The 60,948-nt window shown below is 39.2% G+C and overlaps 1 long non-coding RNA gene across 1 annotated transcript; it reads left to right on the top strand.

Annotated features, from left to right (window-relative positions):
* Positions 1–4,954: 4,954 nt before the first annotated feature.
* On the top strand, positions 4,955–34,518 carry LOC117293814. Its single transcript, XR_004519475.1, has 3 exons — positions 4,955–4,988; positions 29,372–29,578; positions 33,161–34,518. It is a non-coding gene; the product is annotated as an uncharacterized LOC117293814 (long non-coding RNA).
* Positions 34,519–60,948: the final 26,430 nt, after the last annotated feature.

Raw genomic sequence — 60,948 nt, 5'->3', positions numbered from 1 at the left:
TAATATCAGGCCTTTTACTTCAATGGGGTACGCGGCGATTGCCTCCATGTCCCCTGGTCTTTGCCTTGGTGCCCTAGCAATGACCCCGTAGAAATGGCAATTTCCTCACAGGGTGCCTTTTACTATGTGCCCTTGCCCTTTCAAAAACCAAGCATACATATTCAGGCATGTCAATCCAATAACCTGGTCTTTTTGGCGCATGTTTCCATTTATTGTTGTGCACAAACACGCGTTGTAAGCCAGGTAATTATAGTTGCCTGACCATGAAAGCTTAATTCATTGTTAGGTAATGCCTCTCTCGGCACGGCCTTTGCCATCGTTATAATTAGTCAATTAATATTAATTGCACTAATTAATTAGAAAAGATCAGCTTGACGTTTCATTAACACGCTAACAGTACACTGACACCCTTTTAAGGGCATCAGACTCTGTAGTGATTATTGAATACTGACACTGACTGCACAGCGAGTAACTTGACTCTTCCAAACGCCAGTGATTTATATTCATCATTCAACATTGCTAGCAGAAATTTGCATTACAAAATTGTAATTGTATTATCAAAGCACTGAGTAACTCTAGTGAATTTCTTTCCCCGGCATTCTGGTACAAAACTTAACATACAAGTACGTTGTGGCACTGTTATCAGGGTTGAGAAGTTTCAAATGAAAAATGCTGCCTTTTTCTACAAAATAAGCAAGTTATGATATTTGATCTAATATCTAGCTCTGAATATACTGTTCCCAAAAGCTCCTTGGAATCTTTAAACCTCCTTGGGTACCGATAGACCTTTATCATGGTGCAGCCGTCTTGAAATTCTCCAATGGGAGACTTTCTGGGACGATAGAGGGCAGCAGACTTACCGGGTAAATCCATTGTTCTCAGAATTATGCGCATGTTCAGAACTACGTAAACAATGGAAATTTACCCGGTATGTCTGCTGCCACCTAGCGTTGGAAAGTCTCCTATTGATATTCAATATAACCAAACTGAGGCTGGAAGAACACAACAGTCTGGTTGTTAGCATTCCTTATTGTTAGTTGATATACAATGATATAAGGAACAAGACCAAGATGAAGGCAGCATGATAAAGGTCTATAGGTGGATTTGCCATCAGATCATTTCCCTACCTCATCAGGACTGCAAATACAACATCTTCTTTCAAAACTGTCCTCAAAACCCACCTCTTTGCAGTTAAACAATGACCAGCGACCCTCTACCAAATTTTTCTGTTCCTTTCTTTTGAACTGTTTATTTTGTATCATGAGCGAGTGCCATGAGCGCCTTTTTGTGGCGGATACCGGCGCTATATAAGACTCCATTATTATTATTATTTTTATTGTACCTCCAAATATCTGGATCCCAGTTTCGGACTTTTCTGTCTCTCACCCCTGTGTAAGCTTAGATGCAGTTTTCATTTCATCAATGCAACCTTGAGGTTGTTATAGAGTCAGTTTACTCCGCCATAAAAAAGCACCCCCCCCTTCCCTTGACCTACATCTCTTCATATTCCCATCTTCATTTAATAAAAACATCAATTTATGAAGACCTACATCGCTACATTCAAGTGCTTGGCATTTATAATAATATTGGTAATACATTTATATTGGACTGCAAGCCCAAGGCTAATTGAGTTCAGCATTGGGCCAGTAAACTCAAGATTGGACAAGTCCAATGATCTATTGAATAACAACACCTCAATGTGTATTTATATATTTTATGAACTTAAACAAAAGTGAGAAATATCTTCCAATACTGTTGAATATTGAAGTATTCTTACCCAGAAGACAAATGTGATATTGATACTCATTTTCCTTCGCTAATAATTAATATTATATACCAAACTCAGAGATCCTTGTCGTTTGATTGGTGGAACACTTTTCACTTGTCACATCACTTGTCATACTTTTATTTGCCATGTGTTTACTGCAGCAACGCGTAAAGTTACAAAATTTCATTTTGCAAGCTACGAAATAAAAGGGATACAATAGAGAAAGTACTCATGCACTCACACATTCTTGTAGTTTTTTTTTGTATTTTGGAAAATTGTTGGACTAGTACTAAACTTACTACCACAAACCTTAATACATGTACTGCGCAATGCAATCCAGGGCTTAAAATAAAAGCGCTATGAAACTGGCCCTCGTTCGAACACTGATGCATTTGTGCCCTATGTGACCACTTAGACTGGCTCTGCCTGTGATGAGTGCTCCCTTTAATGATCATCCAGTCAGCCAGTGGTCGGCCAAATGGCGACTGAAAACAAGAAACGAAAGTAGAACATAGTACTGTTACCTGAGCTACATGTAGCAGCCACAGTCTACAGCCCGTCAATGCACCTTATCAGAGATACCATTGTGTTGATGAACACTCCAGTTTAAGCCCCCTGCCATACACAAGCCCCAGCGGTGAGTAACGGGCTCCGATACTTAAAAAAAAAATCCACCTTTCCACTATGGCATAACATTTCCCTTTCAGGAGCAATATGATTGTGCCATAATTTGATATGACGGTAGTGGTAATGTGACAATACAGCTGCAGTCACTGCCAGATCGGGTTCTCCACTTTCTTACAGCATTGGCCACAAAGAAAGTGCAGTCCTCTTTTTTTGCATCAATATGCAGTTGTTCAGGTTTAATGGGATTGGTTGTGCATGACTTGAGTTCATGTCTTGTGTGGGCGGTTAGTTTGGCTGTTAATTGTATATAATAATCACGCTGTCCACTTTAGACATGTCCCACTTGATTAAGAAGAACTAACTGTGTACAGTAGACGTATATTAACATAACCTAGACAGTTTATCTTGTGGGCTTGTTACAAGAATATTCAATCTGGTCGTTTTTATAACCTACCTCGGGTTTTTGCTCTATTTTTCTAACCTTTGTTTCCTATTTATTGTTGTCAATCAAAGCTACACAGAACTGGTATATTTAAAGTAATCTGTACCAATACATGTATAAGATAGTCAAATTTGCACTAAAGGGCTAGAACAATGAACATAGTTTATGTTTCGTCAGAGTTTTTGTGAACACCCATTTTTGGGCTCATTTGGATAATAAGTGGCAGTGATTTTTGTTGGTCTTCAATTATGCTACTTTCTGGACTTTGACAGGATATTAGATTGATGATTTCTCTAGAGAATTGGTACTTGCTGTGAATTATATAGTCAGTGAGCTTTCACATTGAATCCGATCACTTGGCTTGTCGTGGCCGAGCGGTCAAGCGAACTGGACTCAAGCTCTTGTGTTTCTAACCAGTTGACGATTTGAGTCTCGGTCTTGACATGTGTGTCCTTAAGCTGGACACTTAACCATTATTGCTTGGTCCTTCGAATGGAACCTAAAGCTGTAGGTCCCCTGTGTTGTGTATAGCCATAGCGCACTCGTGTGTAGTGTCCTGCTCATGTTTGGTTGTTAAGCAACTATGCAGCTCTATAAAATTGGGTCCTGCTTTTGTCTGTGATTTCTGTATACTGTCAATTTGCTCAAAACATATTTAGATTTGTTTTTCCTAGGAAAGGATTCATTCTTATTAACTAAGACTAATGAGTTTGATGGACATTTTTACAGGTTGGTTTCAGTACCCTAAAAGGGCACCCCCCCCCCCAATCTACAAGGTGGAACGTTCAGATTAAAAATTACCAGAATAAAATATTACACTTTGTAAGCTTTTAATATGGTAGTTTCAGATTATCTTATACAAACATAGTAAGTAGTGCCACAACAAGAGTGCTGAAAGGGGGCTTGTTTAATAAAAAATATATAAGGAAACTACAGTTTAATGGGTTTGGCTACTTCTTGTCGCCACTAAATACAAAATTCCACAGATTTACAATAAATTAGTTATATTACACGATTTGAAGATGATGATGATAGAAAGCTTCCCTTAAAATTATTACTTGCTGAGGTGCTGTAGTATTTGAGAAATTACTTTATAGCATGTACTGGAAGGCCAGAGGATTTAAAGAATGGAGTCGCACCCGGTTTTATTGTATGAAGATTTTAATAAATCAGCATTCAATTCTGCAATAAACCAAACAAAAATCCAAGTACATGAATGAGTGCACATACCATATCTTAGAATACTGCTAAACAGTCTTAACACGTGTAAACAGAAAGAATATTACAGTCCAAACATCTGAAACAAGTGAAAGTAATTAATGAAACATAATGATTTTTAAACGGAAACATTAACTTACTACTGTGACCGGATACAACTAGCAGATCAGTAACAGTTCAGCAACAATAGTTCAGTCCAGTTAAACAGCATACAGCTCAGTTAATCAAAACGGTAATCCCCTAAACAAAAGGAAAACATTTTAAATACAGGAACCTGCCATGTATACTAAATTTACCCTGAACAAATCACCTTTAAAATCAATAAGATCATGCCCAACTGATTTACAGTAAACAAATCCTGGCCTCGATGATACTTGCTCTAGAATATTCATAAATTCTTACATAAGCAGAACTTGTAACTTGGAACCTTATAAAACGGATTTATAAACATCCGAACTTTAACCTTTGAACTTTGACGTGCATCAAATGCATGTACATGTAACATATTACAACTTCTCAAGAGCAGAAAAATACTACGAAACTACTGAAAGTCTTAGCCAACAATACAATTCTATAACACTCACCCTAAACGCCGATCAGTAAATCTAAGCAGTATCAGTACAAATTTAAGCAGTTTAGATAACCTTTTATATCAGTAAAGCTATCGAGAAATACAGTTTCTGATGCGTTTATCGGAAAACGGTCGCCAAGTATCGCGCCCTCAAGCGACAGTTTGTAATAAACAAAACTCAACGAAACATGTACAATTGATTTACACAACTCCTGAATTCATTGGTCTTTGATTTCACTTTGGTGGCTTAAAAGCTTGGCGACTAATGAAGCTGAAAGTTCTACAGGTGAATTATATTACATACATCTTCATACACAGTGAGTAGGAATTCATCTCATGCCCCAAAACATGATAAACAAAAGGTATCAAAACCCTTTGAATTTGTAACAAGACAAACAAAAAGCTAGTCAAATTGGTGCACCCCTTTTGCTCTCCTTGACATTTGACCCTAGTTTTGTCACTCTCAAAACAACAGCACCTCAGCAAATGTTTTAAGGGAAGGTTTCTACCATCATTATCTTGAAACCCTGCAAATGAATGTCAATTCGTAAAAGTTTGTGTTTTGTGTCCCAAAATTTTAAACAGAAACCCTGGTTTAAATTGGCCAGAAGAAAAACAAAACGCTGGACAAATTAGTGCACCCTTCTGCTCTCTTCAACATTTTACCCTTGTTCAGTCACTGGTTGGTTGTACAGTGTATTTTTAAGTCAGAAAACTAAATGATAGGAATCGGATTACTCTCATGAAGAAGAATGATGCACAATCCCTTTAACAACCCCCCCCCCCCCCTCAATATTGAAAGTGTTATGCCTCACCTTTATCATGAGCAGTTGAATCAGCATTGGAAGGAAAAAAGACAGTCAGAGTTATGATTGAATGCAATATATAGATAGACATGAATGCTCTTATACCCGTGCCTTTCAAAACACTCTAGCGAGGCTCCGCTCTGGAGAAGGGCCGGTTTCGGGTGACAGGACTCCTGCAGGTGATGCAGGTTTAGATGTCAGGCAATGGAAACCGTATCATTTATTGGCAGTTAATTTTAGCCATATCTGTTGGGGTCAGGAGCGCGTGTGTGTGTAGGGGAGAGCGTGTGAGTGAAGCCCACCCCCTTCCTCAGTCTCTCTCTCCCCCTCCCTATCACCATGCTCTCACCCTACTCAGAAATCAATGATGTTGATGGTGTGTGGTATGATATATATAGAGCTGGAGGAGGGATGGTTTTCGCATTTGGAATGGATTCTGTCTCCCGGCACTGATTGATGTCTGCCTGGTAATTGAACGGGAAGATCTTTAAGATTCTCGGGGGATGAGAATGTGATGATGTGGATGGGAGATGAGAGGGGTTGCATTGTTTTAGTGATGGCACATGGCAGGAATGTCAAATATTAAGTTGCATCTCAGTGGGTTTGACGGGGTAATGGCGAGAATGCTGCACATTTGGTGTGCGCTGTTAAAAAAAAGCTCTTAGGATTTAGCTACATTCGGACGATCAACACCCGACTTGATAACAATTTTCACTGCTCAGCAAAGGAAAAGTGTTCCTTATGAGGGATAGTAAAGCACAATCCATGTGGGCAAAATTGTGTTCTGAGAAAGCAGACTAAAGGATTAAAAGAATTGTGGTTCCAAAAACCAACGGTCTTGTCTTTAAAGACCTTTGTTTCTCATTGTTGGACCCCTTTTGAAGGTAAATGGTTTGTCGCCCTCAAGTGGTGAAAATTGAATTGCCATGTTGTGTTCGGTAGTTCTAGTGATTGCATACTGTGTAAAAAAAACCTCTGTTTTACAAAAATGCCAACCCAACTAGTAAGTTCTTTTTCTTTGTGAAGCACAAGAGATGTGAATATTTGTTGTCAAATTGAAAATGTTTACTTTTTTTTGTAGTGCAGAGATCATTTTACAGTTACACAAGAAAATTGTCAACCTTCGGTTACTCACTTAAATGCCTTGCCATAATAGTAATAACAATAACATAAAATTAACAAGGCGCACAGTATCTGGAAACCATTCAACGGCGCCGGTTGCTAGCAAGTTCTGACAGATTGAACAGATAGGTCTTGAGGTTGCAATGTTTTACATTTAAAGGGGGGCCTTGTAGCTAAAGGGACGATACGCCTTTGCTTGATATCACAATAGAAGGGGGGCGGGGGCGGGAAAGGAAGCTCTTGCTACTCAAATAGCATGTGAGGTTGTTGCAGATGAATTTAACACACGAGATTTGAAAAAACAAAAACAAATTGTTTTTTTTAAGATATCGGATGACCACTTCAAGATGAGGGCTACACCTGACTGATTTGGGCTGTCAATCTGTCACCAGGGGCACGTTACCACCTATACTCCTTGGGCTGAAATATGGTTACCCCTTACACTGTCTGTAGTGATGTTGGGTATCAACCACCAGGAGCCTTCTATCTTCCCAACTTTTTTTTCTAAGCAATTACTGGTTAAAAGATATGCACACGGGCACAAGTGTCATGGCCGGAGTTCAAACCCGCACCCGATAAAACCAGGTCTATAGTTGTTGTGAGCTAACACGGTCTGCAATTGTTTTACTGCACACACAATTTAGGAATGTGTTAATTTCACAAAGTAAAAGGAAACCCGGCATACACTTTTGAGGGACATTTGTGTAAATCACTATTATCCCAATTCCCAACCATATTCATTTCGTAATTTTTTTAAAATTTTATTGCCCAAAGTGCCCATTCCAAAGCCAATATGTCCCTTTAATGCCAAGTATTATTATCATTTTAAAATGGAAACTGTTATTACTCAGGCAATCAAACGATTAACCTGTCAACAGAAAGGAATACACATAAACAGCACTAGGACTGACAGATCAAACTGCTAGGATGGGTTGCCGACGTGGTTTTATATTTTATTAAAAATTCTTTTAGTTCTGAATTTTCTGGTTCATTTAACAGGTGTCTGTTTCAAGTACATAATGTATCAATCCTTCAATTATTAACAAGCCTCGATCGTTAAAATGGGACGTTTAGACTGCTACTTATTGCCGATTGAGCTGGCTAGTCACTGGGGGCGAATTACAAAGTACAAATATTTGTCGAGTGAAGTTTCAAAGGATCCTCATTTGCTTAATTGATTTGGACAATTCACGAGATCTATGATGAGTATGGCTGACTCATTAGTCATGTGCACCCCTGGGCCCGATGTCATAAAGCACTAGTATTATTAGATTCATCTTAAAGATGAGTTGGCCAGTGTTACCAAAGTGATTTTTATTGTGACATCACACTTTGCCCGCCAATTGAGAGCGACTGGGAGTTAAGATTCATCTTAGCGGTTTGTAAACATTGAGCCCTAGGGGCATGTGCCCCCCCCTCATAGTTATGCCGCTAATGTTTTAGTGAGAGTTATTGGATTCACATCCAATAACTCTCGACCATTTAATTCACCAACAATCTAAAAATGTGATCACTTTGTATTAGTGGGGAGGAGGGTTCGGGTGTGGAACCATCACCCCTCAATAAAAAATGAAAAAATTCAATCAATCTTCCCCAGAATTTATTTTTACATGTTTGTACAGGCTAATTTCGGTAACATCAATCGCAATAAGCAACTATAACCAGGATGGACTGGATGTGCTTTTCCCCTTGACTTTGTCCAGATTTCAGATGGAGCTATTTCTCTGCAGGATTGGTTCTGGTATGAACTTGATAATGTTTGTTTGTTGTTTGTTTGAATGATCTTCCCATCAAGGGAACTCGGCAAACTCCCACAAAGGGATATATACACCAAGCTGGCAACAGCCAATCTTTCTCATACAAACATTTGTTTAACGCCTGTGATTATTCATTTACACAAATCAGGAAACTGTGATTCAGTAACTAGGCGACAATAGTTATTCTAGTCATTGTGAAATTAGCAGTTAGCTGGGGGATTTGACCCATAACCTTGTGATTGCAAGTCCTGCAGTCTAACCACTTGACCACATGGACTTATTGTGGGAAAAAAAAAAAAAACTAATTTACTACAGCGAAGTTTGAAACTGCGACCTCTAGATTATAATTCCAGCGCCCTACCAACTGAGCCATCCAGCATTGATGTTGACGTTCGTAGTATTTTGCATATATCTTTTGTTTGTGGTGGCAGTCAGAAGCCATACAACTTGTAACTGCCATGTAACCAGGGTTCAAATCCTGCTCTAGTAAAATTGTCTTTGTTCAAGCCCACAATTCATCAAATTGTACCCAGTCAGTTTCCTTCGCAGTTTATCAAGTATTGAACATAATAATCAGTCATTCCTCATGACGAAGCGATCAGTTTGCTCTTGAAATAGTTACCTTTTCTGTACTTTGTCTTTAAAGTATGTCTATCCTCGTTGGTCTATCCCATGAAGGTTTAAGCTAATGAGTTGCTATTTTTATCTTCCAACAAACAAGCGCAATTAAGATTAGAAAGTGGCATTAATCATACTCCTAGTTAATGAGATAATTGACGTAAGGTGCTATTTGTATCAGCCAAACAGAATAACAGTTTACAAAGAGGGAGGAGGGGGGGTCATGGATGGTGGAACAGAAGGTCAAATTACTCTTGATGCCGAGGCACGCTTGATGAATTCAATGTAGTCGTAATGGTCTACTGACTCGGTAATGAGTTCTTTTTGTCCCGTTAATGAATACAACATGAAATGGGTAATCAATATGGATTCCTGTTGGAATTCCCTGACCGTGTAATCCAACCCTTATTTGCAAGTCATTGATGTACTCTTCAATGTTGAGATGAGATAGAGATACGTCCAGTGGGGTTCAGGGTAGCGTATCCGACACCCCTCAGCCCCCTCCTTGTGTACAAGCTAGCATTACGTATACCCATACTCTTCTCCCTGTGTGGCAGGCCTGGAATTTCATCTTCGAACATATTGAAAGTGCAAGGTCTATATTTTGCAGAGGGCATGCCAAATGGAGAATCTTAAAGTCAAAGGCCAAGACTAAGGGCAACGGAGGCTATTGGCCTCCGTGGACTGCTTGTAATTCCAGGCCTGATGTAGAAAGAACTTTAAAGAACCTAACCTACCCCAATCACATAGAACAACAAGTTAGTTTGACGGAAACCTCACCCCTCTCCAATATACAAACTAGTGTTGGGTACACCCTTCAATTCAATTCAATTCAATTCAATAAACATTTATTTCAGTATTGTCCTCACATGATATAATACATCATTGGTTTTTCATAAATATTAACAGTGGCAGTTGTAAACAGTAGCCAAAGTTATTAACAAGTCAGAAGGGCAAAACTTAGGATTGGGTGAAGCCTTTGCTTTTGTACCATAACCTATTGACAGACTAACATTAAGACTCACAAGACTCACAACTCCCATGTAGACAGAACCTCAAACACACCTAACCTACCACAATCACATAGAACAACAAGTTAGTATGACGGAAACCTCACCCCTCTCCAATATACAAACTAGTGTTGGGTACACCCTTCTTCTGTCCCATGTAGACAGAACCTCAAACACACCTAACCTACCACAATCACATAGAACAACAAGTTAGCATGACAGAAACCTCGCCCCTCTTCAATATACAAACTAGTGTTGGGTACACCCTTCTTCTGTCCCATGTAGACAGAACCTCAAACACACCTAACCTACCCCAATCACATAGAAAAACAAGTTAGCATGACAGGAACCTCACCCCTCTCCAATGTACAAACCAGCGTTATGACACCATTCTTCTGTCCCATGTAGACAGAACCTCAAACACACCTAACCTACCCCAATCACATAGAACAACAAGTTAGCATGACAGAAACCTCACCCCTCTCCAATGTACAAACCAGCGTTATGACACCCTTCTTCTGTCCCATGTAGACAGAACCTCAAACACACCTAACCTACCCCAATCACATAGAACAACAAGTTAGTATGACGGAAACCTCACCCCTCTCCAATATACAAACTAGTGTTGGGTACACCCTTCTTCTGTCCCATGTAGACAGAACCTCATAGAGGCCTAACCTACCCCATCACATAGAACAACAAGTTAGTATGACGGAAACCTCACCCCTCTCCAATATACAAACTAGTGTTGGGTACACCCTTCTTCTGTCCCATGTAGACAGAACCTCAGACACACCAACCTGTATCACTTTATCCAGTTCATCAGCCCATGGGAACATTGCTCTTGTGCAATGGATATCAAAGGTTAAACTGCTCTTATAAGTCTTGGCATGACATTTTTCTAATTTTAGTCTGATTTCTGATTTTTCTGCCTTGGGAAAACTCAGAAAAACTGTTAAGTGCCCTGAAAGAGTGCATAAAAGCTTACTAGACGTGTATTTGTCATGCCTGTACATCAGCCCTTGTACTCCATAAAATCATCATGCGAGTCAAATTTGTAATCAGTGAAACCTATAGACAAATCCAGGCGCGCACCAGGCGCACGGGTGTTGAGCACCGCGCGCCACTGCTGAGGTGTACATGGGCCTAGTTTTGTGCACAAAGACATGAGGAAATCATGTTTCTTTTCACTCTTTATGGAAGTTTAATGTTTTCCTCAACGACTTACACAATTTCCTTGCTAGGACATCATGATTTACTAATGAAGATCACTGACCACAAATATTTGCAACTAAATAGAAACCAGATCATCTTAAAAACGGTGATTGTCTTAGGTGAGTTAGAGGAAAAAGACACGCAAACTGCATAAAAGTTGCTAAAATATGTCACATTTTGTCAGAATTTCAGTATTTTACTGTGTGCTTAATTTAAAAAATTTTTTATCAAGAATGTAGTACATCGTTATATCATGTAACCATGTCAGGGAAGTTGCATAGAAAAGTGAAAAGAAAAAACGATGTTATCATGTCTATGTGCACAAAATTAGGCACAAAGACACCGCAGCAGTGGCGTGCAGCACCCATGGCGGCGCCCCGCACTTGTGCGACAGGATTGGTCTATTGAAAAGAAGGGTCATAGATTGTTTTTGTTTTGTCAAACGGTTATTGGCAAAATTGTCAATAAAGGATACAATAAAAGTCACATGTAAAAGGCTTTGCTGTCTACTTGTGGAGTAAACTGTGGGGAAAACTGTTCAGGTATTTTAACAAGATCGTTGAATCCATCCATGTTCAACAAGGTGACAGTGAGTACCAACCACATCTCTGGCTGCAGCATTCGCGACAGTACCAGCCCTCAGAAATCTGAGAAATGTTACAATGCATGAATTGTTTGGTGTTTGTCCCACATCAACAGTGTGTAAAGATTCAAATTCTTTTCAGTATTTACGCCAATAGGGATGTTTAATTGGATTTGGTCTAAACCTGCATTGCTATCCTTTACGTGAGGGATGGATTTATATTACTTTTCATACACTTTGTAAATATGTTTATTTCGCCACAACTGTATCTCTTATTTCTTGTTTTCTCCTCTTTTTTTGTTTTGTTCCTCACACGGTGTCCAATGTGTCATTGTGTTCCCCCATCAGTTGTCTGTTCTTCAACTGAGGGGGAGAGTGTAAACTTAAGACATGAATCCTTTTTTTCGGGGGAGGTCTGATATTTAAGCCGGAGGTTTTATTGAATGTATGAGGGAACCCTTCAGAATTTGTGTTAGATATAGGTCTCGATGCCTGCAGGGTGGGATTAAGTTCCAATGCATGCATACGTGTCGCTCGCTTTAAACACATACGTGCGATCTCCGGTTTTATGCTGATAACTTACTTAGTGTGCCCGCGCATGATGTGGAAAATCACTCTGAGAGAGCATGAAGAGTGAATCCACCGAGATGTTGTGTTCAAAATCGGGAGGGTCATCCGTGGTTTGTTTGGACACCTCTTGTTTTAAAGTGAAAGTACTTGGCTGTTTTGTGGAAGACTGTAGAATTGATACACTGGCCTCTCATCATTGTGTTGAGGTTCGGGTCCTACAGTTAAGAGGCTCACGTTGCCTTGGATCGGTCGAGTTGGTCCTGAAAAGCGTTTGTAACTGTTTGTTATAAAATGCATATGGGTAGAAAGATGTTATAAAAGTAGAATACAATGATCCACACAAATATGCCTCGAACTTGAACGGATATCCTTTCACCTCATCGACTAACACGGTCGGCCATTTATGGGAGTCAAATTTTTTACTCCCATAACTGGCCGACCATGTTAGTTCGCAAAGTAAAAGGAAAACCACACAATTTCGAGGCAAATTTGTGTGGATCACTGTATTCTACTTTTAAAACATCTTTCCAACCATATGCATTTTATAACAAACGGTTTCAAATGCTTTCTATAGACCAACTCGTCCGATCCAAGGCAACGTGTTCCTTTAATGTCACTGTAGTCAAAGTGGTTTGACTGAAGGTCTTGCAATTACAAGGTTGTGGGTTCGAATTTGTCGTCTAGTTACTGAATCACAATTTCTTGATATTTGCAATTCATAAATCGTAGATGTTTTTGAATGTTTAAATGGGGGAGATTGGCTGCTGCCAACATGGTGTTTCCACCCCTTAAAGGAATTTGTTGAGTTCTTCCATTCTGCACCGATTCTACACAAGTATGTCGGCTGTGTCAGAGAGAATGGCTCCATCATTGGACAGGCCTGAAACTTCACTAAGGCAACGAAGGCGATTCTGCCTCCATGCCCCCTGGTCAATTCAAATGATCAAGGGGGCATGGAGGCAATCGCCTTCATTGCCTCTGTGAAGTTTCAGGCAATTACCTCCATGCCCCCTGGTCATTTGCCTTGGTGCCTTTGAAATGCTACAGTAGAAATTTACAATTTCCTCATATAGACCTGTATGATGCTGCCTCCATCTTGGTCATGTTTCCTCACATCAAATAACAGCAATGAAAGCTAATAATCATTTTGCAAATAGGAACCAGACTATTTTGTTCTTCCAGCCTCGGTTTGGTAATATTGATATCAATGGGAGAAATTCAAGATGGCTGGACCATGGTAAAGGTCTATAGGGTGCTTTTTTTCAAAGAGAGAATGCTTTGTGCCTTTGCCCTTTCAAAAACGAAGCATACTGGCCTGATTGGAAATACATTGAATAGAGGGAGTTGGGGTGCCGTACCTGTTCTGTGATGAAGTTGTCGTCATTGAGGAACACGTGCGCGAAAAATGCTTCCATTTATAAAACCAACTTCTGTGGCATCCACTTAGAACATTTTATTTTTAGCCGGATGAAACGTATGTCGTGTCCATTACCAAAAATCATTGGGGGTTTTTTCAATTTCACACATTCTCTTGTCAGGTTCTTTTTTTTATTTTCCAGGAAAAAAAATGTGTTATATAAATATGGATGGCTTTGAGTAAAATTGTATGATAACTAAAGACCCGTAGGTGAATGCTGTGACAGTTCAATTTCAAGTGATAGATGCTCTGAACGGAACATACCAAACTTTTTGAGGGGTATTTTTGGCTCTTTTTTCACCAAAACTGTGGCACTAAAAACGTTTATTTGATCCAAGCCAATACTTTGTTGTAAAGTTCCCTATACCAGGCTCAAATGCTCCCTTCCCTCTTTTAAGGGCCACTTTTATGAGGAAAATGTAACTTGTATCGGAACTTTGCAAAGGGCACAGCAACAGTACAGAGCAGGACAGCAGTAGACCGATCCATTAAGCTCCGCCCCATTGCGTATTGACCAATCACAACGCAATGAAAGTCCGACATGTGTGTCAGCGTGTCTTGGCATGCGTGGCAGAGTAGTGCAGAGTGGCATTGGAGAGCCCAACATGTTCTTGCTCGCGCGTGGCAGAGTTGTGCAGAATGGCTTTGGAGAGCCCCACGTGTTCTTGCTCGCGCGTGCGTTGTGGGCGGAGCCTACTGCAACGGTCTATTTCTGTGGGTGCTTGAGGTAATATTTCAAGGCCTGAGAGAGCACTGAGTAATCAGTGCTTATCACACATCAGTGTAGGAGTAAAATCAAATTAACAAAGTGTAATTCAGCATCCAAAGAATAACTATTGCTAGTACTTGGCCAACAGGAAAGCTACATAAAAAAATCTTACAGAAACTTGACTTAATTGTTGAACTTTTGGTGGTCAGAATAGTAACTGTGCGTTTTAGATTTTGTTGATGCTCTTCTCCTTCGGTCATGAAGATGTTGTTATTTTTGGAGAGTCAGGGCTGAGCGGTTGAGTGCACTGACTCACATTACATTGTTATCAGAGTAGGGGTTCAGGTCGTGGTCATGGCACTTGAGTTTTAGAGCAAGACCTTTGACCATAAATTACTTTGGCCATTGGATGGCATAGAGAGCCGTATGTCCAGTGTGTTGTTTTAATACACTTAAAGATGCTATGTCAGATTTTTGGCCCCAAACATTAAAAAATAGAATTTTTTTGAGTGAATGGTATTTCAAAGAATATCACCTGCTCTAACGAAAAACAGGTTAACTTTTACTTTTAATGCCCAGGAACCATGACAACAATTTAAAAAGTTTCTTATAAAACACATAAGAATTGGTCACGTGATATATTTTCGGGATCCCGACAAAAACTAATTTTGAGCACTTTATTTCACTGCTTCTAATAATTGGCAGACTTTTTCGAGCAATGGCTCAAATGAAAGCTTGTAACTTTCTCGACCCCCATCAAAGTACCTATTGAATTTTAAATCAAAATTTTTGGGTCAAATCGGCCAAAAATCTTACATATATTGTAGCATCTTTAAAGGCAGTGGACACTATTGGTTATTACTCAAAATAATTATTATCATAAAACCTTTCTTGGTAACGAGTAATGAGGAGAGGTTGATAGTATAAAACATGGTGAGAAACAGCTCCCTCTGAAGTGACATAGTTTTCGAGAAAGAAGTAATTTTCCACGAATTTGATGTTGAGACCTCAAGTTTAAAATTTAAGGTCTTGAAATCAAGCATCTGAAAGCACACAACTTTTTGTGACAAAGTTTTTTAAAATTTCATTCATATCTCGCAGCTTCGACGACCAGTTGAGCACAAATTTTCACAAGTTTGTTATCTTATGCATGTTTAGATACACCAAGTGAGAAGACTGCTCTTTGACAATTACCAATAGTGTCCATTGTCTTTAATAGTAACCAAGTACACTTATCACTGTCAAGAGGAAGGAGTATGCTCTGGAGTGGTTGGCTGAAGGTTGCACCACAGCACCTTGTAAACTCTTACAAGGTGCTATATAAAAGGGTCTCATACTTGTAGTTCAAAAGTAGCTGTACTCCTATACCTGCTGTAAAAATGTTGAGTGCTTTGAGACACCACTGCCTGTGATTTATAAGCATCCACAAAGAACTGCGTATTATATTATCATTATCAAAGTGACCAATAGAAACTAAAACCCAGCTTTAGTTGTATATTTGGTTTGAGGTGACACCATGTGTATATTTACTTTGCTATATAGAACTTCTTCTTTTGAGAGTTTGCCTCGGTATTATTTCCTACTGCAGCAGACTTCTCAGTTCTGAATAGAACTTGTCTTGCTTTTTAACTACTTCCTGGGCATACTTAGGGTAGGAAATCGGCTCGGACTACTACTTTCACTTAGTGGATTGAGGGATTTTCTTGTTCTTACAGTAACTTCACTGTCGCAGAGTGTGTTCTTTATTGGTATCAGCGTTTCAAGTAAGAAATTACCTTTTTCTCATAAACGAAGTTACTTCAGCGAGAGCTGTTTATCACAATGTTTTTTTTGTACTATCAACAGCTCTCTATTGCTTGTTACCAAGTAAGTTGTTATGCTAAAAATTATTTTGAGTAATTACCAATAATGTCCAGTGCCTTTAAGGCTTTGTATTATTTTAAAATGCCGCAAATCTAACTGACTCACCATATGCCTTTGCCACATGTAAATACAATCAACACAGCTAGCTCGCAGCTCATACCTAAAAATAATACCAAGCTCTTAAGATTTGTACTATCTAATTTTTTCCTGATCATTGTCAGGGGGGTGGCAACAGTTCAAAAAAAGAGAAAAACCAGAGGCTTAGCCGAAGTCTTCCAGAAAAAAAAGACACATGGAGAATAAAATGTCTACGAGAGACAACTCTCATTCTCTGGTGTTTCTTTGTACAATTTTGCCAATTTCCTGCACATCTGTGGACACTGATTGAAGTCTTTCATGTATTTTGCATACATGTGTTAGCCTTTCTGATTGGAATTTTTTCCATTCTTTGTATCTCATGTGCAGTATAACATTGTTAGTTATTTCGAATGGTACATTGGTACGACATTGGTAGCATCTGAGGTGTGGAGTTTTCAATCTATGCACCTGCTTTTGGTCATTAGACATTTTCGATAAAATATTGTTTTGGTGGTAGTCCTTGGACAAAAAATGTTCTGTCTGTTTGAAAAGGGTATCAATATAAACCACAAGGGAAACTGACTGGGTAAATTTTGAAATGATTTTTTGGGGGTTGAACAAACCATTGACTAGAGTGGGATTTGAACCAACGACCTCCGGATTAACGTGCCGGCGCTCTACCAACTGAGCTATCTAGCCCTATGTTTGAAAAAGGATTAGAAAGATAACAGTTTTATCTGAGTTCAGAAGAACTTCAGGCGAGGTGTGCAGGTACATGTAAGCACCATGTGTAGATGTCTGTTGAGCAGGGTTGGTTCTGTAAAGAATCGGTTGTCTAACTACTCAATTTTTCGATCAGTATGCTTTGATCATCTTCAGGAGTGTTTAGAATTTGTGAAAAAGGTTTGGAAAGGTCAAAGTTTAATCTGAGTTCAGATTTTTTGGGCGATTATGAAAGGCACCAGTGGTTGATAACTCAACGTTTCGATCTGTATGCTCTATCGTCTTCAGGAGAATTCAGAACTTGTTGTGTCTCCATGTTGAAGAAAATAAGATATAGCTGTTTCTTTCAGAAACCCTGGCTCTTTGTTCTCTAGTGCTGAGGATACTGCTCCAAGAAGCTCATTAAAAGTGGAAAACGCCATCTTTTCAAGACTTCCTAAAAGTGTATGCACTCTGTAGCACTCAATATAATGAAATATTAACATGTTTTTTTTTTTTTTATTTGGGGGGGGGGGGTATGCCTATTATATGAATGAGCTTTTTACATTTTTCACAAATCTTTGTTAAGATTTTTCTATTTACCCCTTTCGCTCACAACAATCTCTAGATCCAATCTCTCTTTAATCCAATCTCCTCACACATCGCTGCTCGTCCCTCATTCACCCCTACACCGTCGCTGCATCATTTTTATCATTCCTAATCCTCCATTTTCCAAACCATATATTATTTACCCAATCTCGTACCATCTCTTTTATTTATCCAGTATCTTATCTGTTGTCTCATCTCCCTTCATTCTCACGCATTCAGTTGTATCCCTCTTTAGCATATTTTATTATCTATTTATCTCCCCAATGTTCCTTATCTGGAAATTTAACTTGTTTCCACGATTTATGTTTGTGTCAATCCCAACACAGCATCAATCCTTCAGGCGAGCGGACGCAGTGCTGCATGTTTTGTCCCAATAACATCCAGTTTCTATTGACGTGTCGTGAAGGCAATGAATCCATGAGTCCCATGGACATGCCTCATTCTCTTTTTTTTTCCCGTAGACTAGACTCTAAATCCCAGGGCCCCGCATTCCACATCCGGATTCTTGTTCACTCTTGAGCGTTTGTTAAGACGTTGTTGTCTTGTAAAAACCCATTCTTGTTCCGTCTCGACCTCCTCACCCCTGGCTACTCGCTAATTTGATTGCGACTCCCCAAAGATTTCAATCTGGTGGTTTTACCCCCCAGTAAATTAAGACGAGAGTCTATGCATGCCAGATTGCTCTTCATGATCCAGAGGAATCTAATGCGTTTTGAAGTATAAGTTTCTCGTTTTTCTGAATCCAGTCTTAAAGATGTCTCCTTCTTGTGGTCTCAAGTTATCAGTAGTGAAATGTGACCATCGAGTCTCGGCTGGCAGCTCATCAAACTGAAACGTATACATCACAGAGACACGGCTTCCGGGATCGGTATTTAGCGCACCGACAAACGAACGCTGTATAGGTTTACACATAACCTAGATATGGAGTACCATTATCAACTACCCCTTCTTTTGATTTTCTGTAATCATTGCGGCGTGAACAAAACAAGGCCTGCATATTGTCACTGGTAATGACAAATAGCTCACTGTGACTTCACCCAGTCATGTGTGCAAAACATGAGCCTTGAGTTCTGATTGCAACATTTCTGATGTCAATTATTCCCATCCTTATCATGGAACAGTTTCCTGAAGTGGATGATTTAAATAGTTGATGAATTCTGGAAATGGACGGGGTCGGAAAAACAGATATTTTGCAAGATCAGAACTTGCAAGGCATCTATAGTATTAACAACAAAGAATAGGGAAAAACATTTACAATTTTGAAATCTTACTGTGAAACTTAATGCGGGAGGAGGTGGGTATGAAAATGTAGCGTGGCAAAGTGGATGTGTAATTCGTTTTTTACTTTCCCTGCCTTTCACCTCTAGCCTGAGATGTCAACTCCATGTTTACATGTGGGTCAGCCCTTGCACTCCATTAAATATTCCTATTTGTGTTTCCAAATGAACAAATTACATGCCTACATGGATTGTGTGCTCAGTTCCTCCCTGATCTTTATCGGTTTTCCCCATGGTTATTTCCCCTCCAGCCACATTAAAAACAAGACCATTTCTTCACATTTCCTAAATCACCATCCTAGAATGGCCAAAATAAATAAATTACAAACCCATAAATGCAAAATGAGAAACTCAGACCCACATCAAACAACCACCGTGCAAATATCTCACATCTTCAAATGTGGAACTGTCATGAGAAACATTTAACAGTTATTGGGCGTGCAGTTTCAGCTGCCGAGCTTGTGTCCGTATGTTTGGTTTCTCAGCTGTTTCATTCACAATTGAGAAAAAGAGTATAAAGTCTTGGCTGTGCGTGGATCTTGCATCGGTGCTGTTGACAAACTGCAGTTGCATTCCAAAGCTATGTCATGTTTTGATACTTATATTTCTCCACCGCATCATAAAAAAGTATCTTAAACAAAAATGCAGAATAAACATGAATTTTATTGGGTCGGCCACAACATCTTCACATTGGACTTAATACTGTAAAATCATTGTACACTCCCAGCTTGGCCTGAAAGAGTCCCTGATGGATCTTGCAATATCTAGGTCTGGCAAAGATCCGGCACGTGATAAGCACAATGGAATATAATCTTCCTTTATTAGACCGAAGCTTAAACCATTATCCAGCCCTGTACTGTATTGTGATATTGTGATATGGATGGGTTGTGTTTGCATTAGCTGCTTCAATCAATGTTAAGTAGTTGATTCATTTGGGGTTGTGTCAGGAGTTGTGCTTCTTTGGCTATGGTTGGAAGAAGTTTGAGGTTTCTTGGAAGTCTTTGATTATGTAGACACGAAAAGTAGCTAAGTAGCACCATGTGTGTATCTACTTGCTGGATAGATTGTGTTCTTTTGAAAATTTGTCTTGCTTTATATTCTACCACCGTGGAGTACATTTTTTGGAACTCGGGGAAAAGAACTAAGCATAACAAAATTACTCTTACCAGAATAAGGTTACCAACCTTGTCACATGTACAATTTGTGACTGATAACCCAACCTTGAGCAGAAAAGTATTAAAGCAATATTCATACAGTTTATCCATTCTGATTGGCCAAAAGGGCATCACGTGGGGGTGTTTGAACGGATGATATAACACCAGTACAAAGTGTTGAAACATGGGCGTGACACACAAGCTTGCACCTGTGCTGACAAGACAGTTTCTTCATTCCTATTTGTCGAGAGCAACGGCTGGAACAGTTGTGCCACATCACGCGATACGTGCGACGCACACAGCAATCTCCTTATAAAGAGTTGTTAAGCTGAGGGCCTTTCCATTTCATAGCTGGAGGGGTGTTGTGTCGAAAGAAATCATTGAACAATTATAATTTTTTCATTTATCTTACTTTTTGACCAAAAAGTGTTGATGTTTTTTGAACGAAAAGGTATTCATGAATAAGGGAATAAAAGGGTAGAGACTAGTTCTTTCACGGCCGTTTAAAACAGGGTTTAGAATGGCCGTGAAAGAACTGGTAGCTACCCTTTTATTCCAATTCATAAATATCTTTTTGGTTAAAAGGCGTACCAAAGTAGGGAAACTCTGTAAAACTTATCCGTTTCCGACGTGCTTGAGCTCTGTATAATCCTACCTGGTATGTGCATGTTACATGTACATGTACGACATCCGTGTTGCATGCCTATTTCAGATAGATTCCAGTTCGGTTCGTGCGCATGCGCGTGTAGTCTTGGTGCAACACGTTCTGGTTTTCCTTTCTCACACAACGCGGCCAACTCACTGACAGCGCCTGCATCTCCCGTAACAAGAAACGTCTTGCATCAAGACTAGCGCGGAGTATCCGCTCACAACCGGTTATAAACACTGGTCATTGTCCAAGGTTTAAACACCCCCACGTGACGCTCTCTCCACCAATAGGAATAGCGAAACTGTTTGAGGTATTTATGAATGGGAGATAAAGTGTGTTGAATCGGCTTTCAACTAGTGGTTTAAACCGGCCGAGGCCTGGTTCTTGATAATTTACCTTGAGTTGACTTCGTCTAGGTAAAATTATCAAGAACCAGGCCTCAGCAGGTTTAAACCACTAGTTGAAAACCTCTTCACCACACATTGATTCCCTTATTGAAAGTGGGTCCAGGTTTCATAGTTTAAATGTTTTAAGGTGGATTCAGCAGTGAAGGCTAGATACTACTGGAGCAATTTAAACAAAGTAAATGAGGCAGATTGAAAAGGGAAAAATTTGGGGGGTAAAAAAAAGGCAAAAGATTCTAGAAAACTTCCTTCTTGGATATTCTTACCATGGGGTTGAATGGCCTGAAGGCGCCTTATTCACAGTTTATCCCTACTCAGACGAACAGCCTCTGTGTGTCTCTATGTCATTACCACTTTATTTCTCCGTCTAACCTAATTCACAATCGGTCTAACCTATCACAATTGGTGTAACTTTTCACAATATCAAAGTCGGTCTGGAGCTTTTGTCAATGATTGGATTATTCTTGACCACTAACTCTTTACCGATGAAGCTCAATGTCCCATTATTAGCAATTAGTTTTTCCCCCTTGCTGGACAGGTGCATGGTTTTCATATGAAAGTCACTGAAGTGACCGACGAGTCGCCAATTTTGTTTTATTGATTAAGTGTGTTCATATGCCGTGGTCTTGATTTTTACGGTGTGTACACATGTAGTGTATTATCCGTGTCGCCAATTAGTGCACATGATTATACACTAACCTTTCTCCAGTAATTGTGTTATGATTTTTTAGATCATTTAGTCTTCTCCGTGTATGTACTTTTATGGAGGAGCAATTAAGTCAGGAATAAGTCCACTACCTGACTGTTTATCTGGACCATTTGAAATGACACCTGACCATTGTGTATAGTAATTGCCACTTAGATTTGGCAGCTTTAGTGGACAGACTCTACAACTTATTTCACCAAAGAAAATGTGGGGAAGCAAATGTTGGGCAAAGAATTGGTTGTCACTGTTTGAACGCCAAATATGTGTGCCCCCCCCCCTAATACAGAGCTCTTGCTTTTGCTGGATTCGGCTGGCCAGTGCTTTATCATGTCCATGAAGGTTGGAGGGAAGAAAAACACATTAACTGCTCAGTATATCATTGATGCAGTAATAACAGCTTCAGGTTATATACTTGAGAAATTGCTCAATTCGCTTTTCAATCTCGATTCTACCACTCACTTTAAGAAAACAAGTTCAGAATGCAAAGAAAATAGTCTTTGTCTAAACGGAATTGAGGAGAAACCGAGACTACAGAGCAAGCCAGAGCTTAGGCATGTTGGAAGGTCTTTTAATTCAAAGTCGTTACGGGAAATGTAAACAAGAGACAATATATGAAGAGGAGTAATGATACATTGGCATTAAGGCAGAAGGATGTAAGATGAAAACTAACAATCTCTTGGCGATTATGAGACGTATTTTCAGGTGGAGATGAATGGTTGTAGACAAACCTAAGGGACAAATCTTAGGGTGTCAATGTTAGTCTGTAGAGTATCAATTCAATTCAATTCAATAAACATTTATTTCGGTATTGCCCTCACATGATATAATACATCATTGGTTTTTCATAAATATTAACAGTGGCAGTTGTAAACAGTAGCCAAAACTATTAACATGTCAGAAGGGCAAAACTTAGGATTGGGTGAAGCCTTGGCTTTTGTACCCTAACCTATTGACAGACTAACAAAACAATAAGACTCACAAAGACAAGGGACTACAAGGACATACGAACAAATGTAGGTATATAAACAATATACCAAAAGTAAGCCATGAAATAATTATAATGAATATGCATTATACCAATATAGTGGTGTTTGTATTGTGGACTTAGTCTCTACAGTATCCTGTGATATTTTGTGGCAATGGCCAACTGGGCAGGAGAGTATAATGATAGTGGAATGTGCATTGTAGAGTAAGTCACCACAATCTCCTGTGGTATTTTGTGGCAAGGGCCAGCTGGGCAGGAGAGTATAACTACAGTATCATATGTCTTGTACTGTGAACTTCCTCTCCAGAGTGTCCTGTGGTATGTTGTGGCAAGGGCCAGTTGGGCAGGAGAGTATAACGATAGTGGAATGTGCATTGTAGAGTAAGTCACCACAATCTCCTGTGGTATTTTGTGGCAAGGGCCAGTTGGGCAGGAGAGTATAACTACAGTATCATATGTCTTGTACTGTGAACTTCCTCTCCAGAGTGTCCTGTGGTATGTTGTGGCAAGGGCCAGCTGTGCAGAAGATAATTCTAGTGCTTTGTCTTCTGTGGGTTGTGGCAAGGGCCAGAAGAATACAACTAGTCTCCTACATGTATGTGACAGTTTTGTGGCAAGAGCCGGTTGGGGCTGGAGACTCGGACTGCTTATTAATGGGGTTTTAAAGGGTGTGCACAACAATGGCAAGATTGAAAAATAAAATATTCACAGATTTACACACAACATACATGTAAAAAAAGATGGTCATTATGGAAAACTTGAAATGTTTTTGATGAAGTACTATAAATTTTGAAAAATTAGTAAACCAACTAGTTTTGAAAATTCAATTAAGGTGAAGTGCCTTAGCTCACAACTGGGAAATGTACCCACACTCCGCTGATTCCACTGGAGTCTGATGCACTAGATTGCTTGGCCACAGACACATTTGCGAAAATGAAAAGCAGTTATGTCAGCTGAAATTTTTGCCTACACAATTTTGAGGAACTCATTGTCAACAACCGTTGGATGTGTGAACACTCCAAAGCCCATGGTTTGAAAGAAACAAATACCCCTGTGTTGCAAAGAATTGTGTGCTTTCACATGCCTGCTAAAATCTTCATGCCTCAAACCTTTATCAGATTCAAATTTGTTGTTAAAAAATTACCTCTTTCTCTAAAACTACATTACTTCTAGGGGGGTCATTTCAGACAATGTTTTAAAATATCAACAGCTTTTTTTTATGGTTATAAATCTTTTTGAGTAATTACCAATGGTAAATTTCCATGAAAATAATAAATAGTTAACATCGCTTGAGGCAAAATCCCCTGCGAGAAACTCTCAATCAACTGTCACTGGCCGTTGTAGTAACTGGCAAAGAGCTCCTTTGACATCTGCTGAGATCTCGTATCAACAAGAAGACATTGGCCGTGTGAATACTCCAAGGCCTGTGGTTTGCCAGGGTATCCCATCGCACACAGCATCCCACACAGCAGTGGTTTATTAATTACTGTGGGATTGAATGTACTATTCTGTCTCCAGTTAGCATTAATTATTCAGTTTAGATGGTTAAACGATAAATCAAATAGCGCCTGCTGCATTTTTTATTTACGGAGGGAAAATGGATCAATTATTTACCCTGCTCATATTTTTGTTCGTTGTTTTTTTTTATCCCCGACTGCTTTAAAAGGGAATTTCAACTTTGGTTTTTGTAACCGTTTATTTTTTTATCCTATGAAAATATAGATAATATTTACAATGAAACTAACCTCTGAAAATTTCATCTCAAAAGGTGGTTGTACATGTGTTTGTTGAGATATCGCCGAAAATCCGGAGCAGTTATGTCCACTCAGAAAGAATATTTGGTAATTGGAATCAATGTCAGTAACTTGCTAAGTTGCAAATTTTGTGGGAAAATATATACATATCCAACTCCCTGTGGGGATGTGCCATAAAGGAAATACCACTCAATGAATGTGTTTTTTTATGAGCTTTCCCCCTCGACCTCGTATATGTGTCGAGAACTTGCAATTTGGATTTGCGAATGGAATCATCGCTCATTTGTCTGCTGAGTGCTGTATGCTTGTCAGACTGTGTACCAGTACACTTTTTCCTCAATCTTCAATTTCAATTTTTTAAACCACCTCGCTGATCAACTCATCAGACAGGGGAGATGCTCCCTCAACTCTTACTAGCACGTTAAAGGCACCAGAAACTATTGGTGATTTCTCAAAATAATTGTTAGCGTAAAAATTTACTTGGTAAGGAGCAATGGAGAGCTGTTGATAGTATAACTCTGGAGTAAAATATCAGGCCTGAAGCCTTTTTTTTTTAGGCATCTGAAGGCGCACAAATTTTTGCAGCTAGGGTGTTTTTTCCTTTCATTTAGGTTCTCTTGAAATTTTGAGGACCAATCCAGTCCAAATTTTCACAGATTTGTTATGGTACGAATGCATATGTTGGGATACTCTATAAGTGAGAATACTGGTCTTCAACAATTACCAAAGGTGTCCAGTGCCTTTAACACAATAGAGTGTTTAACAGGCAGTAATCATGTCACTTCAGTTGATGTCATGTTATCCTGCACCGGTACTTCCAGAAAGGCACATTCTTGATTGATTAATCAGAGTCCTTTCTTGACTGTTCTTTGATAAACATTCCAGACTTTGCTTAGAGAAGGAAAAACTAAATAATGTAGACTGTATAGGACGACACATCCCATGCTTTCTTGTTTAGAAATTCATGAAGGAACACAAAGTTGATGTCTTAACTGTACTCCCTAATGTCTCCATTTGTGTTCACATGAACTCCCTGGAGAGTCCTTATAAGGGATATCATCAACTACTGCTTCCTCACTGTAATTGAAAGGCTGGTTTTTCGTTCAGGCAGAGTGGACACGCTTAGGCCTCACTGAAATGTGTTCCATTTTAATTGAATGTAGTTTGACCGGCAACATTTTGTGATACCTAGTGGTGTCGAAGCCCCCCCCCCCCCCTCTGCCTCCCAACTCAGAACCTGTGATAACCACCTCACCCCAACACCCGACCCATTTACCCACTTCCCCCACCCAACCAGACCCATTTGCACACTCCCCCAAGCCAACCAGACCCACTTGCCCGCTCCTTCCACCAAACCAACTAGCACACTCCTCCACCAAACCCAACCCTTTGCCCACTCCCCAAAACACCCAACCCACTTGCCCACTCCTCAAACCCAACCCAACCCAACCCATTTGCCCACTCACCTACTCAACCCAACCCACAATCCCATTCCCCACACTCAACCCTCTTGCCCACTTGCCCACTCCCCAACCCACTTGCCTGCTCACCCGACCCAACCCACTTGCCCACTCCCAACACCTAACCCCTTTCTCCACTCCCCCAACCAACCCACTGCCCACCAAACCCAACCCACTTGTCCCCTCCCCTACCTAATCCAACTCACTTTCCCTCTCCCCACACTCAACACAGTTGCCCACTTGCCCACTCCCCAACCCACTTGCCCACTCCACCACCCAACCCAACCCAACCCAACCCACTTGCCGCACCCCCTCCCCATAAGACACACTCACTTACCCTATCAGATGGATGGTCTGACAAACTTCTCCAGAAGCAAGCCCTTTATTCAATAAACGGCGAAGTGAAGTAATTTTGTTCACATTCCCATAAATGCGCTAATATTTTCTCTCAGTAAAATCAAGATGTTCCTAAATACTCTCTCCCTTCATTCTGGAGCAGTGGTTGACCCATTTTTCTACTTCGTGAGTCTTCCCGGCCCGCTCTATTCCAGATTTCCCGACAAATTACCTAAGCTCGAGTGAAGTTTTTCAATTTTAATCTGTTTACATTGCTCAAATGCATTTTCTTTCAAAGTCTTTGCCCTGCCCATTTCCTGCTCCTTGTCTATTTATATTTTTTCCCTCATTTCCCCGGAGGCTTGTTTTGGTTCTTTGATGAATTCTGAGTAATATCTTCAATTTTCGTTCATGTTAGGAACAAACCGCGACTAATGCGTGCATCTTTCCATGTCACTTTGGGACCTGTCCAGTCCGTCTTGGATTAAATGGACTTGACATGGAACATTGTGTGTAAAGACCACCTCTTGTTCTGAGCGTGACTACTAGACGTTAATATGATCTCAGTGGTTAGAAGTTAAAATGATCTTCGTGGGTTGGGAGCGGAGGTGAATGTGGAGTCATTCTAGATGTGCACTTTTTTTTGTATTCCCCAGGTTTGCCTTCCAGGGCAATTTGTGTTCGGCAGACGTGACTTTTAAACATGAACGAAATGCTGTACGAAACTAAAATTCATTGTTACTGTTCTTGTTACCGCATTATTACAAAGGATTTAATAAAGCAGACTCTGGGGGTGGAGGATTTGTTGTAGTGGAGGGGGGGAGGGTTGTTAAAATCTGAGGAGACCTACCCCTTCCAGACACTCCTTTTAGAATTGACACTCGACTGAACACAATGATAAATTACCAATAGCTTTTTCTTATTAGATTATGGTCGAAGTGAACGGGGAAATATAATGGCTGTCATGATCAAGGGGTGGGGGGGGGATGTTGGCTGGGGGGGGGGGGGCACTTTGATTAAGAAAGAAAGTACTCTTTCCTTGAATCGAGGAACTCAACTTGCATTTACTTAGACACAATTATACTGCACTTATACAATTATATGTATTTTAATTGCATCTCTTTTGCTCCTGTCTTGTGATTACTGCATCATCTAATAATGGGTAGACGATGCATAAAAAAATGACCCTCAGTTTCTAACATGAGCGACTGATTAAATGGAGAAAATGGAACAAAGTCAGAACCCATTAGACCCATAATGGAACCTTTTCTTTTATAGGACCATCATTACTAGTAGTCCTAGTGATTGGTTGTTTTCTACACAATTCATATGAAATATACAAGTGTTGATCAAAGGAACTTGTCATCAGAATATGGAAATCCATTAGTAGCCATTCTCATGCTTTTTTTTCTCCATTGAAACAGTCACCAAGATGCACGGGGCTAGAGTTTGGGTTGGCTCCGTGATTTCTGTCCATGCCTTTCATCTCTGTTGACCCCGGTTCGATACCTGGACCAGAGCCTTGCATGTGGATCGGGTTTGTCAGTCCCTACCTGGCTGTGTGGGTTTTCCCGAATAGGGATTTTTTCTCCCACATTTAAAACTTAAATTTTTTCATTGTCTTCTCAGATTCAGAAATTCATAAGACCACAGGACTTGTGTCTTAAAAATGTTTACTGGACCAGAATCTACCTGCCTGTAATCTTTAAGAAGTTCAAGTACAATTATTCTAAAACAAACCTAATGTTGAAGTGACTAATATTAAGCCTTCTTGAAACCACCCTCACTCCTTAGGTGTATGCAACACCAGCAGCCAAATGGGTGTGCAGGTTGCTAATTATTTACATGACAATCACTGCTTAAGACCCTGTCACACCTTGACGTTTTAGTCAGTTAACTTTCAAGCAACATTTGTGTAATGTGTGTAAACGATCGTATAGCTTACCTACAAATTATGCGGAACTTATGAGTCGCACGCTGGCGCACGTCGAGAGTAATTGTGCATGCGCAAAATTTGTCGACGACCTCGCCTTACAACGACGTATACCAGCGTGTTTCAGCGTGCTCTTAACTTATACAAAACTTACCCATAGCTTATTTGACGTACGCCAGCGTGTTTGCAAAAATTTGCATACGTCGGCATATAAGGTGTGACAGGGCCTTTAATCAGGTATCCATGAAGTGATGAGCAGTAATTATACATGAAGAACTTGTCTTATGCGTCAGCCACCAGAACTGGAGTTCGATGTACTAGTCAAGGACACAAATGCTGTCATGACCAGGCAGGACTCGAACCTACATTCTAAGTGGTCGGCCATCAGAACTTTTGGTCAATGTACTAGTCAGGGAAAGAAATGCTGACTATGACTCAAACCTACACTCTGATTGGTCATGCCACAAGAATTGAGTTCTATGTGCTGATCAATGACAAAGATTTTGATATGACCAGGACTCAAACCTACAGACAGATGGATCCAGCCACCAGGGCCCAATTTCATGGCTCTGCTTACCGCCAAATTCGGCGCTTATGATTGCGCTTCCCCGCTTATGTACAAGCGCCAAATTTCTGTGCTAGCCTCGTAAGCGTAGAATGCCTGGTAATGTGGAGTACGCACGCGCAGAAGCTAAAATTCGCCGCTAACCCGTGAAAAACGCTTGCCATAAGCACAGAATTCCCTGCTTCCGTATGCGCCGTTTCTGTGCTTATGGTAAGCAGAGCCATGAAATTGGGCCCTGAACTTGAGTTTGATGTGCTAGTCAAGTACACAAATGTCAATTGAGATGTGACAAGCCACCTGGCCCTTCCATGTTACAATAAAACATTACATTGACTTCAAACAGTCAAATGGAAGGAATAACCATCTCCCCACACCAATGATTTGACATCCCTTTAAACTATCTATTCAGGGTAATCTTTGATTTAATCTGACTCGGCTACATTGTTTGTTTGATCATCTTCAGGTGCGACAGCAATCGCTACAGTCTACGCTACATAATGAATCTCGGGAAGCAGAGGTCTGCTTGTCGGAGCCGATTAGATGATGAGGAGGGGGAGGAGGCAAGGGAAGAGGAGGAGGAGGAGGAGGAGACAGAGAGATATGAGATGGAGTCTGACAGCGATACCTCCAATCTAGCCACCCTCTACTAGCGTCACTCCTCTCTAACATTGTGAGTAAAATACTTTGGAATTCCATCATCCATTCATTCATTTTTATTTTATTTTCTAAACTGGCAGCACAGAGCTGAATTATGTGGCATTACAAGGTCAAAATATTGTTAAAAATTGGACTAACCATTTGAAGGGCATTATACAAATGCACAACATGGTGTTGTGGGAACCCTCTTCTACATTGAGACCCCTCTTTGAAATAAACCACAAAAAAAACCAAAAAAAAACAGGGTTCCCTAGCAGTTAAAAAAAAATGAACGGCCCTGAAAATAAATTTGTTAAAAATTTGCTTAAACCTTCAGAAGGCATTACAAAAATGAACATGAAATCGTGGGAGCACTCCTTTACATTGAAGCCCCACTATGAGGGAATCCTTGCATTGAAACTCAAAACTGAACAGCCCTATAGACCAATCCGACGAAACAAAGTTGGTCGCACCCTCTATTGAAAAATTACCAACTGCGGTGTCTTTTTGTGCACAAACAAGGCATTGAAGACACCACAGCAGTAGCGCGCGGTGCTCAATACCTGTGCGCCCAGTACGCGCCTGGATTTGTCTATACATAAATAACGGAAGCAAATAGTAGCCCCCCCCCTTGTATTAGACAATCATCCTCACTTAAAGGCAGTGGACACTATTGGTAATTACTCAAAATAATTATCAGCATAAAACCTTACTTGGTACCGAGTAATGGGGAGAGGTTGACAGTATAAAACATTGTGAAATACGGCTCCCTCTGAAGTGGAGTAGTTCTCGAGAAAGAAGTAATTTGCCATGAATTTTGATTTCAAGACCTCAGATTTAGAATTTGAGGACTCAAAATCAAGCATCTGAAAGCGCACAACTCCGTGTGACAAGAGTGTTTATTTCTTTCATTATTATCTCGCAACTATGATAACCGATTGAGCTCAAATTTTCACAGGTTGGTTGTTTTGTTGTTTTGGTTGTTTACATTTAGAATCACAAATTCTAAAATACAAACACCTTCATATCGGGAAGCGCTTTGCCAATGTGAAATGAAGCCTGGAGATTTTGAAACGAGGTATAATTTCAATGATCGTCGAAAAGAATCATAGTTTTAGTGATCGGGCATCCTTTACATTGATTGAAGGTTTTCTATTATCTTGACAAGATAAAGTCTGTATTCGAGCATCCTTTACATCGAGTGAAAGTTTTAATTATATTAGGCACTGGTTAAGATGTCTTCTCTAGAGTTCTGGAATCATGGGATAGTAGTATACCTGTGGGATTCTTCCCCCCACCCAACCAATAAGGAAATCATGGGGTACACAGTGCTTATTGCAGATCTGCTACATGTAGCTGTAGGGTGACAACCAAGCTGTGTGTTCTCTAAACCGACTGCTTTTATTGAAATATAAAATGGTTTAAAATATGTATTGTCAGGATAATAAACAAACATGTAATACAAGTTAAGGAAAAATAACAATAGACGACAAGAATGAAAAATAAAAAAAAATTACAGAATAAACAAGAGTCAGGGCATGTAAAAAGTACACAAATAAAGAAAGTAAACTTAGTCATCTCGACCATCTACTAACAAAATCTCAATTGCACTAGGCGTATAAAGGAATCCTTAAATCTGTTGGTCTTTAGACAAAGTTGTCAGACCCTGCCTGAGTGATATGGGTTAATTTGAAGGTTCATAGGGTGGCTAGCATCACAAAGAATCTTATTGATCAGGATGTAATCTTCCGATGTAATTTCTTGCATGGGCTTCTGTAGAATTTAGGAGTTTTGGTTTGGAAATCTTGTAGTAGACAATACTGACTACCTCAGTCTTGATATAATTGTCATCAGTGATGTTGTCTCTTAGATATGACTGAGGAGAAGGGGGAGCGGGGTTCAAGAAGGGCAACCAGTGACCCTCTGATTCCGTCAGCCTCTATTAATGTCACCAAAGCAGTTACCATCGATAGGAGCATCAAGACGTTCTGTGTCTTTCCCTATGGCACTAAGTGATGCAGTGTCAAGGTTGGGGGAAATAGGGTGTGAATCTGGTTAAGTCAGGTTACTTACTCTATAGCTTAGCTGTTTTAATAAACTAGTTTTACATGCGGCCCCTGTATAACGTTTGGTATCTGGAAATCCAACAAACCATCTCATTTGCTACTAGGTTAGAGCCTTACTCTATGGTTTATCGTAAATGTCTGATGGGAGGGGGAGGGGTTGGATTGAGAAGGAGCTGAAGTCGGACAATCCTCTAATATTGAGAGTACATTGAGTACAGTCAGTTGTGATTATCCTCATACCTTTTAGACATGGTCACATTGGGGGGGGGGGCGTTGTGTTGTGTGAGAGATGAAACAAGACTAGTGTCTCCTCTAATGTATCTGTCCATTAAGAATAATAAGATACTGGTGAGTGTAGCCCGAGCCTTAGACAAATATTGTATTGGGGGGGGGGGGGGGTGGTAGGGAACTGTGATTTGTGAGGAGATGAAAGATGAAGTAGGACTAGTGTCTCCTCTAATTTAGCTATCCATTAGGCAAAGTCAGATATACTTTTGTGAGTATAGTAAGATTACACTTTTGTAGGTATAGTCAGATATTACTTTCGTATCTGTACTCAAATATACTTGTGTGACCGTTGTCAGACATATTTGTGACTGCAAGTATAGTTATGTCAGGTATAATTATGTAAATTTAATCAGAGTATACTTGTCTAGGGCTATATACTTTTATGAGATCAGTCAAATATCTTTTTTTTAGTATAGCAGATTTACTTTTGTAAGTGTAGTCGGATACTTTTGAAAGTATAGTTGTGCACATGCAGATAAACATTTGTATGTTTAGTCAGATATAATACTTTTGTAATTATTTTCATACATTATACTTGCGTAAGTATAGTCAGATACACTTTTGTAAACCCCAAACTCATTCAGTGAGAGATGCATGTAATTTAGATAAGCCCCTGAGTTGTTATTGAGATGGGTCAGTAGTTGTCCTTCATGCTAACAAGATGCAGCAGAAACTCTTTTTTTTCCAAATAAGACTTGCCACTCGCACTGGGCTAATTGACAATATGTTGTGGACAGTCATTTAGATTGCCTCTTAAAAAAAAAAACTGTAGTTATGAATTTATTGTCTCTAATGTACCTTTCACAAATGCTAACACAATCACAAGGCCGAATCACAACACAAGAGTGTTACTGAAAATGACAGTGGAGATATGACAGAAAATGGCTCTATGTTTTTTTGTATTTTTTTTTATTGATGCAAAACAGATCTCAATTATTCTCCGTCAAAATGTAGACATGCAATTTCAGTAAGTACTGCATCAGATAAATCTTTGTTTGAGCCAGTGAGATTTGTACCCACATGGTGGATGTACCACAAAGCGAAATGCAATTCTCCGTTGCCATTCTTTGATATACTTTTTCCAATCGTTTATCCTCCTAACAGAGCACTAGTCGAGTATTAGTAGATAAGTCGGACACCCGAGGCCTTCGTTTGATTGTTGTTTGCATGATTATCGGGCCCAAGCTACACCCTAGCGAGCTTACAAAGCGGGTCAAGGAGCGGATAAAATCACGTGTTGTGTTTTTCTTTATCGTGGACAGAGGCTGAGGTCTCTGATGGATTCTTGAAGCTTACACAATAAACAAGGCCTTTCCCTCATCACCTGCTTTGTAATTCTTCGGCATTAGGGTCCTAAGCCCTCAGATGTGATCTCCTAATGCAGTAGTAAGACATCGCGCCATGTACACCTTGCAGGCATGGTCACCTTACCAACGTCACGGCTTAAAGCGACTTTGGCTACTGAAGACAGTCGGGAGTGCGGTAGTCGAAACAAGCCAGTTGGCTCTAGTCAGGAATCAGCGACTCTACTGGGAGGCAACACCTCGTCAGAAAGAGTGGTGTGTGCATTTAAGAGTTCAGTAGATATCTCTACTTTGCAGGTGTTCGAATCCAACATGTGGCTGTCTCCCTGGGTAGACATTTTCGACCCCGGATGATGCGTTTTTTCTATCCTGGCTATGAATCCATCCTGCTGTGTTCACATGATTGAGTAATTGATAAGATCTGCAAGCTTTACCAGAAAATACTAATAAACAAAAGTATCCGTGGAGTGTTTGATGTTTCATTACTGTCGTGCTAGAGTGTGTGTGTTCCAGCCCATAGCAGACATCATTGAATGAGATACCTTCACGCATCAACAAATCTCAAAACGCACTTTCGATTACAGTGCGAAGGAAGATTGAGTACATTCTAAACATCAAGTGTACGTTTTCCAGAATTGTAAAAGTCACAAAATCCTTTTGTACTTTGTTAGAATTAAATAAAAATGTATAAAGTGGGTATGTATATATTGTTTTGTTATTTACCCATCCTGATACCTGTACTTCTCTGACAAAAATCAAAAGATTTGTTATTGTTGTAAGTTCAGGACTTTATAGTGATAGACTATATTATTTTATTTGAGACTTAAACCTGCATTACCGCAAGGTTGAGTAATCAAAATCACTGCAAGGGGTTTGTTGGTGGTTTGTACATTCACCCTGTGCTGCATGAAGAGTAGTCTGGGTGTTAAGAGATATGGGAGTTGCAAAGTGCTTACCAACCAAATGACTGGTGGTATGAAGTGGAAAACAATAATGGACTGATGATTTAACCCTACTTAGCAGAGCCTGCCTTGCTGTGAAAGGCTACAAACCATTACAACACCTGGGTCATTTCTGACATAGATTTTGGCTCCAAGGGGGGGGGGGGGCTGATCCACTTTTGTGTCCAGCTAATAGGGTTTTAACTCAAATTCTGCATCTGTTGACCCATTTCGGGGTCATTTTGACACATTCTGGGTCAATGTCCCTAAAATGGGTCAAACCCCCACAGGAACTGGATTTGGGTCTATTTTGAGACAGACTATGCTAGAGGTAGAATGTCAGACCAATAGCACTTAAAAAAAAAAAAAAAAGAATCATCTAATACAAACCACAAAGCGTTGTTTTGGGTGTAAAGACATTATACTGTAATGTACATGTATGTGTGAGCAAAATAATGTCCACAGAAACTGCCATACCTGAAAAATTCCGGAGATTGTCAAGGGTTTGGTCTTTTAAAATAAGTATTTCATTTTGATTCTGTGACATATATATTCCTCTTTATAATATGTGGCATATGTAGCTGACCCAGTTTATAGAGCTGAGGAAACAGACAAATGTAATAAGTTGTCAATCTTGCATGAGCCAATAACTGTGTTGTGTAGTGGTTGATCAGTTCTAGTACATTGGGTTTGACTTCAGTTTGTCTGGGTTTGGGTTCATGCCCTGGTCATAAAGGGCCCGGGGCCTAAGGCCTCTTGGCATTGCTTCTCATTTACTCGGGAGCAACCTGAGATGATACAGATAGCTGGTGTGAATGGTAAACAACCTGTGTGCGCTAACTTAGTTGCAGTTGCAGGTGCTGCATACTCCTAAGGAGTTAAGAACGGTTCATGCCCTGGTCATGAAGGGGCCGAAGGCTTCTTGGCAAGACACTCTTGCATTGCTTCTCATTTACTCGGGAGCAACCTGAGATGATACAGATTACTGATGTGAATGGTTAATAACCTGTGTGCGCTAACTTAGTTGCAGTTGCAGGCGCTGCATACTCCTAAGGAGTTGAGATAGTTTCATGAATGTGTAATGTCAGATCAACATGGGTTGTAATGCTGGAAGGCGCTGTGGTACTTGATTAACAAGCGACTTATACATGTACATTATTAGTAAATTTGTATTATTGTTATTATTATTATTATTATTATTATTATTATTATTATTATTATTATTATTATTATTATTATTATTATTATTATTATTATTATTATTATTATTATTATTATTATTATTATTATTATCATGGTTATTATTTACATTTGTGTTAACCCTCAAGTGGAAACTAAAACATTGTTGGCTTACAACTACCACAAAGTCATTTATTAGTATTTTATATGTAAGGGGGACCGATGACAACAATATATCTAGATCGAGAAAGCTGAAGAAGCCAGTTGTACAATAACGTCTTATCTGTTGATTTGTTTTTCCTGTACATCTTTTGAAAGTATCTACTACAAAGTCATTTTTAGTCGGAGGACCGACCTATATAATTTATCTAGAAAGCAGAAGTAGCCATTTGTACAATAACGTGCTCAAGACTTGTAATCAGTAGAGAAACGTGACTTCGGTCTCTGATTAGTGCTGGGAGTTTTACCCGCCCAATATTTGCAAGATGACGTTGGCTCGAATGTCCGAGTCTCTCATGTCATTATTGACGTTCGGTTTGTGTTTCCAAAAACGGACTTCTTCCAATCGTCATGATTGAAAAAACAAATAGATGGAGATAAACAGGTAAATAGAACAAGAGTGAAGATATAAATGGGTTCCAATGTCAATGTTCAGACACTTGGGTTCCATCAGTCTGGCCTCGATTTCCGACATCCAATATGTCAGAATGTCTCCCCCACCCCTTCCCAAAAAAAACCAAATACAAATACATTTGTTGTTATATTTGTTGTTATAGTTTTTTTTTTAATATTTGTTTAATGAATTTGGGTTTTTTACCATATCCTTTTTGTTATTCTTGTCACAAATATAGGCATAATCCAATCCCGTATAAAAAGTTAAAAGGTTACTTAAAAATCAAAATGATTTTCTAGTTTCTCTGTTGTTATTGTTTTATGATTTGGGGGTTTGACCCTTTCATTTTTGTTCTTGTAACCAATAGGCACAATCAAATTCCGTGTTAATAGGTTTCCTTAACAAAATGTTTTGTTCTCAATTTCTTTTGTTATTTGTGTTTTCAATTACTTTTGTTATTTTTAATTTCAATTTCTGTGTTATGATTTTCAATTTCTTTTGTTATGTTTGTTTTATGATTTAACCACACTGTATGAATTATTTTGTAAAATAGTAATGGTTTTATTAAATGAAAAAAAAAAGTTTGAAATTCTTTTGTTTTGATTTATGTTTGAAATGGTTTTGTTTTGTTGTGTTTATATCATTCAGCCAGTCGGCAACCCGGAATACAACGTGTCAAAGAACATGGCATTTATTTTTTAGAACTTCATTTTCTTTTCTATGGTTTCGATTTTCGTTTGTCAGTTCATTCAATAAATTTCAAATTTTACCTTTGAATAACCGCCCTTCAAAACACGTTGAAATAGTCATATATGACATTTGGATAAGTGGTTGACACCTTTTTATTTTATTTACTGAACTCAGTTCTCCCCAGAATGCGTTTGATTTGTATAACTTTGACTTTCATCCCATTGTTATTATTTACATATTCCCTCATGCTTTGACTTTACAGAGATAGGCCTACTTGAAGTTAAAGGCATTTTCTGTGAATGCCAAAATAGCTGTGTACATTTATGTACAAAAAGACAAAGAAAGTATGGTGGGACAAAATGTTATTTTCATTCTGAAAAACATCGTTCTAATGATTAAGTTCGCACCATTACAAATAACCTCCGTATCATAGCATTTTTTTTCTTTTTCTTTGAAAGCTAACATCTTCGATGTTTTCTAAATACTTAATCCAACGGCAAGTTTCGGAAATGCCAGGCGGATCTCCAAGTATAGTTGTATGGAGCATTGTGATTTGGTCTTCTTTTCTTCTCTTATCATAGAATTGAACAAATGCGGATCACTGCTGCCTCATCACTGCTGCCTCAGTGGTTTTTTCCCTGCCTTTTCACCTCTGTTGACCCCGGTTCGAATCCAACCTCAGTCCGGAACCTCTAGCATGTAGGTTTTCTCAATTTGGGTTTTCCCCTCACATCTAAAACCAAACATTTCTTCATAGTCCTCTATACACGGATAAAGGCCTACACTTGTTCCCTTGATGATCCCTTGATTTAATGATCAGATTAATTTAACTTTAACAAAAATCAAATGGTATTTGTTAGCAGTCGACCACATGTGTATACCCTCTGTAATGGCATCAGCAAGGTGGATTTAGGCAAATGTCGTAAAACCATTCTGCAATGGTGTGAAATGTTTGTGTGCTTGCATAAGGAACGACTTTTTTGTAAAGCAATTATTCTGAAAACATGGAGTTATTTCCGAATTGTGACCTCGCAACTCGCCCTTCTGCAGAGTGCAGTGTAAACCAATTGTTCAATGGGACTTCTTTAATGTCTCGTGATATATTTAGATGATTTTGTTAAAAATTTACTTATAGTTTTAATACTACACTTGTGCTGTCATCTCAAGTATAGCGTCCCTCAATTTATGTACAGCGAAAATTAATGCAACTTCTTTGAAGTGCCAGCAATATTCAATCAATACACAATGTGACAAAGACCGGCTGGGAACCGGAAAGGATTTGTCCATTTGATATTGCGGCCGTCCATCTTCTAGAAAATGCCAAGAGCGACGACTTGATCCCCGCCAAGTGAATTCTTTTCATCTGTTTGGAAGGACGAGGTTAGGTTGATCGTATTGTGAATCCCCAAGTTCAATATGGTGTAGTGTGAACACGCTACATGTATGTGTGTGATTAGTGGCCTACCATCCATGTAGCTTTTCATGTAGCTTTTCTTAAAGGCAGTGGACACTACTGATAACTCAAAATAATTATCAGCATAAAACCTCACTTGCTAACGAGTAATGGATAGAGGTTGATAGTATAAAACATTGTGAGAAACGGCTCCCTCTGAAGTGGAGTAGTTTTCGAGAAAGAAGTAATTTTCCACGAATTTGATTTCGAGACCTCAAGTTTAGAATTTGAGGTCTCGAAATCAAGCATCTGAAAGCACACAGCTTCTTGTGAAAAGGTTTTTTTTCTTCTTTCATAGTTATCTCGCAACTCTGCCGACCAATCGAGCTCAAATTTTCACAGGTTTGTTATTTTATGCATATGTTGAGATACAGCAAGTGAGAAGACTGGTCTTTGACATTTACCAATAGTGTCCACTGGCTTTAAAGGCACTTAACACGTTTGGTACTTGTCAAAGACCAGTATTCTCACTTGGTGTATCCCAACATATGCATAAAATAACAAACTTGTGCAAATTTGGACTCAATTGGTCATTGAAGTTGCAATTAAATGATGAGGAGAAAAAAACATCCTTGTTGTTCAAAATGGTGTGCTTTCAGATACATGTAGGAATAACAAGGCTTCTGGCCATAAGTCTTTTATTATTATAGTGAGAAATTACCTCTTGCTCAAAAAATATGCTACTTCAGAGGGAGGCGTAATTACCAAACGTTTACAGTGAATTTTAATTCACAAGAAGAGATTCTTCTTATTTTTTTGTTTGCCCGCTCTCTGTTTTTCTCTCCTGTCCCCTCATCTCCTTGAATTGATTAATCTTCCCCACGAAGCTCCAATACCTTCCTAAACATTTACCAAATAACCAAATAAGCTTGACCGAAGCTCTAAGCGCGGACGTGTCGAAAATGGAATATTATCCTCAAGTTGTGGGAGACTCATCATCAGCGGAGAGAGGGCAAGGCCCTGGCGCCCTAACGGATCGGTTTTAATAAACCGGCGTGCCCAAACTCATTATACGAAGTTATTAAGTAAACCACCGAGTCCAGGTCACTCACTATTCACGGGGAATTGCCTCCTCGGCCAAGACATGCAACCACAACATTATGACTGATAATCCCCATGTATGTTAAAATCACTTATTTTCTTCAATTGGTATGTTATGGAACTGTGCGTCTGTTTTTGTACTTGTATGTCTTGTCCCTGTTTTGCCTCAGCCATCTGAGCATTATGACTGATTATCCCCTTTGTTAAAACCTCTTATTTTCTTCAATTGTTATGTTTATTGAGCTGTGCTTCTGTTTTTGTACTAACTGTTATGTCTTGTCCCTGTTTGCCTCAGCCAATGCTTGCTTTCACAACATAATGACTGACTGATTATCCACATTTTGTTAATGTTCAAATCACTTATTTCTTCAAGTAGTTTGTTTTACGGGCTGTGCTTCTGTTTTTTTAATTACTTTTATGTCTTATCACTTATTGCCACAGCCAAGACTTGCAATCACAGCATTATGTCCCCGATGGCATGAGCCTAGTTGTCTCGGCATTGCTATTTGTTTCTGTTCTTTCTTGTTTTTGCATGGTGGACAGTAAATATAATTTGGTGAAGTCAAGCATGTCTGCGTTGTGGTAAACAGCTTAATAGACACTGTGCTAACTCGTATCCCACCAGGGCTATCGCCAGTTTGGCCTATCACGATAATAAGGCATTGGTTTGCTTTGCCAATTTATCACGCAGTCTTATGGCATGGTGATTTGTGTGGTGAGGGAGCACAGTGGCGCACACCCAATGGCACGAAGTGGATTAGGTGTTCAGACCCTGCTTGACTGTGTGGGGTTTCTCTGACCAAATTGTTTGTTTTTTTCTTTTCTTTTTTTCTCCCACATCTAAATGGAAATTTCCTTCTTTGTCTTCTCTACATTGGTTTTTTTGCGAGTAATAGTGATCAAGTTTGCTTTTCCGAGAGTTCATGGCTTCACAACCATAAATAATAATTAATAAATGAAACGACTTGAAAGGGAAACTTTCAAAGGTCTATGGTATAACTTTCCAATGTCATGTGATTTTTGTTCTTGATAAACTATTGATAACTCTTTATGTGTCTGCATGCTGGCAAACACCTTAAATGTCAGGTGCATCCCTGGTAATAAGTTTACCCAAAATAATCTGCAGCTGGGCTTGAGATGAACGCATATAGACCGTGTCATTACGGCCCTGATTTATCAAGCACATCATGACTTCATAACGATTTAAGTATCGTCTTACCATCACCACTGGTATCAAGTTTCTGTTTAATATCATATCACTTTGTGGCGAGGTCTACAACTTAATATTGGTCTTGTGTCTCGCAAAGTTGGTCCATAATTGTGGAACGGCCACTGGTTAAAATTGATGACATTTCTTCATGAGTATGGTTAAATGTACCAAATGCACGCAAGACCCATTAATAGACTTTTCTCACGCTAACGGGGCCCCGTGTCCGGTTCTATTTACCTGTCCAAAGCATTAATATAGATCGATTTTTATTTGAGGCATTATTATGTATGACGGTGCAAGTCGGGCACGTGTCAAAAACGAGAAAACAACTTGAACGAAGACTATGTTTCACTGGTGTTGAGAGGTTGGTAAAATAATATACCATCATTGATGACGTCATGGTTTGTTTGACTGCATTAAGCCAGTGCTTTTTTCTGTCAGCTGTGCATAAACACAATAGTTTCCCATTCTTGGGTGAAGTGGTAAACAACATACCATACACGTTAGCGTAAAGGTCAAAACAAATTATATTCTTAATCCCCGATGCAAAAATGTCATACATTTAAACTGTGATGTCATCAGTGCTAAGGTACTTTAGTTTTCGATCTCGCGAGTCCAGAACCCAATCTTTAATTAAAACAATTTTTCTCACTGATCGATTGTTTTTGTTGTGAATCTAATGACCAGTTTGGCCTGAACTTTTACATGGTTGTTATTTCATGTGTATATTGGGGTAGTCAAAGTTTGAATACCAGTATTTACCAAAGCCAATGGTTGTCACGTGCTTTAAATTGGACTCGAGAAGAACAACATTCCAGCGCCATGATTAAAGTGTGAGTCGTCCAAAGTACCATGCCAATAGTTTACCTACAGGCTTGCATGTATTTACGGACACTCCACTCCAACCTCGAACAATCCCTGTCCGTTTAAACAGGACATCAAACCCAAGTGATATCTAGGTGTGGAAGTACGAACAAAGATGGTTGATACCACTTGGGGTCGAACGAGACAGGTTTTTTTTCTTTGCCTCGCAGGTGCAAACCCGCAGGCGATTTTTTGTTCATCAAAACAAACTTGTTAAGATGATAACTTGTGAAAATGCAATATATGTCGTTTTGAAGAAAAGTTTTAACTTTCCAGAACTCGTGTGGGTATTTCAAAATTAGAAAATCTCGTGGTATGACAGTCGGGTGTATTGGCCTGATGTAGTGGAAAACGAAAAAGCATAATTAATCAAAGCATATATAATCATTTAGTAAGTGTTATGTGATTTTATGTTCGACTTCAGTTATCGATGTCACTGCACATTTATTCGATATCGTGTCGTGAAATTTATTCGGTTAATGGAATTTAGGATACAGCGGTAAGACTGAGTCCAGTTATTGAGGGTTGCGTTAGATAGAAATTGCATGTATGATCGATGCGGTAGCTGAGTTCTGAATCAATTACTGCAATTTAATTCAAGATCGATTGCGATAGATTACGGTTATCGACTTCAGGATCAGTTACAATAATCGAATTCAGGATAAATCGATAAAGTATGACGGTAATTTAAGTAATCGACTATTGAACGCATTTCCACTGGCAAAAAAAATGGCACAATATGATTTAGCGATACACGTTGAAAAGGCATGATGGTAATATTGGATTACCATGACGGATTTGTCCCTTTTAGTAACAGCGAGCGATCAACTAAATGATAAAAATTAGAATGTTTGAAACATTTGACACTTTGATATCTGATTCACCAATATGCAGTATAACAGCTCATCTGGTTTGGAGATGAAAAATGTAAGCGCCAACGGCGCAACAAAGGAATAGTGGTTGTATTGCTGCTTCTGTATACGATGTATGTGTGCTACAATAATGTAATAATGTTCTATTCTTATATGAAACTATACAAGATGAAAATAAAAAATATGTATCAAACAAATAATAATAATAATAATAATAATGATGACGACGACGACGACGACGACGACGACGACGACGGCGGCGGCGGCGGCGGCGGCGGCGGCGGCGGCGGCGGCGGCGGCGGCGGCGGCGGCGGCGGCGGCGGCGGCGGCGGCGGCGACGTCGACGACAATAATAATAATAATAAATGAACAAATAAAGATATACAAAACATATACATAAACATACAAACAAACAAATAAATAAATAAGTATAAAAAAGGTTTCACATACAATTCTCCTTTATCTTGTGGATTTATAGGTGAAATGTGTCTGTGAATACATACTACAATGCACAGTAGAATAATTATTTTGAACAAACACGCCATATAATTAATCTGTGAAAACCTATACTTCAAAGTAAGGGGTCATGTTCTCAGTGACAACGAGCAAAAAAACGGTTCGTGCTTTGGTAAGGATTTGATGCACGTTCACAGTCGTGATTACTTCAATAAGACGTACGTATAAAGCAATAGCCATTTTGGGGAGGTTTGGGTGCTATTTCTCATCAGCTTTGACAGCTTTGACAGCTTTTTAAACGGAGTTTTTTCTCTGGAAGACTGGCACTGAGGAAGAATTTTCAGTAGGTTGAAACCGGTGCTTACGTTGTTTTATTTACACACCCATCAGCACAATTGCCGCTAATGTTAGGATGATTAGGAAAAGAGAAGAAATGTTCAGTTAGATGCGGGAGGAGAAAATACAAATGGTGGGAAAACCCACGTATTCAGGTAGGGACTGGAAACCCAATCCATGTGCAAGGCTCTGGTCAGAGGGGGGATTCGAACAGGCAGACAAAACCACTGTGCCAACCTGACCCCCTTATTTGAACATAACGTGCCCTATTCAATAGATATTTTAAACACCAAAGCTATACACCACAATGGAAACTGACTGGATAATTTTGCACTCCACGAGTAATAAGTTTATCACTAATAATTGATTCAATGAAAACATAATCTTTTCAAGTAGTTTGGGCAGAAACATCCAATGGGGTTCCTTTCAGTTTGAATCTTGTCATCGTCAGGTGCTTTTCAATTATGTGATCTATTCTAAAATTATTTCTTCAACAGATACCATTTTTAACACCAGGTTATAAACCGCAGGGAAACTGACCGGGTATTATTTGTACACAAACGAATCGTTCACAGGAAAGGTTACCACTTTATATATCTAACTGAATATAGACTCTTTTAAAGCAAATTGGGCAGAAGGATCCGTGAAAAGCGAAGCGGCCTGGAGTAATGAGCCAACACTTGTAACTAATAATGTGTCTGTATGCCTCTCAGCGTACGTCTCGCCTCATCTTCCCTGTACAGCAATCCGCACGTAGAAATAGCCTAATGATGATTAAGATCAAATATAAAAACGGGGAATATACTTCGTTCCCTCAACCCCCCCCCCCCCCCATATAGACGGTTACTCATGCTGATTGCTTTGTCCATTGATGGATGGGGCTTTGTATCCTCACATGTATCGAGTTCTGATTACTAAAAGGTCCTAACCCTCAGGCATAACAAAGAAATATAAATAGCTGAATCAAAAATACATATCTGACATTTTTGTAGACTTTATCACTTACTTATTGAAGATGGACAACTGAAAGCCCCCCCCCTTATAAAAAAAAAACAGAAAAACATACGCCCCCCCCCAAAAAAAAAAAAAAAAATAATAATAATAAATAAATAAAAATACCCAATCATTCCACTATTGTACGATTTTTGGGTACCGGAAGGCCTATCAGTTTTCGGTATGTGCTTCTCCCCTCTTTTTCATACAAAACCATGTTAAATGCACATGATCTTTGCTGAAACTCTTTTTAAATTTCTCTTATCAATATGGGAATCCAGTTCGCATAAGATTAAACAACATTTTGTATTTAAGTGAGAAAATACCTCTTTCTCAAAAACTACTTCAGAGGGAGCTGTTTCTTACAATGTTTTTTTTTTATATAATATATCAACAGCCATCCATTTCCCGTTACCAAGTAATTTTTTATGCTAACAGTTTCTTTGAGTCATTACCAAAAAGCGTTCGGTGCCGTTATCAATATGGGAATCCAGTTTGCTTAAGATTAAACAACATTTTGTATTTGAGTGAGAAAATACCTCTTTCTCAAAAACTACTTCAAAGGGAGCCTTTCTTACAATGTTTTTTTTTATACTATCAACAGCCATCCATTTCCCGTTACCAAGTACGTTTTTATGATAACAGTTTCTTTGAGTCATTACCCAAAAGTGGTCAGTGCCGTTAGGCATAAAGCAGTAACACGTTTTATTTTAAGGTGTGTTTGACAACTTTGCGGTAAAGAGTATTAATCGTATATATAAAAATAGAAATCTTAAACTCACTTTCCCTATGTTTAAAATATTTTAGTTTTTCGTTCGTGACGGAGTTCAATACAGTGTGTTGATGATCTCGATGATAAATTGACTTGTAGCGTGCACGGATTTCTTGTCACGACATTATGTCCTCCCGCACTATGCAGTTAAAGACAGTGGACACTATTGGTAATTGTCAAAGACTAGCCTTCATAGTTGGTGTATCTCAACATATGCATAAAATAACAAATCTGTAAAAATTTGAGCTCAATCGGTCATCGAACTTGCGAGATAATAATGAAAGAAAAAACACCCTTGTCTCACGAAGTTGTGTGCGTTTAGATGGTTGATTTCGAGACCTCAAGTTCTAAACCTGAGGTCTCGAAATCAAATTCGTTGAAATTTACTTCTTTCTCGAAAACTATGGCACGTCACAGGGAGCCGTTTCTCACAATGTTTTATACCATCAACCTCTCCCAATTACTCGTCCCCAAGTAAGGTTTTATGCTAATAATTATTTTGAGTAATTACCAATAGTGTCCACTGCCTTTAAGGTTTTATATTCTAGGAATAATAACAGTAGATTGAAATTGGTATATATCAACAGTAATACATGCAATTTCCCACTGAGAAGCAACATCATCTCATAATGACATAGTATCACTGTATATGGATGGCCAACACGTGTCCCTTGTAAACATGGTCTGAGGGACTGTTTAAGATCTGAGTTTTTTTAAGTTTAATTTTTTTTTATCAACGATTGTTTCTGCAAAACGAGAGGCAAGGCTTTAAGTGTTGTGTTTAGATCGTGTGAATAATTTGGACTAGCCTTGTGCCGTTGAGTTTGTACTTTTGGTGGAAAATATTCTGGTGGTTTTCTTCTTCGAAAAGAAGGGATGGATTTTAAAGTTGACAGACTCGTTCAAGGTTTGTCACCATGATATTATAATACATCTAGAGCTTGCTTTGTGATTGGTTAAGATTTGAGTGTGTCACTCGATATGTATTTTCTTACAAGATAAGCGCGCGATAGCGATGCGCTATGCCTATAGTAACCAATCTGACAAAAAAATGCAACCGGGATGTACTATACCCGTAGCAACCAATGTACTACACCCGTAGCAACCAATGTAGTACCCATAGAAACCGTGTACTACACCCGTAGCAACAAATGTTTTCCATCCAGTGTAACGAGTGTACTATGCAAGTATAAATGTATCAACCAGTGTACTTCACCTGTTGCAACTATTGCACCAACCTAATCAGGGCCCATTTCAAAGAGCTGCTAAGCACAAAAAATTGCTTAGCATGACATTTCTCCCTTGATAAAAACTGGATTACCAACCAAATTTAAATTTGTTGCATATTGCTTGTTACATTATTCAGCTGTTGTTTGCTTATCCTGAAAATCACGTGGAAACTTGGTTGGTACTCCTGTTTCTATCAAGGCACAAATCTCATGCTAAGGAAATTTATGTGCTGAGCAGCTCTATGAAATTGGTGCCTGGTTGCATCTGTTGAAGTAGTTGTTGCTACGACAGCTTATGCAGTTTGTATTGTGTTAGTTGGTCTTTAGGTTCTACTAACAACCTTCCTTGTGTTATATATCAGACTATTAAACATGGTTAGCCTTTGTTCTAATTATATGTTAAATTACTGTAAAATTAGGTTGTTACCAACGATACACAATGTATTTGAATTCCACTACAGAAAACAGGACAAAGAGAGAAAACAAAAGGCTCTATTGAAATCCGTCAACCTTGCAATTGTCTCTCTAGGTGAATAACAATATTAAATTCATCGCATCTCATTGTCTGTTGTTGGCCGCTGTAAATGCGTGTTTCTAACATTAGTCATTTCTTATTTCTCAAAGGAGCAGGTTGATCTATTTTAATCCGTTCCATTTGCAACGCGAAGTAAAAACACAACGAGGACGCCAAAAAGCTTCTTTTAGCTGTGGGGCAAAACATTTGAAGGGAACAAAAAATGGCAGCGGCAATCTGTACTTGTCAGAGGTAGACGAGGATGTGGGAGTCACTTCATATCAATGTTGGTGAGCAGACGGCTACATTTAAAGACACTGGACACTAGTTGTAATTGTCAAAGACTAGTCTTTACAGTTATATTAGTGTATCACAACATATACATAAAATAACAAACGTGTGAAAATTTGAGCTCAATCGGTCGTTGAAGTTGTGAAATATAAATGAAAGAAAAAAACACCCTTCTCGAAATCAAATTCATGGAAAATTACTTCTTTCTCGAAAACCCACTCACTTCAGAGGGAGCTGTTTTTCACAATGTTTTATACCATCAACCTCTACCCATTACTTGTTACTAAGATAATGTTTTATGCTAATAATTATTTTGAATAATTACCAATAGTGTCCACTGCCTTTAAGTGTGTCTGCATACAAAGACCTTTAAGGCCCCATGTCTTTTAGCTGTTGATGCTTTTTTCTCCGATTATTATGTCTTTGAGGAAGTCTTCCCGCATGATGCAACTGAGATGTTTGCAAACTAAGACCAGAAATGTCATTGCCAAGAAGAGTGAGTGGAGGGTTTAAACACGTTCAACCCAGCAGAACTTTTTTGTATGGGTTAGAAGGACATAAACACTTTCGTTCAGAGTCGGACTATATTGGTTTGGTCAATCTGAATAAAACATTTTGAATGGTCAGTTTCGGTCAGTCCTACGTCGGTCATTGGTCAGTCCGGTCAGTCTTTGGCCCGTCCTCGGGCTAGTCTCAACTCATTTCCGTACCCGCTCAGTTCTCGGTCAGTCCTCGGTCAGTCATCGGTCCTTCTTCGGTAAGTCAATGTGTATGAATTATTTGAGAATTGAAGCCGCGACTGAACGGGTATAGCCCTTGGCTACAACCTTGATGACGTTTTCAACTATATTTAGACACGGGCGTAAGTCTGAACATTTGAGCTATTCAGCAAAAGAAAGTGAATTTGTGGGATTCACCCCTCTTAGATGTTTGTCCTATAAAAAATAATAGGAAAAACCTGCCAGATTATTCACTGTGCAAAGCCATTAAGGCGGGAATGTTTCTACAAATTATTTTTGCTAGTTGTAACATTGGTTAATGCAATTGAATTTAGCCGTAAATTTCATCGCCTTGTGATTTTTACAGGCCCGCTAAGCCGTTTCTCACGGTCAAATAGACCCATCCTCTCTCTATCAGGAATGGGGAACATTTTTGCATTCCTCTAAGATCGGAATTTCCAGGAGTTCTGATTAATTTTCAAGGCGGGAGGAGAGGACCTGAAATCACAACTAATAACTCGAGGTGGCTAAAGATGCAGTGGCTGAAATAATCCCGTCTGTATTAATCCATAGGCAACGTGGAACTTATTACTACGTCACTTCCAATCAGCTCATAATCACCAGTGCCGCCCTGTTTGAAGTTAAGCTGCTAAGGTTTATTTCCAAGTATGCGATATCTGTATATTTCTGCACAGCGGATGTGCTGTGAAGTATGAAATTAACGCCAGTTGAGGTCTTTTTGAGGGATGGGCTGTATAAGGAGTTTACAAGCGGCAAATACTCTGTATGTGTTGGACAGAACACATCTGGTTAAATCGATTGAATTCTCCCAGGCATGTTTACATGTATGTATTATTAGTTATTTGTCAGGGTGGACAAGATTAATTGCTGCGTCGGCTCCACATTGGCAAAGAGAAGAGTATGAACTAGTTGAGTGGCTGTGTTTAAACGGGGGGGGGGGCTGTGGTGGATATAGTCTGGTACATTGCAAGTGGGGAAAACAGAGGTCTGACTCTTCCCCCTTTTTAACAGTAGACTTTCACAAACCATTAAGAGATGTTTAATGGTATCTTTACAAACTGGGTATGAACAAATGTTAGTCACAATCCTGTTCATTGGTCTGCACGTATTCCTTTTTTGCTTTAGGTCAGCCAAGTAAGGCCCATCAAATCACTTTACACACCCAAGTTCATTGGGTACTAAATCATCCTGAAATCACCCTAACTCCTTAGGAGTATGCAGCACCGACTAAATGGGTGCTTAACATTGACGTCATCAATCAATGTGCACACCCACTCCCGGTGTGTACTTCTTGTTTGCTTGTTTCAAGTCAAGTCAAGTATCCCCCTTCAAGCACCTTACAATACTTTTACCCAATGAACATGAGCTTTTCTGAAACCAGCATAACTCCTTAGGAGTATGCGTCACCGTCAATCCAAATCGGCGCACATGCTGATAATCGTATACACAAACACGCCGGTACCCACTTACCCCCTGGATGATGAGAGTCAACTAAAGGGTTTCGCCCAGGCACACACGTGTCTTGACCGGGAGTTGAACCCATTCCTTAATGCTTGGTAGTTATCCCCCTGAAACTTCCGTGGGGGAACTTGGCCAGGAGGTTAGGAGAGTGTCGTGTAATTCGGTTTTGCGCTATTGTTGGTTAAGTTTGGGCTCTAATTACCTTTTGAGGATTGGATGGATATGGAATCTATGGAGGATTGTTGAAGATCATTCCATGATTTCAATGTTCTTTGGGAAAAAGATTGTTCGTAGATTGTAGATGAGATACAAGGTATTTTAAGCTGATTGTTATTGCTCTTTCAGATCTAGCCCTCTGGGGTTTACATGATGGTTCATTGATCAGAATGCAAGCAACACGCTAGTATAAAATATTTATTCCGTAAACTCATTGATTCGGTTGACAGAAAAACATTTGCTGAGGTTGTTGTTTTGTTGTTATTAACAATAATTTTCCCGGATGCCCTGCAGTGTGAGAATGGTAATAATATTGTCTTGACATTTTAGACGTAAAGTGCTGCTTACCTTTAACGCTCCACTGCAACTCGGCGTTTATTGCAGCGCTTTCATGGCACGCCTCGGTGGGCAGGGGACAAATTGTTTAAACAAGAGAGAACACAATCACATCATCTCGCGCGTAAATGAGGTTTGTCGGCAACCTCGCATAAACGCACGGTCGTCTGCTCTGGGCACGTGAACGCCTACTATATACTGATGCCATCTCCGTCGTGTTCCCTGTCTACAGCTATACCATAGTGAGTTTGATCATAGAGAAGGACCATCGTCTTTTTTTTTTTTTGTGGTGAGCTAGTGGAACTATTTCGGGGAACTGTGCCTTTGATGACACAAGATCCAGAATTGAACTTGCAGTCAATCCAGATTTCCACCTTCGTCCAAGTGACACCAGGGCACCCAGCCCAACCCAGCTACCCCCACCCTATATCATTCACCGCACCCCACCACCTAACACCACCTACCACACCCCAGCGCGTTTGATCTCGGCCCTGCATCACGTATTGATACTCAAACAGCCCAACCCCACCTGTTACCCTCAAACGCCGTTAAACCATGGTTACCTAGTACCTCTACATAAGGGCCATACTGTTTATGATCACTGAGCCCAACCACACCTACCCAAACCCCATTTACCCCCATCATAGCCCACTCCTGCTATCCAAACAGCCCAACGCCACCCACAATCACAGTGTCACACTGCATCTAAATCGCTTTGCAAATCAGACAAAATGGGTTATTATGATAATCATCAAAGGCTTTACGGTGTTTATCAGTTTTGACTGTATTTTTTTGTTATAATTTAGTACATGTTTACAACAATTTCCAAGTAAATGCTCGTGATGCATTACTCCTCAAAACCTATTTTCACCACCATCGACCGTTCAGATTACTTGACCAAAGCCGAAAGCTTCCAGTAATCAGTTAGCGAGTATAATTTCATCTGCCAACTCGTCTGTAGTAAGTAATCAATGGGACATACACTTCCGGATTCCGTCTGATGGCTGCTGACATATCTAGAGGCACTTGCAACCCGAGTGGGAGACTAGTGACTCCAGGGCCATGTTCAAGAGGGGGTTGCGCATCCTGCCTCATGGGAAGTTCCCGGAGTGACCATCATGTATAGGTTACTGGTGCTGATGAAAGCTGGGGGCTAAATCGCACAGGGACCAACTGCCACTTGGACCATATAGCAGGAAACAAATCAAGCCGATCATGAATGGACTGAGAAACTTGAACATCACACTGTGTTATTTGGATGGAAAAATGTTCTTGCAGAGTGAAATGAAAGTTTAAAGAAACTGCTCAAATGTCATATTTTTCAACAGACTATTGTAATAATTAGTATCAAGTCTTTGGTCATTGTGTGTTCAATGAGGGGATTGTGCATCCTACCTCATGAGAAATTCCCGGCGTGATCACCATTATGGCCTACACGGTTGCTGGAAGCTGGGGGCTAAATCCCAACAGGGACCAAATCTCACTGGCTCCAAATCAGGAATGAACTGGAAACTTGTTATGATCAATACATATCACTGGATGGCAGCATTTTTTTGCACAGGCAAGTTTTTCAATTTCAGCAAGAAAATTGTACTTGTAAATGTATATGTAGCGCCTTGGGACAATTTCTGTTGATTTTGGCGCTTGATGTCTTCTGATTGGTTGATTGATTGATTGATTTAGAAAAACTTAAAATACTGTTCATCCTATTGTCTAGCTGCTTTGACAATGGGACAAAAAATCGATTAGCTTCTGATGTGCCTTTTCGCCAAATGAATAAATATCGAAGGACGATTACGAATAAAGAATTCCTTCCTCCACATTACAAATAAAATTGCGACCTTTTTGAAGAAAACAAAAAACCGGAAAAAAAACCCCAAAGAAGTCTTCGATTTGCTGGGTCGCCAAACATGTGTGAGCCAAGAGCATTTAACTCATGTCAGACATGCGTGGTGTTTGTTTCAACATGTGTATCAACTCAACGTCAGTTGAAACAGTGCCACAAGGACTGATTGCAATTTCATAATAAGTCCATGTTGTGTATATTGCTGTTAACTTATACACTGGATCAGCACCGTGGAAAAGGGCATGTTTTCAACTGTAGGTTATAACTAGCTTGAAATAAAGGACAGCGGGCGCAGCGTAATTACGCAATTTACAGGTAAACTCGATTAAGTTGGAAAGGCTACATACTATAGTGCTAAACGATGACCCGAAATCGAGTCGGTTCGCCAGAAGTGTCACTGCTTATATTACGGGATGCCTTGGTGTGTACTTGCAAGACCCATTCGAAGCTATAGTTACATACCTACTGTAATTAGTGATTATGCTTTTGATGTCATCTTATATACCACAAAGGAAAACTGGTGTGATATAATGTCTATTTATGACTATTTTCACAGAGATCTGATATAACTATAAGTTAGGTCGAGTAGACATTATTCAAAGCTACTTTACTCAGTATTTATATTTTAGATATCAAACAATATACCACAAGAAAAACTGGCTTGGTTTATTGTATATTTATGACTATTTACACAGGGATCTGGTACATACATTTATACAGACCCATTCAAAGTTACTTATACTGATAGTACTTATATTTTAAATATCAAATTATAAACCACACGGAAAACTGGTCTGGTATTTTGTCAAACAGTGACTATTTATACACATCTGGTTCCGATGATAGACTTATTCTAAGTTACTTATAATTGGTTTTGATCTTTTTAAGATACACCACAAGGGAAACAAGATGGATTATTGATTAGTATACACATAATGAATGTTTATGAGTGCAATGGTGCGAATATGTTCATGAGTTGAAAGATGGAATGTTCTATTCAACGAGGCGGAGCCGAGTTGAATGGAACATTCCAGCTTTCAACGAATGAACATATTCGCACCATTGCACGAATGAAAAACATTCATTATTTGTTTTATATAACATCCAAGTAGAACTTTGTCATTTTGATTGAAAGAAACAACTTTCAAAACAAACAATTTCAACTGTAGAAGCCGAATGCTAGTAATTTTACTATGCCTTCTTGCAGTAACACCTGCTGCGTTACCAAAGACACGCGCACGCAGTGATGTTTTTACTCAGCTTTTTCGTTCCATCCGAAAAGTACCATTGCACGCTGGCAGCGTGCCAGCGTGCAATGGTACTTTTCGGATGGAACGAAAAAGCACGGCGAGTGACTCAGCGTGCAACGGTACTTTTATTTGCTATCACGTGACGGACAATCCTCCAATCAAATGGCAAGGATCTGCTTGGGTGTTATATAATAATGATTATTTTAAACTGTGTAAACATATAGTGAAAATAACCATTTGTAAATGCAGTTCGCGAATATGCCCTTTTAAGCAATTTCAGTCTGCATATTTAGTTTTCTTAGAAAGAGTTATGACATGCAGTCTAAATATAGTGCAAACGAACTGACTGTTTTAGATTCATGTTTTTATTTAAATGCGGTATTCGATATACGCTTATGATGGGTAATTTCTTCCCCAAACTTGTTTCCGAATTTTTGTCCATGAATACTTCATGCAAAATCTGAAGTGTAGAAAATTGAAACCATGTGTGTTGTCACATTAAGAAAAAAAAAAAGAAAAAAACGGAATCAAATGTTACACCATAACTCTACTTGAAAACAATTACGTTTGTCCTATTTTAACACCATATAATCATAATGGTAATTTTGATCGCTCCTTGGTATCTAAATGATGTGGCAACACACTTGTAGATTAATTTAAAGCAAACTTGAACGTCTGTCAATCTGGCACCTATATGTCGGTTTGAAGAGCAATTCAACAATACCACAGACAGCTTCGCTATTCCTTCTTGGTGTATAGCACGTCACGAGGGGGTGTTTTAACGGTTGGTAATGACCACGACCCTGCTGGTTTTCAACGGCCGTTTTTATGAGACCTTGTCGCTTCCCTTTTATTCCCTTGTTAATGCTCCCCTCCTCCTTTTTGGCGGGGTTGGTTGGGGTGGAGTACAGGGTGGTAGGTTGGGGAGGAGCGGTTACCCAAGAGAGGTCGAGAGCATAACAGAGCCAGTGCTATTTGTGATGATGACAAATACCACTGTGCCAGCTGCTCGATGTAAATCAATGGCCGTGATAATTAATCACGAGGTGACCATCTCGACCTCATCCTCGAGTTTCTCAGTGTGCAGCCTTAAATACCACACAACGGTGTCTACTGTTTTTGGAAGAGTTAAGATGGTTTCAATGAACACACCAAATAAGCACACACAGCTGTGTTACAAACACTCTGTGGACATTCCGTTGTTCTTTCCACTTCAGGAAAATCATATTTGTCAACACCATAAGAAACACTGTGTGGACTTATGTAAGTCTTGCAATGTGTGGACCTCTTTTGTTCTCAGGTCGACACTTCGTGTAAGCGTTAAAACACACACAACAAACCCAAAGCTGTTTGGAAGATTGGATGTTTTCAATGAACACACTAAATAAGCACACACCGCTATGTACGTGCTACAAACACTCGGTGGACATTCCTATGTTCTGTATACACTTCGCGAAAATCACATTTGTCTACACTGTATTAGAAACACTGTGTGGACATGTATACGTCCACATATTTTTCCAGTCCCTACATTGTGTGTACCTCTTTCGGGTTACGTTTAAACACTGCAGTCAAAGCAATCATTATTAAAAGTTATTGTTCAGGAGTCTTCAAGTGGTTCAAATAATGTTTCAAATGAGTTATTTGTATGAAGGATTGGTACTGTATGATGAGGTATCAATATTGGTTTGCGGTAACACCGTGTGTGTGCTACCGTGGATTTCACAAAGAGTTAAGACTAGTCTTATCTCGAGTTAGGACTTACTTACTTACTTAGGGACTATAGCCATAAGTTTTTAATATCTCCTTCTAAAGGAGTTCTACTGAGAGCTTGTCTTGCTTTATATTCTACTACCACGGAGTAGATTTGGGTAATTCGGGAGACTTTAGGATTGGTAATGGTTTATCATCAGTGAGCTTTCAGATTGAAAGCTTGTTTCCGATGACTATAATATTTTGTAGATCTGGATTAAAGAGTTACAGTGTACTTTCCAAGGTCTGTCAGTCCGCGCAGAGCAAAGGTGTGTATTTGTTCGCATACAGTGTGGTTAAGCGGCCTTCAAGAACGTGGAGTCCAACCGACTTGATTGCCAATTAATTAACTTCTCTAATTGGAATATGTAATGCAGAGCAATCTTTGGAATTTGAATGCGACCTTTATCGCTAACCCCTTTCAGTGGAAAATATTTCCAATTAACTGACGTGGACAGTTATAGAATTGTCAATTAAAAAGCAATTATTTTCAAGAATGCACTCTATCAAACCAAACAAAATAATTTTTATGTCAAGGTTAACCGGCGTTTACTGAAACGAATAAATGTTTAAAGTATTTTTTTAATATTATTTTTTGAAATGATTTGTTTTGTATACGTGGGTTGTATAAAGCGTAGGAGGAATTGAATCAAAATAATTGTTTCATATTATGAAGAGGTTCCTGTATGACGGCATTCACAATAGTATACATTAGCCCTCGTTAAAAAGAGCTATGCTAAATTAAAAAAAAAAAAAGGGTTCTGCTTATTAAAAAACAAAAGAAAATGCATTACAGGTCCCAAATCTCATTTATACAGAAAGATTAAACCTTGTACCAACCCTTATAAACTCTGTGTTTTAAACTCAGAAAAGAGCTCCGAAGAAGTATAGTGATAAATAGCATAATGTTTAGATGATCTTCCCATGAAGGGTACTCGGCAAACTCCCACAAGGGGATATCGACGCCAAGCTGGCAACAACCAATATGTCTCATTACATTGGTTTACAGTCTTTGATTATGAATTGCATTTACCAAAAAAACTGCGATTCAGTAACTAGCCGACAATACTTGTTTTAGTCTTTGTGAAATCAGCAGTTAGCTTGGTAGTGTTCGGACCCACAACCTCGTAATCGCAAGTCATGCAGTCTAACCAAGTAGTCAGAAAAGCAAGAGATGTTCAAAGAAACTTGAAAAATTGCTCAGCTTTGTGTGTGGAAAAAACTACCGATGCGGGATGTCTGAGTTTGACTAATTGAAACACCTGTTGTCTGTAAGGCATTGATTGGTTTACATTATCGAGTTCCAGAACCAAGTCGTATCGCTAATGGTTCTCGTTCAGCCATCAACACGACTCGGCCGGCGGGCTCCCCTGCCATGTAACCCAGGTGTTAGTCCCTGGTGTGGCCCGGTGAACATCATCAGCCAGTACATGACGACAAAGGTTTATTTTATAGCCTTGAGCAACTCAAAATATTGAGATTTTTTAAAGCTGAATCTGAGACGTTCTCATGCAATGACTATCTTTCTCGTTCATATAAGTCCTTTTGGAAGTGATTTCTGCTGAAAGAGATTTGTGGTGACGCTTAGAATGAGGATTCGAACCTTGGCCCGTTGGTATTTGACTGTTTGGTAGCATGGCTTCTATTTGATGAGATGACTAAATGATAGTGGTTAAATGCATCCACGTAACGCCCATGGATCCTTGTCTTTGATTGGAGGATTTTCGATCACGTGATATGTGAAGGGATTTCTGTTAAAAAGATTTGGTGATGAGGTTAAGAATGAGGATTCGAACCTTGGCCCGTTGATCCTCAACCCCCCTTCCCATCGCACGAAACTAAATTGGTTCCCAGTACTTGTTTGGTTTGGTCAATTGCACAAATGACTGGGATATGCCTTCACATATCGCCCATAGATCTTTGTCATTTGATTGGACGATTGTCGGTCACGTGCCACTAAAGGTGATTTGTGTTAAAGAGATTTGGTTTAGAATGAGGATTTGAACCTTTGCCCGTTGGTCTTCAATCCAACCCCTCCCCTTACACGAAACTAAAGCGGTTAAGTGCTTGTTTGGAACGTGGTCCGCATAAATGACCGTGAGATGTGTTATGCCTTCACTTAAAAGCCCATCGATCTTGATCATTTTGATTGGAGGATTTTCGGTCACGTGGTATTCATTATTTAAACCATACGTCATAGGCCGTGCAATGTGGTACTTCTCTTGGAGTATTTTCGTCCTTTCCTTTGTGGGAAGTGCACACTGGACCACGTTATGACGCAGTAGTATAAAAAACGCCCCCGTCAAGTGGATTTCCGAACCAAATCGAGTACTTTTTTTAAAGATGTTACATTTTGTGTATAGTCCTTTCAGCCAAGTGAAAATCCGGTTGGATGTCAAAGAAAAGTAGATGATTGACGAATCATATTACGTATTGAAAAACAGAACAGAGTGATGATTTGTGGGCTTTCTGCATGCTGTAAAGAGTGTCAAACAGTCTTGTAGTTTTCGAATGAAATTAAACAATATTATATAGATTATGTTATGGAGTTATTCAACGCTTTACTTCATGCCTACACCCCCTTCCATCCTGTACAAAACGCTGACTCAAAGATGATAACATAAAGAAAGTCAGCACACGTTCTGATTATATGGAATTAAGTCAGTTTGTACCGGCAGGTCAAGCGTATTGATTCATTTTGCTTTGTCCTCCAAATGGCCATTTCCCTCCCTGCTGAAAAGGCTGAAATTCAACCTCAACGCTAAAAAAAATAAATTCTTAAATGATAGTTTCGTATCTTCATAATGAGTAGTTTTCTCAAAGGGCCTTAAAGAGCATGTACCATTTTGATAACTGCACGGAATTGTTTTTTTTTGTGGCGAAAGTCGGAGACCCTGATTTGAGTAACTGACTGATGATATTGATTATTATTGATTATCATTGATTAACATGATCGGTACTGGTGGTATCGGTTATTGACAATTGGATTCCATACTTGATTTAGATGTGTATGATATGTACTTTTTATGGTGGTATGGATATTTGAGTGAATCTATATATTGGCCATGATTTATTTGCATGATAGGATACTGACGCCATCGATTAGTAAGATAGCTGTTCCACCTGATCAATTTTGGATGATTGTTAGGTATCGATTATTACGAGAAGCTGTTTTGTCCGATTGATTATGAAATCAACAAAATGTATGAAACACCTGTATTTCAACATCACACACTGTAACATTTGTTGAAGATAAATTGATTACAAACTTGTTGATTTAGTAGATGATTTAAACTTGATGATAATAATAGTGCGATGTTACGGTATTTTTATAACGGTATACTCTTCCCAACATTAATTCTGTTAAAGGCAGTGTACACTATTCGTACTTAACGAAGAACAGTCTTCTCACTTGTATAAAGCACTTGTCTCAACTTATGAAAATTTGAGCTCAATCAGTCGTCGAAGTTGCGAGATATTAAAGAAAGAAAAAACACCCTTGTCAGGCGAAGTTGTGTGCGTTCAGATGCTTGATTTCGAGACCTCAAATTCTAAATCTGAGGTCTCGAAATCAAATTCGTTTAAAATACTTCTTTCTCGAAAACTACTTCACTTTAGAAGGAGCCATTTCTCACAGTGTTTTTGCTATCAACCTCTCACCATTAATCATTACCAAGTAAGGTTTTATGCTAATAAATATTTTGAGTAATTACCAATAGTGTCCACTGCCTTTCATATAAACACTTTAGGAAAATTTAAGGCAATAAGTGGATTTAAATTAGTTGTTATTCTAACAACTGATATTTACAGAGCCTTTCGAACGGTAATTTGATAAATTTGATAATTTCTGTTGACCGGAACCCTTTTAGTTTCTTTTTTGACTGCCGTATCATCATCACTTTGAAAACAACAATCTCAGGTATAGCTTTGCAGATAATCTCTGCCCTCAACAAGACTTTGTTTCACCCACGGGGTATAACCTTTAAGTTCAAAACATTCCTTTGACAATTTGGTTCGACCGCGACATTTAAGTGTTCCATGGTTTTACGCAATATGATCCAGTTCATCTTATTTGGCCACGTAACGGTTGACGTCACCCGCTCGGCGAAGGATCACCTAATACTTATTGAGAATTTCCTTGGACAATGGAAAAGGAAGTTGAGTAAATTGGTTTGGTTTTGATTGATTGATGATGAGTATGAAGCTGAGGTGATGGTTTTTGATTTAGCAAATTAGAGGCTGGGGTATAGTCTTCTTTCGGGTCGCCCACAAGATAAATTACAGGTAATATAGGCTCTGTTAACCTCCTAAAAACAATTTTTCCTGGAGAAGAAGGTTTCGAGTTTGTTAATTTGTTCATTGTAGTAGATCTTCCCGCCAAGGGAACTCGGAAAACTCTCACAAGGGGATATAAACGCTAAGTTGCCCACAGCCAATATCTTCCATACAAACACTGGTTTAACGTCTATGATTTTGGATAGTACAAATCAAGAATTTGAGATTCAGTCATCACTAGACGACAGTAACAATTCGTGTCATTGTGAAATCAGTGGTTAGCTAGGGGATTTGAACCCACAACCTTGTATTTGAAAATCCTGCAATCTGACCATGATGACCAGTTAAAATGTCGTGATAACTTGCAATTTGAAAGAACATTACATAATTGGTTTGGCTGACAAAATAATTGCTGGCAGTGTAAGTACTTTATGTAATCCACCAGATATATAAACTGACAAACCTGTAAAAGTTTGAGATCGATCGGCCATCTGTGTCCCGAGAAAATAGTGAAAAACCGATTCACATTTTTGCATGACATCGATGCAAAAGGAAAATGAATAAAACAAAACGCTCACTGACCGATAAACGCCAAACACGAAATAAGATTATTTATTTCTCAACAAATATGACATTTCAGACAATAATATTTCATGGGATGTTTTCTGCTATCATCATCATTAGACTATGTAAGTTTTATGTTAATCTGTGATCTTCACGATTTTTGTTTCTTACCTATTCTGTAACATTCCTTTAAATATATCGGGAGAAATACTGTACATTTAATCTTCCTTTTGTGGACCATACCCTTCTACGAGTCACCATGACCCGTTTGGGGTCAACACGGTCTAGGAAAACACGGACCTGACCCAAATATCTGAATTTTCAATACGAACTCGGACTGTGTGCATAATCACCCAAATACCATTGTGTTTTATTTTGATTACTTTATGGTCTAAAGGATTAAAAGAAAACTACACTAGAAATTTACTTTACAAGGTTTAATAGACTGTTCCTTTAAGTAAACGCCATCTCTAAATTGCGTTTTTAATATAAACATGTCTAGATTTGATTCATTTATTTAAAGGGTATTCTTCTTGTGCAAGATTGATACTCTAATTTCTCATACGATGTATAAATCATTCATTATGTTTTCTTAGCCTCGGGCATTGTAAACCAAAGTGGACACAGTTTTTGTCCAACTATGATCGAAAAGTAAATTACGTTTTGTCTGTCAAAAGGCAAACGGAATTTCACTAGCAATATACACTCCACTTAAAGGCACTGTACACTTTTGGTACTTACTCAAAATAATTGTTAGCATTACAACTTACTTGGTTACAAGCAACGGGGAACTGTTGATAGTATAAAACATTGTGAGAAACGGCTCCCTCTGAAGTTGCATATTTTTGAGAAAGAAGTAATTTCTCACTCAAATATTGAAAGACTTCACCTGAAACCTTTAATTATGTTCTAAAATCACACATATCTGTGCAACAAGGGTGTTACTCCTGCAACTTCGATGACCAATTGAGCCCAAATTTTGAAAGGTTTTAAATTGTTATTTTGTGCACATGTTGGGACGCACCTAGTGAGAATACTGGTCTTTGACAATAACCAAAGGTGTCCAGTGCCTTTAAACCCGAGCAAGATTTTTGGAGGTGGTCTCTCTTTACGTGGATTGTGTAGTGTTGTCGGAAGATTTTATCGCAGTTCCACAAAGACTTGATTTGTGTTATTTCGGTCTCGAATTTGTTCCAAATATGTATGGTATCACAGTGTTGTTCGGAATAAATAATACGCGTTGTTTGTCTTGTGTTCTGAAGGGCAAGGATTGGCTTATTCCTGACCTAAATGCAACTAGGAAGAAACTATATAAATAGTAAATTTGCGGGAATCGTGTGCAAATCTATTTAGTTTGAGTGTTGAGAGCCGGGTGTGGTCTCGACTTTTCGAAAAGTTTACTCTGCTCGTCTTCATGAGAAGTTAAAAGAAACGACTAGATATGACGGGAGGTTGGGAGGCTCATACAGGCATCTTGAATTATCCATGCATTTATTGAAGCAGATGAGTCAGTTCCAGAAAAGACTTGGGTGTCAGTCGCAGCATTGGTAACAGTTTGGTATTCTGGCTGGTAACCTAAGCGAACATGTTTTTTGGGCTAAGCAAATTTGTTTGCTAAGGCTTTATGAAATTGGGCCACGATCGTTTTCTTATATATAGGAACTCCATGCATTTATTGGAACAGATATACATGTAGTCAGTTCATAAAATGACTGAGGTACGTCACAGCAATTAGTACTGTTTGGTATTCTGGCTGGTAACCCATTTGTGCTAAGCATATTTGTTTGCTTACAGGCTTAATGAAATTGGGCTCTGACCATAAAGGAACTCCAAAGCTGACATCTTGCCGACA

Source organism: Asterias rubens, chromosome 8, assembly GCF_902459465.1.
Source record: "Asterias rubens chromosome 8, eAstRub1.3, whole genome shotgun sequence".
In the NCBI taxonomy this organism is placed as follows: Eukaryota; Metazoa; Echinodermata; class Asteroidea; order Forcipulatida; family Asteriidae; genus Asterias; species Asterias rubens.
This window is presented reverse-complemented; position numbering and strand designations above follow the sequence as displayed.